Source organism: Humulus lupulus, chromosome 4 (genome assembly GCF_963169125.1).
Source record: "Humulus lupulus chromosome 4, drHumLupu1.1, whole genome shotgun sequence".
In the NCBI taxonomy this organism is placed as follows: domain Eukaryota; kingdom Viridiplantae; phylum Streptophyta; class Magnoliopsida; order Rosales; family Cannabaceae; genus Humulus; species Humulus lupulus.
In genome coordinates this window covers 54,603,366-54,675,454 of record NC_084796.1, presented here as the reverse complement: position 1 = coordinate 54,675,454, position 72,089 = coordinate 54,603,366, and the positions used below count along the sequence as shown (strand labels likewise).

At 37.7% G+C, this 72,089-nt stretch overlaps 1 protein-coding gene, 1 long non-coding RNA gene and 1 other non-coding gene across 3 annotated transcripts; 2 read left to right on the top strand and 1 right to left on the bottom strand.

Annotated features, from left to right (window-relative positions):
• Nucleotides 1–18,536: 18,536 nt before the first annotated feature.
• On the bottom strand, nucleotides 18,537–19,118 carry LOC133832186 (uncharacterized). The gene has a single exon (XM_062262561.1). It carries the CDS (start codon nucleotides 19,116–19,118, stop codon nucleotides 18,537–18,539), a length of 582 nt encoding a protein of 193 aa, XP_062118545.1.
• Nucleotides 19,119–29,531: 10,413 nt separating this feature from the next.
• Nucleotides 29,532–29,638, top strand: LOC133833295 (small nucleolar RNA R71). Its single transcript, XR_009892686.1, has one exon. It is a non-coding gene; the product is annotated as a small nucleolar RNA R71 (small nucleolar RNA).
• A 36,904-nt stretch (nucleotides 29,639–66,542) lies between these two features.
• LOC133830443 (uncharacterized) lies at nucleotides 66,543–69,855 on the top strand. The gene is made up of 2 exons (XR_009892041.1): nucleotides 66,543–66,797; nucleotides 67,693–69,855. It is a non-coding gene; the product is annotated as an uncharacterized LOC133830443 (long non-coding RNA).
• Nucleotides 69,856–72,089: the final 2,234 nt, after the last annotated feature.

Genomic DNA, 72,089 nt, shown 5'->3' with positions numbered 1-72,089 from the left:
TTCACATACTCAACGCTTAATTTTTTAAAATAACTGTTAAGCTTTCAGATTGCCATTTCATCAGCAATCAACCAATAATTCTAGGTTCCCATCTTGTTCTCTTCGTTCTCCAGTTCCTTCCCAAGACTTGGAAAACTATAAGGTCTCATTCGAGTATCATCAACGTTCTATCCCATTACCAGTTCACCTGAACCAATTACATTAACTGATTCAGCTGAGTTTAAGCCCCTTTTTTTTACTGTTCAGACACCTTACTTATAGTCTAATGCAGTACATTCCTATGATACACCACCATATCACTTTACCTTCCAATATCCAAGTGTACTAGATTCTGTTACCCACTCAATCCCCCTCGGTACAACACACCCTAGGAAGAGGAATGATATCCGTTCAGAATTCTCATATTTACGTCAAACTCCCATCAGATCCTGATATCTCAACTTGTAATACCTTATCAGGGTTCTTCCCTGTTTCCACCAAAGCCAGTGCTTTGGATTCCATAGTCCAAAGAATACACACCCGTTCATCACCACATACTAACGTTATACCAATTTCAGTCGTTACCTTGTCCACTTCGTTACAGTTTGTGGCGTTCTTTTGACTGACACACACCTCCCAGATAAGAGATCTGTCTCCATTTAGATCTTTTCCTCGCACAGTCAAGGATTCTTAACACCAATCATCCACCCATTCATTACATTTCACTAAATCTGGGTCTCAACGTTATCTTTCTTACAAATGACCAAATGCTCATTACCTTTCACTATGCATACACTGTCCACCTATTACACCAAGTAAATTGACCATCTCCCTGTTTTACCTTCCACGAGACTCGATTCATCCTCCCATCGGTCTGAGCTTGGGCGTGCCCCCAACCTATGATGCACCCCTCACAATTTCATATCTTCATTAAGAGTTAGGTCCCTTATACTGCAATTATATATCCCACTATAACACGCATAATCCCGCATCACCAAGCGCTAATCAATTCCTACTCTCTCTTCTGAACTTCTGATCTAACACTATCCATTCAGTCTAACTTCAAGTTTTGTTGTTCGTCTAATCTCTGGTGTAGTTTTCTGCAAAGGCACTTATGTAGTAGATGATGCGTTTATCGGTCTTGTTGTGCTCCCTATTCTTCTAACGTTCTTAAGTCGCTTCTCTGTGGCTTCAGGTCAAATCTCTTCATACATGTTCCCTCTTCTTCTTGTAGCATTATTTTTAATACCCCTAGCGAGACCAAACTGACACTTCATGGAGCTTCACCTGTGACCCTGCTTCCTTAATACTAACATCTTCAGCGTAGTAGTCGTTCGCTTTCTAGTTCTGACTGGGAGTAGTCCATCATACCGTCCATAAACCTTGAAGGAGATTTGTCCGTGCTGCTCCTATATCTTCTGCTTGTAGAACTTACCCGAGTTACTGATGCTTGAATCAACTAAGAACCTTTGTTACCAATTCAGCACACCCTACCCAGTGTAAGTTGTGATTCCTGAAATGTCTCTTCCCTTGATCCCCAGCTAGTAATAACCAGATCATAGATCAATTCCTGGAGACATTGTCCTATTTTGTAACCGAGCATCTAAACTCTTTATCCTGAACAGACGATGCTAACAATACCCGCAATACGATGCTCTACCTGATCCACCCCGAAGTCAAGCTTCTTCGACAGCTTCAGTAATTCTTCCTGTCAAACTATTATCATTTTCCATAATGTCCCTGATACCGAACCTATCTATAGCTGAGTTCTGAAACGTACCCAATCCTTCCTTGCTTTTCCATCTGGATTTTTACTGATCAACTTAGTTTCCATTCAGTCCAACTAAAGTACTCCAAATGATATCCCCTACAACCCACGATTGTCTCTTAACAAATTATCTCTCACCCTGGCTCAAGGCTTCCACATGACAAGGCTTATTGCTCTCCCACGAACCACTCTATTACTTGTATTCCATTTCCCCTTCTAAAAGTGTCTAACTTCTTCTTAACAAATACTAGTACCGTCAGTCCCTCGCATGGTACCCTTGAGGCATATTCTCTATATCTGTATCTTTCTTGGGACATTCTCAACACCGAACTCTTCCAGCTCATTATATAACCAGAAACGTGAACTTTCCAATTAACCGATCAACTCCGAGGAACTAGCCTTGGCTTCAAATTTAACAAGACATTCCAATCTTCCATCCCCTAACCATGGGAAATCCATCCTAACACATCGAATCATTCCATGTAGAAATTATGCCCTCACCTGACATCCTCCTAGGTGGCATCTCCTGCCTTTGGTGCATAATATATAACTTCACTGGACCCCATCACTATCCTGCCTTTGCAATTGGGCTTAGATGCATATAGTGGCACATATGTTTGCTTAATATATGTATTTTGCCAAATAAAATATTCATAAAATGATAGGTTTTATTTGGGCCTATTAGAAAATATAAAGTTTAAATTTCTCTCTTGTAGGTGGTTCCACTTGTGAAGGCCCATTTACTTTGCATGACTATAGTGCACCTAATCAATTAATAACAATTAATAAAACAAAGGTTTAAATTCATGTCTTTTGGACCTTGTTTGGAAGTTAAGGGGCCTTAGTAGTGGGAACGATATACTGGACCCAACCCTCTTCAATGCAAGCCCAATTGTTAATGCCCATTTTCCTAAGTTGGACTTAATTGTATACGTTCATTATATTAGTTAAACCTAAATATTGATTACAAACAAATTAATTGAATTTGTTTCAATGTGACACTTTATAATTAATAGGAAATTATAGGACTTTGGTTTTAAAATTTTAATCTTATAATTTCCTTGGATAACTGTAACGCCCTACTACCTTAGAGTCGTTACTAAGTGAGTTTAAAATGTGCAATTAACTCGCTAAACGATGTTTTTAGAATGAAAGTGTGATTAAACAAAAAGTCAAGGCTATAATCTTTGAAAGTACCCTATTTCATTGAAAATTCCAAGTGTCTAACATTTGGGATCCCAAAATAAGGTTTATAAAATATTTACAATCCAAAATAGGTTTACAGATAATTAACTATCAAAATCACAGTTTAATACAACCATTTCTCAAAATGGCCCCAACCAAACTAGTCGGGCAGGTCAAACATGTACGCGCCGCTTCATGCTCTTCGTACTCATGGCTGGTTCACTTTTCCTTTGCCCTTACCTGCAACACACAGCACCCGTGAGCCGAAGCCCAGCAATAAAACTCACACAGCACATAACATAAGCATATCAGATAATCAACATATCAGATAATTCCTCAAATAAACATATAGTCCATCAGACTAAACAAATACGGCCATGCCGTCCCAGAAGCGTTACCAAAGTCTGGGATCTCGGTTCTCACCGTAAGGATAACCCATGCATCCATTGGGGTCCCACCCTAACAATAAGCACTCCATGTGCTAAGTGTTATTCCCGGCCCCACGGCCGTTCTCGGTCCTTCGCCGTTCCCAGCTCCTTTGTCGTTCATTCTACTATAATCACACATATAGCATAACTCAAACAACATTCAAGCATATAATAATTCAATCAAGGGCTACGCCCTAACAGGTAATACAATCTAGGGCCGTGCCCTGCAGAAACACTATGGGCCCATGCCGTGCTCTACGGGTACTACAGTTTTCTTACATGTATCCCGAGCTTCTCAATGCACCAAAGTAACGAGCACGGTCCTCTATCCCGAGCCTCTCCGAAAACCTAGTCACAACACATGAAAAACACTCTTTAATACTAACCAATCCAAAACCACTTCCTGGGACCAATCCCGTACTCTCGGAACCTCCAATTTCCCAAAACAAGGTAACGAAAACATCCCCCGAGCCCCCAGGGCAAAAGCTCTAAAATGCAAAATTTCCTTGCCCAGAAAATAGCCTAACGCCGCGGCACTACCCTTTAAGGGCCGCGGCACCCAGAAAGTCCCCCAGCTCCTGATGCAGCCTTGCATCGCGGCGCCAAAGAACAGGGCCGCGACGCCCCTTCGCGAAACCAGGATTTTGGGTTTTCCCCTACATTTTCCCCGAGCCAAAACACCTCTAATCCAACCCAAACACAAACCTAAACCCCAAAATCAATTTAAAATCTCAAATGAACCATTTAACAACCTATAAACACTAACAACAAGGTCAAACACACAATCACACCCATAATCCACACTTTGGTTTCAGATTTCATAAATTTAAACCATAGCTTTTAAAACTTAAACCAAGGCTTCAAAATTGTAAACCATGCCTCAATATTCTTAAACCACACCAGAAACGAAAGTTCAAAGATGCTTAGAACCCTTACCTCAATCAATAATTCAACTTTGAACTCCCTCCAATTCCAGCTTTAAGTCAATTCCTCTTGATTACCAAGCTGAATTCCCATACAAAACAAGCCACAACTCTCTTTCAATTTCATGCTTACTCTCTAAAAATCAAACTTGAAACTTAGCAAAACAGGGGATAAACTCTTATCTCTGAAAAATTCTTAGCCTATACTTGATTTTAGTTGCTTCAAGCCTCTTGATTGTCCTCCTAAGTTTCCCAATTTCAGCTCCCTTCTTTTCTTCTTCTTGCCCTTAGTTTTCCTATTCCTTCTAGTTTCTCTTCCAATTTAAGAAAAAACAGAAATATGCCTACGTGTTAAAACGTGAATCATCTTTTCCCTCAGCTGAAGGATTTTATGTTCTGCCAAAAGACCACTTTACCCCTCCATGTAATTCCTTTCCTAACTAAACCTCAAGGGCATTTTTGCCATTTCACCTTTCCTACAATTCTACCATTTTTCTCATCTAAAATTGTTACTCTCAATAGTTACCAATGGTCACTCAAGTTACTCAATTACCATTTATCATTAACTCTCAAACTAAATTTATAAAATTCCCAAAATACCCGTAGGCTCCTCCCGAGCCGGGTATTTAATTCCGTTGTGACTTTTAGACTAACTAGCTCCCTAGGACCGTCTCGGCACGTGCATCACAATAATATGACCACTCACACGTGGTATTAATCATATAACATAATTGTTACATTTATGCCCTAAGTGGGATAAGATTACCCATTTACCCCTAACAAAAAAGTGGGGCCCACATGCATATTTATTCCACCTAAACATGCATTCTAATCACATATTCATTTAAGTTCATATATTAACATGTTAATTCACTTATTGCCCTCTAGGCACGCTAATCAAGTTTCTAAAACTTATTAGCAAATTGGGGTGTTACAACCTTTGCAGCTCATTAAAGATTCTCTTAAATTCTTCCCAAGTCATAGTTGTAATATTCCTCCGCTGACTCACTACATCCCACCAGATGCAGGCATCCTCTCTAAACATGTAGCTAGCACAAGCTACCCTTTCATTTCCTTCAACCCTCATGAAATCTACGATTAAGGAAATCATATTCATCCACTGCTCGGCCTGCAGTGGGTCTGATCCACCCTCAAAGGTAGGAGGTTGTTGCTTTCTAAATCTTTCGTACAGACGTTCCCACCTGTTCTCAACCACAGGCTGAACCGGCACTGGCAAAGTTATTCTTCTATTTTCTGCAATCTAGCCTCCATTTTAGCTAATATATGTTGCCAGTTCTGTGGGGTAGGTGGAGGGTCCTGACCTTGGTTGTTATCCTCGGCTCTACTGCCATGGAGTCTAGATGATTTCCGAGGCATCACAACTATATGCCTGCAATTAGTGACGCCGCTCATTAAGCATGATAAGAGAATCCATTTCCACCTCCCATTCTCAACAACCAACCAAGATCAACAATCCATATAACATACATATAGCATATAACATACAACGGGCCTTGCCCTGGCATCACGCATATGAAACTCATTCGTCATGCTCTTTTAAACTAAACAGGCAATTAGGGCATTCAACTACATATTCAAGCATAATAATCAACCATACCAATCAACCCTGAGTCGAGCTTTTCAATGACAGCGAGAGTACATGTTCGATCAATCTCCAGACCAATAAACCATGGCTCGCTCTGATACCAAGTTGTAACGCCCTTGAAAGTGTGACATAGAATGAAAGTGTGATTAAACAAAATTTCAAGGCTGTAATCTTTGAAAGTACCCTATTTCATTGAAAATTCCAAGTGCCTAACATTTGGGATAGAAAAATAAGGATTATAAAATATTTACAACCCAAAATAGGTTTACAGATAATTAACTATCAAAATCACAGTTTAATACAGCCATTTCTCAAAATGTCCCCAACCAAAGCAGTCGGGCAGGCCAAACATGTACGCGCCACTTCATGCTCTCCGTACTCATGGCTGGTGGACTTTTCCTTTACCCCTACCTTCAACACAGAGCACCCGTGAGCCGAAGCCTAGCAAGAAAACTCACACATCACATAACATAACCATATCAGATAATCAACATATTAGATCATTCCTCAAATAAACAGATAGTCCATCAGACTAAACAAATACGGCCATGCCGTCGCAGAAGCGTTACCAAAGTCTGGGATCTCGGTTCTCATCGTAAGGATATCCCATGTATCCATTGGGGTCCCACCTTAACAATATGCACTCCATGTGCTAAGTGTTATTCCCGGCCCCACTGCCGTTCTCTGCCTTCACCGTTCTCGGCCTTCGCCGTTCTCGGCCCTTCGCCGTTATCAGCTCCTTGCCGTTCCCAGCCCTTCGCTGTTATCGGCTCCTTGCCATTCCCGGCTCCTTTGCTGTTCATTCTAATATAATCACACATATAGCATAACCCAAACAACATTCAAGCATATAATAATTCAATCAAGGGCTACGCCCTAACAGGTAATACAATCTAGGGTCGTGCCCTGCAAAAACACTATGGACCCATGCCCTGCTCTACGGGTACTACAGTTTTCTTACCTGTATCTCGAGCTTCTCAATGCACCAAAGTCACGAGCACAGTCCTCTATCCCGAGCCTCTCCGAAAACCTCGTCACAACACATGAAAAGCACTCTTTAATACTAACCAATCCAAAACCACTTCCCGGGACCAATACCGTACTCTCGGAACCTACAATTTCCCTAAACAAGGTAACGAAAACATCCCCCGAGCCCCCGGGGAAAAAGCCCTAAAATGAAAATTTTCCCTGCCCAAAAAATAGCCTAGCGCCGCGGAACTACTATTTAAGGGCCGCGGCGCCCAGAAAGTCCCCCTGCTCATGATGCAGCCTTGCGCCGCGGTGCCCCTTCGCGAACCCAGAATTTTGGGTTTTCCCCTACATTTTCCCCGAGCCAAAACACCTCCAATCCAACCCAAACACAAACCTAAACCCCAAAATCAATTTAAAACCCCAAATGAACCATTTAACAACTTATAAACACTAACAACAAGGTCAAACACACAATCACACCCATAATCCACACTTTGGTTTCAGATTTCATAAATTTAAACCATAGCTTTTAAAACTTAAACCAAGGCTTCAAAATTGTAAACCATGCCTCAATATTCTTAAACCACACCAGAAACGAAAGTTCAAAGATGCTTAGAACCCTTACCTCAATCAATAATTCAACTTTGAACTCCCTCCAATTCCAGCTTTAAGTCAATTCCTCTTGATTACCAAGCTGAATTCCCATACAAAACCAGCCACAACTCTCTTTCAATTTCATGCTTACTCTCTAAAAATCAAACTTGAAACTTAGCAAAACAGGGGATAAACTCTTACCTTTGAACAAGTCTTAGCCTATACTTGATTTTAGTTGCTTCAAGCCTCTTGATTCTCCTCCTAAGTTTCCCAATTTCATCTCCCTTCTTTTCTTCTTCTTTCCCTTAGTTTTCCTTTTCCTTCTAGTTTCTCTTCCAATTTCAGCAAAAACAGAAATATGCCTAAGTGTTAAAACGTGAATCATCTTTTCCCTCAGCTGAAGGTTGCTATATTCTGCCAAAAGACCACTTTACCCCTCCATGTAATTCCTTTCCTAACTAAACCTCAAGGGCATTTTTGCCATTTCACCTTTCCTACAATTCTACCATTTTTCTCATCTAAAATTGTTACTCTCAATAGTTACCAATGGGCACTCAAGTTACTCAATTACCATTAACCATTAACTCTCAAACTAAATTTATTAAATTCCCAAAATACCCCTAGGCTCCTCCCGAGCCGGGTATTTAATCGCGTTGTGACTTTTAAACTAACTAGCTCCCTAGGACGGTCTCGGTACGTGCATCACAATAATATGGCCACTCACACGTGGTATTAATCATATAACATAATTATTACATTTATGCCCTCAGTGGGCTAAGATTACCAATTTACCCCTAACAAACAAACGGGGCCCACATGCATATTTATTCCACCTAAACATGCATTCTAATCACATATTCATTTAAGTTCATATATTAACATGTTAATTCACTTATTTCCCTCCAGGCACGCTAATCAAGGCCCTAAACCTTATTAGCAAATTGGGGTGTTACAGTAACCATAAACATTAATTTTTAATAAATTAATAATAATAAAAAATATTATTTTTATATTGAGATTATTTTAAGAATTATATTCGATCTCCACTGTTGGTTTAACAAGGTCAACAACTTAATGGGGCCTCAAGAAGCTTTGATTCGTCCCCCAACGAAAGGTGTTCAATAGTTATTTTGACAAGGTTAAATTTCGAAAGATAGATAATTATAGGTAAAATTCTACTAGACTCACCCCTACGGTGACTAATAGGATTAAATCTATTGATTATCGAAACCGTGGGTCTAGCTCATAAATAAGAGATTTTGTTTTCTTATTTGGATCGAATAGTAGGTCATTAATGATGGTGTCTATTATTATGAGTTTACAACTCCATTTAACTAATGATATTTTTTTACTCTCGCCAATCGGGACAACGATATCATAGAATAGTTAAAATCCTAGAGAAATAGAGATATAATTATATTGGTATTTTTTTTCATATCCTACATATTTATGGTATTTTTTTTTCATATCTTACATATTTATGGTAGAGTGAATAGAAGTTTTATTGAGCAAAAGTGATTGATTTCTATTTTATTGATAATTAGTAGTTTTAAGTATGGTTGTGTCTACTCCCATCGTTTCTCAACTTTCGATGGAGAAACTCACTAGAGAGAACTTCCTTAAGTGGAAGAAAAACATCAACATTGTGTTGATTGGTGACAACGCCGAGTTCGTCATGACTAAGGAATCCCCAGAAGTTCCAATTGAAGGAGCTCCTAAGTCTGTAAGAGATAAATCTGAGCGTTGGCAGGCGGCTAATAACAAGACACGGCACTACATGTTGACTAGTATGGTCGACACTCTCAAGACCAAGATGGAGATTGTCGAGACGGCCTACAAAATCATGGATCGGCTCCAAGACATGTTTGGTGCAAAGTCTGTGCAGACTCGTTTTGAGGTAACCAAGAAATATTCCAATGCTCGGATGGCATCATCTCCACACATTTCTCATCAACTCAACTATTGTCTGACGTAGCTCATGAACAATCTTTAGATTTTTGAGTCTATCATGGGTTAACCAAGTAAAGGAGGAGAGAAGAAGACTACTGTTGCTGCTGCTGATCCACCTAAGGCTGAAGCTAACCAAGCTTCGTCTTCGAAAGCTAGAAACAAGAAGATAGATGGACAAAACAACAACCCGAAGCTTGCAAAGACTGCAAAGATGATAGCACAACCATCTGCACAAACACCTAAGGGGAAGACCAAGAAAAACAAGAAAGGTAAAGGTAAGTGTTTTCACTACAAAGAGAAAGGGCATTGGAAACAAGATTGCCCCAACGTTCTAGCAGCAAAAAAACAAAGGAAATGATTATAGTTCATATATCTTAGAAACATGTGTTTTAGAGAATGATAAATCCGTTTGGATTATTGATTCTGGATCTACTAACCATGTTTGTAATTCTTAATAGCTTCTTGAATCGTGTGAGGAAGTGGACGAAGGCGGCTTAAAGCTTAGAGTTGGGAATGGAGCGTTCGTTGCGGTCCAAGCTAGAGGAAGAGTTCATTTGAAGTTCGGAAATAAATTTTTAATTTTGAATGATGTATTTTTTATTCTGGATTTTAGTAGAAATTTAATTTCAGTTTTCATGTTGCAATTACAACAATTTGTTATGACTTTCACAAGATCTAATATATCTATTTCTTTCAATGGATCACAATTGTGTATTGAATGTTTGGAAAATAGGCTTTATATTGTGCGACCTACCGAACCCCTCGCTCTTAACAATGATTTATTCAAAGTAGCTAAACCTATGACCAATAAACATCAAAAGATTGATAATGATAGCATGAAGTATTTATGGCATTTGAGACTAGATCACATTAGCTATGATAGAATTAAAAGACTTACAAAGGGCAGACCAATGAGTGAACTTACCTTACGTGAATTACCTGTATATGAATCTTGTCTAGAAGGCAAACTGACCAAGTGTCCATTCTCTGCAAAGGGTGATAGGGCCAAAGAACCACTTGGACTTGTTCATTAAGATATTTCTGGACATTTGAGTGTACAAGCAAGGGGTGGTTTTGAGTATTTCATCACTTTCATTGATGATTACTCTGGATACTCATGTCTTTACCTAATGCATAGGAAATCATAAAAAATTTCAAAGTTTTAGAAATTCCTAGCTATGGCTCAGAACCAATTAAGTAAAATGTTAAAGATCTTGCGATCTAATATGGGTGGAGAATATTTGGATATGCAGTTACAAGATAATTTAACTGAACTTGGGATTTTATGATAACTTACTGCCCCAAGTACTCTACAAGAAAATGGTGTAGCAAAACGCCATAACATAACTTTATTGGAAATGGTTAGATGCATGCTTAGTTACTCAACTCTACCAACTTCGTTCTGGGGACATGCAATTGAAACTGCGAACGAAATTCTCAATATAGTGTCATCCAAATCAATCCCCAAAACACCTTTAGAACGCTGGAATGGTCGTGAACCTAGTGTACGCCATTATAGAATCTGGGGGTGTCCCGCCCACGTCCTGAGGAAAAAGGAAGGAAAGCTAGAACTGCGAACTAAAGTTTGCATGTTTGTTGGCTATCCTAAAGGTACTTGGGGTGGACTTTTCTATAGTCATTCAGAAAAGAAAGTCTTTACTTCTACGAATGCTAATTTTCTGGAAAATGACTATGTCCAAAACTTCAAACCGCGCAACAAAGTAGTTTTAGAGGAGATGGTTGAAGAATCGACTCCAACCAATGTTCTATCGTCATCAACGCAAGTTGATGATGTAATTCCCACTCTTCATGTACAATTGGCGCAAGTCTATTTAAATCAAGAAAGTACCACTGTTCCTGAGCAAACAGTTATAGAGCCTCGTCATAGTGGAAGGGTTTCTAGGAACCCAGTTCGCTATGGTTTAGATGGTGAAACCAATATGGTTGTTGGTGACACTGGTGATGAAGATTCGTTGTCTTTCAAACAGGAAATGACTAGCCCTGAAAATGAGCTATGGCTCGAAGCCATGCAACAGGAAATGGATTCCATGTACTCCAATTCCGTCTGGGATATTGTGGAAGCACCTAGTGACTTTAGGGCCATTGGGTGCAAGTGGATCTACAAGAAGAAACGAGTTGTTGATGGAAATATCAAAACTTATAAAGCTCAGTTAATGGAAAAGGGTTATACCCAAGGAGAAGGTGTGGATTATGAGGAAACTTTAAGTCCAGTAGCCATACTCAAGTCCATTCACATCCTCCTATCCATAGCAGTCGCTCTCAACAATGAGATCTAGCGAATGGACGTCAAGAAAACTTTTCTTAATGGGAAGCTTGACGAATCCATTTATATGGATCAACCAGAAGGATTTAAAGTAGCTGGACAAAAAAGAAAAGTTTGCAATAGCTCCATTTATGGACTTAAGCAAGCTCATTCCTAGAATCTTAAGTTTGATGAAATAATCAAAACCTATGGCTTTGAACAAAATATTGATAAGCCTTGTGATTACCAACTGAAGGCAAATCAAATAGTGGTATTCCTGGTTCTTTATGTAGATGATATCTTACTCATTGGAAATAATGTTAAGAAATTGTCTAATGTAAAGAATTGGTTGAACACTCAATTCCAAATGAAGGATTTGGGTGAAGCAAGAAATTTTCTAGGTATCTAGATCATTAGGGATACAAAGAACAAACTCTTAGCTCTATCTCAAGCAGCTTACGTAGATAAAGTGCTTGAATGTTTCTCAATGAAAAATTCCAAGAAAGGACGTCTACGGTCTAGCCATGGAATTCATCCTTCAAAGAAGCAGTCTCCCCAGACTCCTGAAGAGGAAGATGTAATGAGAAAAGTTCCTTAGGCATCTACAGTTGGAAGTCTGATGTATGCTATGTTGTGTACTAGACCAACTATCTGCTATGAAATGGGAGTAGTGAGAGGATATCAGTTAAACCCAGGACCGGAACATTGGATAGCAGTTAAGAAAATTCTGAACTATTTAAGGTGGACGAGGGATTATATGTTAGTCTACAAGGGTAGTGTTCTAAACCCTGTAGGCTACACCGATTCAGATTTTTAGACTGATGTCGATGACAGGAAGTTTACTTCTAGAATGGTGTTTACTCTTGGGGATGGAGCTGTGATATGGAGAAGCGTAAAGTAGTCTACGATCTCAGATTCCACCATGGAGGCTGAATACTTAGATGTGTCAGAAGTAGCTAAGGAAACAATCTGGTTAAAGAAGTTCTATTCAGATCTTGGTGTTATTCCAAAAATGGATAAACCGCTTGTGTTGTTTTGTGACAACATACGAGCGATTACCAACTCGAAAGAACCTTGAAATCACAAGAGGAGTAAGCATATAGAAAGGAAGTAGCACATAATTCGAGAATATGTGGCTAGGGGAGATGAAGGAAATGAAGATTGCATTTGAAGACAATCTTGCAGATCCGTTTATCAAGACACTGCCAGAAGCTACATTTGATAAGCATATCAAGGAAATGGGATTAGTAGAATTAAGGCATTAGTTTAAATTAGTGCAAGTGGAAATTTGTTGGGGATTTATGCCTAAATCAAAACTCAATTTCTTTGTAATCTCATTTTATTATCAATAAAAGAATAGAAATCAATTTTTGACTTGGTCAATCACTTTGCTCACATATTTTATTTTCATGATTATTTGTTTAATATAAACTTCTAATAAATCTCGAGCATATATCTAATTATATTTATAGTGATGTAATCACAATGGAATATAAATATGATTATATGTTCAAAATAAGTTAGTCCTAAGATTAGTCAGTGCACAGGATTTACACTGACTTGCCAATCTACGATATGATCTACTTACACATCACAGTTTTATGTTCTTTCTAGAACATTAGCAAAGTAGATAAGATCAGATATATTTGGACTGGACCGATATTGACAATAGGTAGGATAAGAAAACATACTGTTATTAACTATAATAGTCAAGTAATATCCTTCATCATAGGTCAATTCAATCTCATTTTGAGTGGTTAGTATTCTAACTAATTGTATTATTTGAGTTCTTTGACTAGTTCATTACCAGCTTACCCTACGGACTTGCTCATACATAAATCTTGGGAACTCGGTAGTATAATTGAATGGGATTGTTAATCAGAGATATGAACTTCTATAGATTTTGAATAAGTGAAACGATGGTTTCCTTTTAGTTTGGTTCAAGGTGCTAAATGATAGAGATCTCATTTTAGTAATTAATATTAGTTTACTGAAATATAGTTTACAAGGAACTAAGTATTCTAAGGATAAAATACAATGATGGGTAAAACAGTATTTTAGTCCCATCTCATTGTAGATTGTCTATAGAGGATTGAGTGACAATTATGGTTGTAACAATGGATAATTAATAATGTATTTATATTTCTTATAGAGTGTTCTATGAGTTCAAGAGTCCAATTCTGAGTCATTAGTGGAGTCACGAGGAATTAATAAATTAGTAAATTTATTTGTTAAATTTATGATAACTTATTGGAGTTTGATTTCATAGGCCCTTGGTCCCCACTATACCTTGGAGAAAATCATGTAGATAGTCTCAATTAATTAATTTAATTATCAATTATAATTATCAAAGTTGACCAGGTCAATTTTGGATAATTTCACAAAGTTATACAATTTAGAGAAGAAAAGAGAAATTAGGGCACATTTATTAATTAAGATAAATTGGTGTCTAAATTAATAAATAAATTTAAATCAAGTTTCAAATTATAAATAATTATTTTGATAAGTATTTAATTAATTAAATCAATAGAAAATAAAACATGCATTTATTTTAAGTCCAATGGGCTTATAATTAAATGAGAAATTTCACGGGCCTAAAGCCTATGAGAAGTTTGACCATTAGGCTGTAATTATCTTTTATTTTATTGATTTTTTAATTAAAATAAATGACATAATTGAACCTATAAAAGGAATGTTAAGTGAGAATTGAAATCAGATTTTTGAATAAGTGGGTTTTGAGAAGATCAGAAGATTTATTCTTGATGCCCTAGGTTTTAGATTCTCTCTACAACATAAGTCTTTTTCTAAGCCTCGATTTTTCTCTTCTATTCTTCTTCTCTTTGTATCTATCTCATGTGTTGAGAAATGCCCACTCTAGTCTAGGTGAAGAAAATTGAAGAAATGTTCAGTTTCTTGGTGATACCCTGCGACAGAAATAATACAATGGTTAGAGAAACTGAATGAGCGACTCAATTATTCCACTGCACAATAATGTAAGTGTTCTTATCATTATCTCTGTTTGAATTCAATTTTAAAAACATGTTCTAGGTTGTCTCATATTAATTTGTTTAATATAAGATTTTCATGAAAATAAGCAAGATTCTGTATAAGTTTTCCTAACAAATCCAAGTTCTCATGTGTTGAGAAATACTTGTGATTCCTAAATTGCAAACCCATGTTCTCTATATTCCCACACACATCTTGAGGTATAGAGAATACTCCAGAAGATTGTGGTTTGAATACTCAAAGCATTGGATAGGAAGATTGATAAATATATGAAAAGACTCAAGGACACTTGATAGACTTCAAGAGGTAATTGCTCATGTTCTTGAATATTGATATATTATATGTTATATATAAATATATTGTATACTTATATATATATGTTGCATGATTAATAATATTGTATATTAAATATTCCAAATTGTATATTGTGCTAATTCAATCTTATTGTAGAAATGTATAGGTTAAATTGGTTATCTTAACATAATTTTCATTTTCAAAGTTTGTATTTTCTTACTTTATTAGTTTAATGAGATATGATTTAAGATTTTAATTTTTGTTTATTGTCTAGTTAATATCTTCACACAATATTATTAACATTGTAGGAGGATTTGGAGAGACTTAACACTTTGAAATGTATGTTATCATAAACATTATGACATATTGATATATTATGAGAAAGATAAAAGATTACTAGAGAAGAATTAGGTTCTCAGACTTATGTGCTTCAGATAAATAATGATGAAATTTATTGTGTCGTATTATTTGATTGTTTTATTGTGATATATGTAAAATTGTGGATATTATGTAGATATAAGGGAAACTTTGCTCAATTTTTTTAACCCCGTAAATGATTTTCAATTCCTTGTTACTAAAACTGATATGTTTAAAAATCTATAACATATTGATATATTATGAGAAAGATTAATGATTATTAGAGAAGAATTAGGATCAGGAACTTGTGTGCTGCGGAAAAATAAGGATGAAATTTGTTGTGTGATATTGTTTGATTGTTTTATTGTGATATGTAAAATTGTTGATAGTATGTAGAAATATGGAAAACTCTGCTCAATTTTTTTAACCTCGTAGATGATTTTCAATTACTAGTTACTAAAACTGAATAACATGTTTAAAAATGGTGTTGGTGTGGCCATATGCTTACCTATAATACTCCTCAATTGTTTTAGGTGATTTTGGTTAGAAATGGATAAAGATTGGAACAAAAAAATAGATTGTCTAAAGAATACAAAGAAGGAGTTGAATATTTCATAAAGTTGGCTATAGAGAATGGAGAGGGCCCTCATATGATATCTTGCCCTTGTGTGAAGTGTGGAAATTTTAGTTGGGGAAACGAAGGCAGAGGGACGATGCAATGTTTTTTAATTTCTGGGCAGACTGTTAGCGTCAGTGCAAAACTGATGATACTGGCATGTTTGCATAAGTTCCCAACTGTCGCAAACATGTCATTATCACTAGTTTTTCACTGACGCTAACACTCACATTAACGGCGTCAGTATGCCACTAACACAAACTTTGTCCAATAACAGCGTCAGTGTTACAGCTGATGCAAATACCCTTTCATTTATGGGAGTGTTCAACTGCCACTGACGCGTTTGACTGACACAAAAGGGGTATTTTGATGTAGTTCTTAAGAGGACATTTATATATAAATGGGATATATCAATCTTACAAAAATTGGATATGGCTTGGTGAGTCTGTGTCTCGACCCACATTTCCCAAAAGAGCTCGCAATGAGCATGTATTGAATAACAGTTTTATAAATCATTGATTAATTATAATAAATTGTGTAATATATATGTATATATAGAGGATCATCAACAACCTAATGAAACCGTATGCAATTTTTACGTCATTCGGCTAACGAGAGATTTAACTTTGGAGAAAGACCCAAAACAATATCTTTTGAAGCATGTAAGTACTTAACATATCTTTATATTTTCAATTATCAAAAAACTACTAATGTATAGTTTGATATTGACTTTTATTTTGTAGTGTCATGGAAAGACCATGTATACAATGGATTATATCGACACTTTGCATGAGAATGGGTGGACTACCTCACTGTATATATGCTGGTATGATTACGGTAGTTAGACATTTTCAGTTAGTTTAGTTTATTGCTAAAAACAGTTTCATGGGCGTAATATTTAATATGTCTAGAACATTCAGTAAAAAATTTAGCAAAAAATAATACTTTTTACCCACTCAACTAACTGTTCAAAGTTTTAAGGTCGGAACCGCCAAACCTTAGTCCAGCTTGCACTAGTTTCCCAAAGAGCTCATAACTTGACTTATATAAAACGTTTTTCAGTAGTTAAAGATGTTAAAATCATGTACTCTTTCAAAGTAACGCATTGTAAAAACATTCATTAATATATTTAGGTCATTTAGGTATGATTTGGCCCTTTGGAAGCCACTGAAATTTTTTGGCAGCAAACATGCATCACCAAATCCTATGGAACTTTGGATTCCAAGCTACCAAACACCACATAAACCACATGCATGGATCATCATCCCACTAAATAACCTTATTACAATCCAAATAAATAATTTAACTCATAAAACAACAATCAAATTCAGATTTGCCAAAGCCATTCAAATGTTATGGTAAGAATCAAGATTTTTACCTTTTTATGTTCAAGCCTTTGGGGTGGTTGGGCTCTTAGGGTTTCTGATCACTTCTCAACACTTCACACACTTAAATCCCTTCCCATAAACACTAAGAATCAGATTATAGATCTAGAAAAAGAAAAGGAGAGGGATGCTTAAAAACAGTTTGCATTAGGGTTTACCTCTTTAAAAAATTCCTTCTAAGCTTGCATGCATGTAGATGATCGTTCTCATACTTGCATCAAGCACACTTAGGTTTAATATGATGGCTGTGGTGAGTGTTAAACCAACATGCATAGTGTTTTAGAACCCTTAAAGGTTCGGTCAACATGGGAATAAGAAGGAAAATAAAGATGGTAAGAAGAACAAGAGAACTCACCTCTTTTTCTTAACTTATGTTCAAGCTTTTTGTATAACCTTTAATGGATCTTCTTCAATGGTGCTCTAATTTCTAGAGAGAGAAGAGAGCTTTCAGAGAGATGAATATGTGTAGAAACAAAATCAAATAGAGTAAGAGAGAGGGAGGAGTTTGGTTGGGGTCTTTGGGTGGGGAGATTGAGTGTTGAAATTAGTTTATTTTTCATTTCTATAAAAAAAAGATGATAACATGGGGAAAATAATGATGGCTATTTTCTTGAAATTCTATTGAGCAAGTTTTTCCCACTCAAGCACTCTACATAACCAGCCATACATGCCTCAAAGTGCCTTAATTTAAATTTTATTATTCCTCAAATAAGCTTGAACATAAGGTCAAAAAGGCATTTAGCATAGTGAGAAAAATTAATTTAAATAAAATGTGACATCACCAAACTTATCATATTTTAATATTAAACTAACCTATAGTTATTATTATTATTATTAAGTTTATGCTCAAACTTAGTTTTTCCTTAATTATTCCATCAAGAATATTTTTATCCGAGATTTTTACTCGATTAGGGTTTTTGACCCGGTCCACGACCAAAGGTCTCGGTTTCTAAAAACCGCACTTATCACAATATGGCTAGCATTCAAACATCACGAACTTCTTGTAACATAAAATGTTCCCCTAAAATAATACATAATCTAGGGACTTAAAATACCTGAACCAGGATTTACCCAGTGCCCTAAGCGCGGGGTGTTACAATATCTGCAATTTATACAAGTTTCATCCTCGAAACTTAGACAAATGTGGGTATAACTCTCTCATCGGGTATTTGGGTTCCCATGTTTCTTCTTCTACCCCGTGGTTACACCACTACACTTTAACGAAGGGTATAGTCTTATTACGCAACACCTTATCCTTACAATCTAGAATCCTCACTGGTTTCTCCTCGTAACACAGTTTCAAATCCACCTCCAACTGTTCGTAACTAAGTACATGGCTCAGGTCTTCCACATATTTTCTTAGCATAGATTTATGGAATACATCATGTACTTGAGCCAACGGAGGCGGGAGGGCTAATCGATGGGCTACAATGCCGATTTTCTCCACTATCTCAAAAGGTCGGATATACCTTGGACATAATTTTCCTTTCTTACCAAAATGTAGATCTCCCTTCCATGGAGTCACCTTCAGGAGCACCTTATCTATAGCTTCAAATGCCAAGGATCTTCGGTGTTGGTCCACATATTTGCGCTGTCGATCTATGGAAGTCTGCAGCATCTCCCAAATCTTCTTGATATCTTCAGTAACTTTGTCCACTTCCTCTGTACCCAAGAATTTTCTTTCACTGGCTTCGTGCCAATGAATAGGGGACCAACACTTTCGCCCATACAAGGCTTCATATGGTGCCATATCAATAGAGTCGTGGTAGCTATTGTTATAAGCATACTCCATCGGTGGAAGTTTCCACTCCACGACCCCTGGAAGACGAGTACACAAGATTTAGCATGTCTTCCATGGTTTGGATCGTTCGCTCACTCTGGCCATCTGTTTTGGGATGGAAAGTAGTGCCAAACTTAAGTTGAGTCCCCAAACCTTCTGGCATCCTTTTCCAAAATTCTGATATGAAACGTCCTTCTCGGTCTGAAATGATGGACTTAGGTACTCCATGTAGTCGTACAATCTCTATTATGTATAAGTCTACTAAATTATCTGCAGAATAAGTTACTTAATGGGTAAGAAATGTGCTGACTTGGTCAATCTATCAACAATAACCCATATCGTATCTTGACACTTAGGAGTATTTGGCAGTTCAATAACAAAATTCATTGTGATCATCTCCCACTTCCATTCTGGAATCTCTAGCGGTTGCAACAACTCGGCTGATTATTGGTGTCTGCCTTGGTTTGTTAGCAAGTGAGGCAATGAGCCATGTATTCTGCTACTTCCTTTTTAATCTTTGGCCACCAAAAATATTTCCTTAAATCCTGGTACATTTTTGTGGCGTTGGGGTGTATTGCATAAAGGTCATTGTGTGCCTCATAGAAGATTTGCTTCTTAATCTTTGCATCGTTGGGAACAAAAATTCTACCTTTAAATCATAACACTCGATCTTTCGATATGTGGAATCCCGATTGTATATCCTTCCTCACCTCGTATTTGATCTGCTCATACCAAGGTTCCAAAAGTTGTCCTCCTTGTATGGCTTCCATAATGGTGGGTTGCACCGAAAGATTTGCTAATTTGCCAACAACTACCTCGAGATCCAACGTACAGATGTCGCCTTGTAGTTCCAAGGACATTTCTTGCATTGTCATCACATACGCCATCAACTACTGACTCAGAGCATCTGCCACCTTATTGGCATTTCCTGGATAGTATAGAATGTTACAATCATAATCGTTAAACAATTCTAACCATCGGCACTGTCTCATGTTCAATTCCTTCTAAATGAAGAAGTACATGAGGCTCTTGTGGTCGGTGTAAATGTCGCAATGTATCCCATAGAGATAATGCCTCCAGATTTTTAATGCGAACACTATTGTAGCCAACTCTAAGTTATGTGTCAGGTAGTTCTTTTCGTAATTCTTTAGATGTCTCGATGCATAAGAAATAACCTTGCCATGTTGCATCAGTACCGACCCCAGTCCTTGTATTGAGGCATCGCTGTAGATTGCATATCCCTCTGTCCCACTGGGGATAGTCAACACTGGGGTGGTGGTCAACCTCGTCTTTAGTTCTTGGAAACTCTTCTCACACTATTCGGTCCATACAAACTTAGCATTTTTATGGGTAAGAGAGATCATTTGCGTAGCTATTTTCAAGAACCCTTCTACGAACCGCCTATAATACCCTACTAATTCGAGAAAACTTCTCACTTCCTAAGCATTTTTTGGAGGTTTCCACTGACTTATTTTCTCTATCTTGATAGGATCCACAAATATCCCTTCTCCTGACACCACATGGCCAAGGAAACTCACTTTTTCCAGCCAAAATTCACACTTGGAGAATTTGGCATAAAGTTTGTGTTCCATCAAATGCTGAAGAACCATCTCCAAATGCACCGCATGTTCCTCTGGGTTCCTTGAGTATATCAAAATATAGTCAATAAACACGATGACGAATTTTTCCTGAAACTCGCTATACAATCGGTACATGAGGTCCATGAATGCAGTGGGTGCATTGGTGAGTCTGAAGGATAGCACTACGAACTCATAGTGCCCATACTACGTCTGAAACACTATCTTAGGTATGTCTGATTCCTTAACTCTGAGCTGATGGTAACCTAATCGGAGATCTATCTGGGAGAATACCAATGATCCCTGGAGTTGATCAAATAAATCAACGACCCTTGGAACCGGGTACCAGTTCTTAATCATTACCTTGTTCAGCTCCCGATAGTCTATACACATTCTCATGGAGTCGTCTTTCTTCTTTACAAACAATACTGGGGCTCCCCACGGAGAAGGACTTGGTCTTGAGAACTTTTTATTCAATAGCTCCTATAGTTGAGCCTGCAGCTCCTTCATTTCTGATGGCGCCATCTGGTACAGAGCTTTCAAAATGGGCGTCATCCCTGGAATAATTTCTATTTCAAACACTACTTCCTGCTTCGGCGGTAGCCCGGGAAAGTCACCTGGAAATACTTCAATATATTTGCATATGATGGGTACTTCTGCTGGTTGTAACGTGCCCTCTTTATCCTTATCCACGACGTGTGACAGATATCCAATGCAACTGTCCCCTAACATCTTCCTCGCCTTCATAGTGGAGATGACCGTGAATTTCTTTTCCCTGGCTGTGCCTTGGAACGTAAATGACTCTTCTCCAGTCGGTTTGAAAACCACTCTCCTCTTCTTACAGTTCACTATGGCACCATACTTAGATAATCAGTCCATCCCGAATATTACTGCATATTCGTGTAGGTCTAAAACCAACAGGTCTACTATCAATTCTCGTCCTTCTACCAAAACTAACACGGTTCTTACCCATGACCGCACCAACATATCTTCGCCTGAAGGCAACAACACCCCACAGACACTAGGCATAGGTTCAGTCATTCTATTCAATTTTTCAACAAAAGAAGCAGCTACAAAAGAATTTGATGCACCAATGTCCATTAATGCATATGCTGAGGTTTAACCAATAGAGATCTAACATGACACCATCTCAGATGGTCCAGCTTCTTTGTTGCCTTAAGTAAGAGCGTAGACCCATGGCAAGGCTCCTATTTTCTTTTGTGGGTTGTTGCCCCCCTTCCAATTCAGACTTGGGAAATTCGTAGTGAAGTGCCCTGGTTTTCCGCAGGCATAGCATGCCCCTGCCTTACACTCACCGAGATGTTAATGGCCACACTTATCATAAATAGGCCAGTACTCGAAATCGCGCCTAGGCTGTTTGTTGGAACCCCTGGCCCGACTGTCAAATGGTCCATCTTTTCTCTTGTTATTCCCATTGCTACTCTGCCTTAAGCCTCCTGGGGCTCCAAAATTCCCTTTATTATGGTTTGTCCTATGGAGAAACCTTCCCTTGGAGCCATTATGGTTAGCTCGAGTCTAACTAGAATTGCCAAAGGTAAACTTTCTTTCTTCAAACTTCTAGGACTCCTTCCTTCCCAGCCCAGACCATGACTCTTGGCGAAGAGCTCACTCCAATGCTTTTGCATATGTTTCTGGGCTTGTCTTCCTGGTGTCCACAAGTTTTCCGATCTCTCCTCGAAGTCCTCTCATAAATCTCCATACTTTAGTTGATTCAGTACTGCGAATCTGCATAAGAGATCAAACTTCTTGGTATATTCCTAGACGCTCAAATTTCCTTCCTTAAGAGTTGTAAACTCTACCACATTGTGGTCAATCACAGTACGACTGTAATACTCAGAGTTTAACAAGACTAGTAATTCTGGCCATTCCATTTCGAACACATTATGACCCTTCTTTGCAGCATCCCACCAGATGCGGGCATCTTTTGTCAACGTCTAAATTGCACAAACCACATTTTCATGCTTAGTAATTTTGATGAAATCAAAGATTTTTTCTAGTATGCTATCCACTCTTCGGCCACCACTGGGTCAGTAGTACCTTCAAAGGTGGGTGGATTCCGGAGACCAAACCGTTCAGAGATGGTTTCTGTTGGGCCACCCTCGGTGTATAAACCTCTGGTTTAACGCATGCCTCACCAGCTGGTGCATCCTGGTTCACTACTTTAGCCGCACCAACTTTTGGTTCATTCTGGTTGTCAGCAGGGACTGCGGGGAGGTGTTGAAATAATGTTTGAAACATCTCTGTTTGGTGGGTGTTGCGATCAATTTAATATTTGATTTTAAATACGCAAGTGCACATAATCACACAAGTAATATAATGATAAGTAAATCGTCTCCACAGAGATTGCAAATTAGAAAAGTAAGCAAAACAATTACTAAACAATTTTAGAAATTTAAAAATCAAGTGGGTTGTTTATAGGCTAAGAAAAATACAAAAATAAAATGGAAATAATGAAATTAAAAACTGAACTAAACAAGAAAATTGAGAGAAATATATGGATTGCAAAATGGAATTGAATTATTGAATTCCCCTATATTATTCATCATGAACAAATTGCGGACAAATTACTGCAGCAATATTCTAGCAAAACTCCCAGGTTAACAAGAATTCATTTAAACACTCATAAAACATTCCCAAATTTTATGACATTAATTCTTCCACCTAATTAAACATATTCCTATGCAAAATCAGATTTAAGAATGCAAATCAAAGTTTAATTCTCCAAAGTTTCACAAGGCAAATAACATATCCCTATGTTATTTACTAACATAACCTAACCTAGATTATGACTTGTGTCATCCAAGCTTTTCCCATTACATTTAATCTTTCCAGCATTAAACATAATTAAATAACTTGCCATTGCTGGCCAAACAACAACAAGAAATTAATGTAAGCACACTTGAATGAACAAAGGAGATTTTACTAGAATAAAGTGCAAGAAATTTATAGACTATAACATAGGGTTCATCAACAATTCAAGCCACCTAAAAATTAGTTCATGGCTGAGTTCATAGACATTAATTCACAATTAAAACAACCCATAATATTCAGATTTAGAATCCAACTCAGAAATTAATAAAATAAAGTTTAGGAAAAGAAGAAAGAACAAATCCAAAATGATGCTTGAGCTTTCTATGCTTGTTCTCCTTCTTCCTTGTTGGTCTTCTCAGCTTTTATCCTCTATTTTTTTCTAGTTTTCTTTGCCAAAAATGGCTGCTGGTTCTATGTTACAGCTGGAACCTCTTTTTGTATGTGTTAGGTTTTTCTCTTCTCTTTCCAAAAGTACCATAATGCCCCTTTTACTCCCAAAAGCATGAAGTCCTCATTTCCTCTGATTTTTGTCCTTTTCTCCAACATGCTCAATAGTCTTTCTGCCCTTTCCACCTCAGCCAAAATGTCAGCTCACCCATTGACTGCCACACTTACCATGTACCCCAAAATATGCCTGATCAAAATGCTTCAGGAATATTCAGCCATCAACAATATAATTTCATCACAATAGATTAATATGTTAGCCCATTCCTTGGTGCAAATATATATCAATAAAATCATTATCTTTAACCCAATAGCTATTAAAAACTAAAAAATAATTACACTTAATTAAGATAATGAAAACATCAAGGTTAACTACAAAAACTAAAAATAAACTAACATCACTCATGATTTTTTTTCACAATTATAAGTTCAAAAGCACATGAAATAACTCTTTATTCAAGAGTTATCACACCCCCTAACTTACAACATTACTCGTCCTCGAGTGATGACTCTAAAAACAAAAAAACAACTAACAAAAGATACAAAAGGCACAAACTAAACAACAAAAGACAAGAAAACACAAAGACAAAACACCACAACAATGGACAAACTTTGCTATGCCAATGGTAAAATGGGGAAGGCTCTCGGGAAATTTTATTTTGAAAAAGAGAAGCTGAATTTCAATCTTTCATAAGCTTTAAACCAAATTCTTCAAGCATGAATGTTGCTGCCAAAAATATGCATCAAGTGTTTCACCCTTTAGTGCATGCATAGCTTTTCCTAAACAATTTCAATCACTAAAAATCAAGCTAGACCTTGGTCCTCAAGCTTAAATAGTGTCTCCATAAGTTACTTAGTGATTCCCTCTCCACTAATGTAGACAAACACAACACCAAAGATCAATAGGACTTTATCAAGCTTGTAATGATAGGCTAGGGTGAAGGTAGGATAAGAGAGATAAATTTTGGCTCAAATCACCTTAAACACCTCAATCTTTCTAGGACCTAAATACATAAATGCATACATTAATTTCTCCCAAAGACAACCCCACAACACAATATAAATCTTGCCATTAGCCTTTATTACTAACATACAAAGATAAAACTACAACAACTTTCCTTTATTTGAAAAGTACACCCCCAAACTTATTTACAAACATACATACTTTTTTTTCTTTTTCTTTTCTGATTTTTTCTTTTTCTCTATTTTTTTTTTTTACTTTTATTATATGCTTTGATGCAAGGGAGTGTACTCTTAAATATATATATATTTTATGCTCTATTTTTTTTTTACTATGAAAATAAACAACTAGATGGCAAGAGTACAAGAAAATTGAGAACACACTCTCCCCCCAAACTTAAAATCAACATTGTCCCCAATGGTGAAAACAAGAAAAATAAGAAAAGGAAAACGCTCACCCAATTTTCTTGCTCACACTCAGCTCATCACAACCCCCCAAAATACACAACAAATAAATCCTATGAAGAACAAGGTGCTAAAAGGGTGTGGTGAAAAGAGATGATTATATATATGTAAAGGTAGGCTAATGAGTGGCTAAGAAAGAAAGGTGACATTTAAGCTCAATGGGGTGACTAGGGATAAAAAATGCATACAAGGTAGGCTTCAAAGGCTCAAATGGTCCAAAGAGGGCCTAAATCATGTCATTGGTGTGGTAGTGTCTAGGATTTCGCCTCAAGGAAAATCACTAAGTAATTCTAGAGACTTAAGCTCGCACAAGAAACTAGCTCTTTCTCGGGTGTCAAAAATGTTTAATCAAGCTATGCACATACTAAAAAGATAAACACTTTCATCAATCAATGGCTAGCAACATTCACATCCAAAGAATTTAGCTTAAAACTCAAGAAAGAAAGACATTAAGCTTCACTAAGATTTATTATATATATTTTTTTAAGTTTGCAAAGTCGTCATCGAGCCCCCTAGTTAAACACTAACAAAAGCAAAGAATATCCTCAAAAGAACGACAACACAACAAGACAAAGACAGACTAAAAATAGAACAAAGATAACTATTCCAACAAAGTACCTTCCTAGCAACAAAATACAAGGCAAATGACTCAAATTTCGGTTCTCACTACACAAAAATCACCAAAGAAACATAACTAAGTACAACACAGAGCACCCAGTAGACAAAACACAAAAATCATTATCAACACTTGGGACCAAAGTATAACACAACACAAAAATTTGCCAATGAGTAAGAACTACACCTAAAACAGAGAAAACAAAGAAACAGACATAAACAAAATCAAATTGGGGAGTAGAGTTCAGAAATGCTCATTCAACAAATATGCAGGCTCTGCTCAAGGGATGCATAGCTGGGTCACTTGGTGCTTGGGTGAGACGCAGCTAGTTGCAGATGGAGATTGCTTGATGATGCGCATGGAGCTCCTGGGATTCTTGCTGGCCTGGGCTAGATTCTCTCAAATTTGGGTCGGGTTGGGGTTGATTTGGTGGCTGGTGGGGTAGCTTTGGTGGGGGTAGGAGCATTTATAGTGGCTGGGGAAGGTAGGAGTAATGGGGCAGTGGGAAGTTGTGGGGCTTTTGGTAGGGCAGTGGTGGTTTTTGATTTCTTTGTGGTAGTTTATGGGATAGAGGTTGGTGGAGATTTTGGTTTGTTTATTGGTGGGATCAGGGTTGGTTTGAATTTCTTTCATTGGGCTCTTGTTTTAGTGGTCATTTTAGGCAAAAAGGAAACAACTAAAGCACAAGGCCACCACACAACAAAAGGAGCACCCCAATTTTGAGTGGCTCGACTGACTATGGTGATGCTTGGGCTCGTGGCTGTGCGACTGGGTGGTGCCAAGGATTGGGGTTCACATAGCTGGGTTTCTGGGCAGAGATGGATTAGGGTAATGGTGAAGATGGGTAAATATCCTATATACATATATGTATTTTATAAATAATATAAAATTTACTGAATATATGTATATATATATTTTTGTATAGGTAATAGTATAAATATATATTTTATAAATACATATATATGTAGTAAAATATATATAAATAATAATAATTATAGTAAATTTTTTGTATATATATTGTATTATATATATGCCTCTGAATGAAACCACGACCCAGGATTTTTTCTCCTCCCAGATTGCTAACATTTTGCCCTTGTTTTGCTTCAGCAACTCAAATTTGACGTAACTCCCTTTTATTTTCGGAAATTTTTGCGTGCATTTTGCTGAAGCAACACTCTCGCAAAACCTTCAGACTCCAAAATTACTTTCAAAATACCCTGTTTCTTGCTGTCTTAATACCTGAAACACCAAAATACACATAAAACCACTCCAAAACATCACAATAAAATGAAATTAAAATTAAAAAAAATTAAAACTAACAATAAAAATAATTAAAAACACTCATATATATTTGTCTTTTCTTTTCTTTTATTGGTTGAATTTTTTTTTTCATTTTTTTTTCAGTGCATTTTTATTCTTTCTTTCTTTGAGTTGCTTTACAAATGAATCATCCAAAAACCATAACAACCCAAACTTAATTTTTTTTCTAAGGATCATTCAAGGAAACCGAGGTTTGGTATTGCTTAACCTCGCTTCCCCCAAACTTTGCTCCTTTCCTTGTTACCTTAAATGCTCTTCCCAAATGCTCATCATATAATTCCACTACACCATTGGGAAATACCTTGCTCACTAAGAACCCACCATCACACCTTGATTTCACTAGAGAGTTTGAGAGAAACACTCTATTCCCATCTTCCAACATTTGTGATTTAGGCTTGCTACTATGTTTCTTTTTCTTCGGTAGCTTTGGAGAATGCGATGGTTCTTCTTCCTTACTTATCCATGGCTCCCCACCTTTCTCAATTTCTTCAAAAGGGACCTCTTTCTTGACTCCATTGCTATACTTTCCATGCATCTTTTCAATTATCTTGAAGTTAGAAGCACTTATGGCCAAACAAGCTTCAACTTCATTAGGAGAGCGTATAGGATTAAAAACCTTGAATGTGACTTGTTCGTCTTGAGCTCGAATGGTGAGCTCTCCTTTTTCAACATCTATCAACGTCCTCCCGGTGGCAAGAAATGGTCTCCCCAAAATCATCGGTACATCCCTATGTTCCTCATAGTTAAGAACAATGAAATCTGCCAGAAAAATGAACTTGTCAACTTGTACTAGGACGTCTTCAATCTTTCCTTCCGGATGCACCGTAGAACGGTTAGCCAATTGCAAGGTGAGTGTAGTTGGCCTTGCTTCTCCAATTCCCAACTTCTTAAAAATGGACATGGGCATCAAATTAATACTAGCTCCCAAATCACAAAGAGCTTTACCAACTTCTCGTCCCCCAATAGAAATTGGAATTGTGAAGCTGCCCGGATCTTTCAATTTAGGAGGAATTTTATTTTTCAAAATGGCACTACAACCTTCAGTCAAAGCCACCGTTTCAAATTCTCCAAGCCTCCTCTTCTTAGTTAAAATATCCTTCAAAAACTTCACATAGTTGGGCATTAGCTCCAAAGCTTCAACCAACGGTATATTGACGTGAAGTTGTTTCAAAACATCCAAAAATCTTCGGAATTGACCATCTTGTTGCTGCTTTTGAAAATGCTGAGGAAATGGTGGAGGTGGCTTGCTCATAGGCTTCTCTGTAGCATTTTGCGTGGGAATTGCTGCAGCAATTTCTTCAGGATCAGCAATTAAAAATTTTGATTTCACAGCTTTGTCTCCCTTGTCCACACTACTTTGGATTGAAGTGGGCTCGCTGTTTCTAGTACAATTTTCCTCCGTCAATTCCAGGTTTTTACCACTCCTCAAGGTAACCGCCTTACAATGCTCCTTACCATCTTTCCTTGGATTTTCCGTATCACTAGGCAAGGTGCCTTGTGGTCTATTCCTTAGCTCATTAGCAAGCTGCCCCAATTGAATTTCTAGATTCCTCAAGGATGTCGCTTGACTCTGAATCACAGCATCGTTCTTGGCCATATATTCCTTCATTAAACTCTCCAAAGAGCTTGATTGAGACACTTGAGGAGGAGGTGGTTGAGCTCTTGGTTGTTGAGAAAACCCCAGTGGATATGTAGGCTTGTTTTGGATTGATGCGCCACTTGAACTAGCTCCTTGAGCCCCCCATGAGAAGTTTGGATGCTGCCTCCACCCCGGATTGTAAGAGTTCGAATATGGGTTATTTTGGTTGGCATTTTGGATTCCCCACATAACAAACTGAAGCGGGATTCGAAGGACGACTCTCAAATGCATGCCCATCTCCACAATAAACACAAGATACATCGGCAACTTGTCCCATAGCAGTTGGTTGTACCATTCCCCCCAAACTCATGTTCTTGAGAAGGTTAGTCATTAAAGATACTTGAGCGGTCAAAGCTGTCAATGCATCAACTTCAAGTATACCAGCCACTTTTCGACTTGTTGAGGCTCTAACATTGGACCATTGATAATTGTTGCTAGCTATCCTTTCCAAAATCTCATAGGCTTCATTATAGGACTTAGAGAGAATAGCCCCATTGGCTGAAGCATCTAACACCATACGAGTGGAAGAATTGAGCCCATTGCAGAAAGTTTCCATTTGTATACAATGCGGAATCCCATGGTGTGGGCATTTCCTCAATAACTCCTTGAATATCTCCTAAGCTTCACAAAATGATTCATCTTCTAGCTACTGAAATGACATGATTTCATTGCGAAATTTGGCATTTTTGGTAGAGGGAAAGTACTTCATCAAGAATTTTTCAGCCAAATCATTCCATGTAGTCACCGAGTCGGGAGGAAGGGTGTTGAGCCAAGCTCTAGCACGATCCCTCAAAGAGAAAGGGAACAATTTCAACCTTAGGGCCTCATCAGTCACTCCTTGTAGCTTGAAGGAATCACTCACCTCCAAAAATGAACGAAGATGAAGATGAGGATCCTTAGTAGGCAGCCCACTAAATTGACCCACTATTTGCAACATTTGGAACATAACGGGCTTCAACTCAAATTGGGGTGCTTGAATTTCAGGCCTAACAATGCCCGGATTGAGCTCATTAAACATGGGGGCAGCATACTCCCTTATGGCTCTCTCTCTATCATCAGCCATAGCAATTGTATTAGTGACATTATTAGCACCCTCAACTCCTTCAACCTCTTTAGCCATATTAAGGCGATTTTGAGCCCGTTGTTCCCTTAGTCTTCTTCTAATTGTTCTTTCAATTTCAGGGTCAATAGAAGCTAGTTCAATGTCTTCTTGCTCGTTCATATAGTAAACCACCTGAGAAAACACAAGAGCAAGCAAACAAAGTCAACTCAACAAAGAAAAAAATTAAATTGCAAGTAATTGATTTTACAAGAATTTCTAATTTCAATCCTCGGCAACGGTGCCAAAAACTTGTTGCGATCAATTTAATATTTGATTTTCAATACACAAGTGCACGTAATCACACAAGCAATATAATGATAAGTAAATCATCTCCACAGGGATTGCAAATTAAAAAAGTAAGCAAAACAATTACTAAATAATTTTATAAATTTAAAAATCAAGTGGGTTGTTTATAGGATAAGCAAAATACTAAAAGAAAATGGAAATACTGAAATTAAAAACTGAACTAAACAAGAAAAATGAGAGAAATATATGGATTGCAAAATGGAATTGAATTATTGAATTCCCCTATATTATTCATCCTGAACAAATTGCGGACAAATTACTGCAGCAATATTCTATCAAAACTCCCAGGTGAACAAGAATTCATTTAAACACTCACAAAACTTTCCCAAATTTTATGACATTAATTCTTCCACCTAATTAAACATATTCCTATGCAAAATCAGATTTAAGAATGCAAATCAAAGTTTAATTCTCCAAAGTTTCACAAGGCAAATAACATATCCCTATGTTATTTACTAACATAACCTAACCTAGATTATGACTTGTGTCATCCAAGCTTTTCCCATTACATTTAATCTTTCCAGCATTAAACATAATTAAATAACTTGCCATTGCTGGCCAAACAACAACAAGAAATTAATGTAAGCACACTTGAATGAACAAAGGAGATTTTACTAGAATAAAGTGCAAGAAATTTATAGACTATAACATAGGGTTCATCAACAATTCAAGCCACCTAAAAACTAGTTCATGGCTGAGTTCATAGACATTAATTCACAATCAAAACAACCCATAATATTCAGATTTAGAATCCAACTCAGAAATTAATAAAATAAAGTTTAGGAAAAGAAGAAAGAACAAATCCAAAATGATGCTTGAGCTTTCTATGCTTGTTCTCCTTCTTCCTTGTTGGTCTTCTCAGCTTTTATCCTCTATTTTTTTCTAGTTTTCTTTGCCAAAAATGGCTGCTGGTTCTGTGTTACTGCTGGAACCTCTTTTTGTATGTGTTAGGTTTTTCTCTTCTCTTTCCAAAAGTACCATAATGCCCCTTTTACTCCCAAAAGCATGAAGTCCTCATTTCCTCTGATTTTTGTTCTTTTCTCCAACATGCTGAATAGTCTTTCTGCCCTTTCCACCTCAGCCAAAATGTCAGCTCACCCTTTGACTGCCACACGTACCATGTACCCTAAAATATACCTGATCAAAATGCTTCAAGTTTGCTGCAGCAAACCTGAATATTCAGCCATCAACAACATAATTTCATCACAATAGATTAATATGTTAGCCCATTCATTGGTGCAAATATATATCAATAAAATCATTATCTTTAACCCAATAGCTATTAAAAAATAAAAAATAATTACACTTAATTAAGATAATGAAAACATCAAGGTTAGCTACAAAAACTAAAAATAAACTAACATCACTCATGATTTTTTTTCACAATTATAAGTTCAAAAGCACATGAAATAACTCTTTATCCAAGAGTTATCACACCCCCTAACTTACAACATTACTCGTCCTCGAGTGATGACTCTAAAAACAAAAAAACAACTAACAAAAGACACAAAAGGTACAAACTAAACAACAAAAGACAAGAAAACACAAAGACAAAACACCACAACAATGGACAAACTTTGCTATGCCAATGGTAAAAAGGGGAAGGCTCTCGGGAAATTTTATTTTGAAAAAGAGAAGCTAAATTTCAATCTTTCACATGCTTTAAACTAAATTCTTCAAGCATGAATGTTGCTGCCAAAAATATGCATAAAGTGTTTCACCCTTTAGTGCATGCATAGCTTTTCCTAAACAATTTCAATCAATAAAAATCAAGCTCGGCCTCTACCTCAACCTTTGCCTCGGCCTACTTAAACATGCGGGTTCATAGCCTCTACTGGATCCTGTGCATTATCAGCTTGACTACCTGCACTGGCTCTGTTATTAGGAGCCATGAAAAGTTCCTATATATATAGACAACAATGAGCGATAACTAAAGATAACAAGCTAGTAACAGCATAAGCATGCTACTCTTTACACAAGTGATCAACAACCAATCATAGAACTCAGCCATTAGACAAAAGATTGCATTTAAACATATCATACCCTAACATAAATAGTCAACGCAAAGTCTAAAATGGTTTACAAAAGTAAATAGGAAGGGATCTAACCCTAGTCGGGGCTCAGGGTTTCTAGCATAGGACCCTTAATCAAAAGTGATACAATACAGTGAAATTTGAAAGAAATAAGTTTTTTCACTCAAGATAATAAAATGGATGATCACTATCCTAATCAACACACATGTCCCCATCCAAATCCTCATCTGAACTCTTAGGTACTTTCCAAACCATGCCATTCCCAGCCACCTCATGTTCCTGGCCCTTAGTCGGATCCTCATCGGGATCTTCTTCTTCTGGTTCAGCTTCAGCCTCCATGACCTTTCCAGGGTTCTGATCTGTTGCAGCCCTATCCTCAGGCTGGGCTCCTGTAAGTACTGGAAAATCCTGAACCACCAATTGTGCCCATCAATCACACTCTACCACGTTATGAATGTGTTGCACTATCAGACGCTCATGGTACTCCATATTCCATGTCAATACGTCATCAAAGGGTCCAAATGCAAGCTCAATGGAAGCCTAAAACTCTAGCAAAGAGGTAGTGGCCATTCTCAGATGCCTTATCTGAAACCATCAAAAAGCCTCATCTCACAAGAAAATGCTGGCCAATCTCATTATGAAGCTCAGAGGAATCTCCATATCCTCAAAGATGATTGCCAGCGAATGAGTCCAAGACCAGACGTCATACGAGTTGTCGACTTCCCCAGTGAATATGCGGGGATAGGCTATAGAATTCCTGATAGAATCAAAGTTTTCTCCCTAAGGTATATACTATAGGTGGGTCCTTTAGGAAGGGGTTATCTACATCGAGTTTCTCAGCCATGTAACCTACAATTTATAGAATTCAAGCAAATATGCACATAGAAATCACATGAACGAAACTTACGACATTACTGACAGTGAGTGTCGGTCTATCTTTGTGAATGTACATGTGAGTTTGTCTACATAACCGGTTTAGCCCAGTGCTCTGATACCAAGTGTAACGTCCCGTAAAATCTCTTAACATAATTTTCGGAAAAAACATAACCATTTTCTACAATAAGGTAAGCAAAAATCCATATAAAAAAACTTTTCAAAATATGCAAGAGTTTGGAAGTATCCGTATACTTAAAAGTAAATTGCAGTGTCATAATTTTAAAACATTCAAGAAGCCCAAATAATTTCTTAGTTATCATATGGGTTCCAGTCGCAAAAACATTAATTCCCAAAATGTCGTTCCACATGTACATCCTCGTAGATAAACTCCAGCGCTCACTGATCCACTTTTCCTTTTAGCTTACCTACAACACAAAACAACTAAGTAAGCAAAATGATTAGTAATAAAAACTTAACAAACATAACCACATAAACGAAGCAAGAACTTAAACAAACTGTAACTAGGAAGATAGCCAACCAAGAATAGGATTTTGATGAAACCGAACCCTAACATACAATTTAAGAACGTGTGAACATCCTGGCAAACTTATGTTCATGCCTCAAAACCAAAATTTATATCCTGAAGGTACACCTGTACGCAGAAAATCCCAGAGCATACATACAATCTTAACTGGTAAGTACTTACTTACTTACATAGTCATATCTTAACATACATACATAATTATTATTCATATCTTAACATATATACTTATTCATTCATATCTTAACGTACATACATACTTACTAAGGGTTCCGGAGGAACCTTCAACATAACTTAACATATCTTAGCATAGCTTACCATATCTTAGTACATCTTAACATATCTCACCATAGCATCAACGGGTGTTATCTAGTTACACCGATTACTCAGACTCCTAGAAGAATTCGATATACTTTGTTAGTCATAGAGATTTAATTATGGAATTAACTTACTTATGTGTCACAGGGTTTAACCGAACTCTTATGTCATAGGTGTTAAATCAGACATCTTACATGTTGCGGTTGCCAACTGACCTTAGTTACATAGTCACTTGTGGCGAACCGGTTTCTTACTTGGTTCCCCAGTGGCTAGCCATAGTTCATAGTTGTCATAGTTGTCCATAGTTCATAGCTAGCCGAAATCGGAATCAATTTACTTATGTGTCCCGAAATTTTAACCGGACTCTTATGTCACAGGCGTTAGACCGGACTTCTTACATATTGTGGTGGCCAACCGACCTTAGTTACATGGTCACCGGTGGCGAACCGATTTCTTACTTGGTTCTCGGTAGCTAGCCGGAGTTTGTAGTCATCGCAGTAGCTAGCCAAACTGCTTACCTTAGTCATGAGTATGAGAACCCTCTAAGACCACGGTCTTGTGCAAACCTTCTAAGACTAATTCAAATTATTAGCTTATAACTTAGTTATCTAAACTAGTCATTAATGTGTTGTAGCCAAACATATCATAAGTTATCTTACCCGGATTCCTTAACACTTACTTGTGGAAATCTTTTATCCAGAAGTGAGTCTTCCCACTTAGATAACACTGTAGTGAAACTACAGAGTGACTCGGATTAATTATGGTGATTGATTAATTAATTTTATGTCTTTAAGTTGAGCGATTAGGAATGAACTTAACAAATTTTCAATACTTTAAAAGCATTTGCTTTTAAATCTTAAAACTTAGACTAAACCTTTGAGTATATAGCCTTATCACATTATTCATAAAAAAATTCCTACAAATAATGGCACCAGAAATTTTGAAATAAATTCCCCATTGCATAAAGAGACCACTTTCTTAAGCCTAAAGAAAACTTTCATTGCCGCTTTCTTATTTTCCTTATAAAATAAAGGTGTTAAACGCTATCTCTTGCTTTATTAAAATTGTAAATAAAAAAATTAAATTTTCAGTAAATGAAGAAACTCATAGTTTTATTATCCAAAAATATTTTATTTTCTCAATTAACCAAGTAAACAATTTTAGTACTATCTCACACAAGAGTACTATCTCACACAAGAGTACTATCTTAACATTTCTCGATAAAATGCCAAATTTCATTATATTTTAAGCCCCTTAAATCTTAACCCTTAATCCATAGAAAATTATCTTATATTTACTTTAAGAAAAAGAAACATGATTTGACTAGTGAATTATGACTTAAAGTTTTTTTTAAAAAAAACAAATCTGTCCAAAACATAATTTGATTTGACAACCTTTTTAGAAATAACAAAACTCACAATAAATTATTTATTAGTCAACTCTTGCAGGGATTTTAATTAATATAAAAAGAGTCTAAATAATTAAAACTATCTAAAAATGTTGATTTTAAACTTGTCAAGACGTTGCTCAAACATGCACTCTCAAGGCAGACAGTTTTTCACTACAGCTTGCACATCAATCACAAAAAGCTTATAATTTGACCTAGACATAACCCTTTTTGGTGTTTCAAAATGCTAAAATCAAGTACTCTTCCTAAATAATATAATTATAAAAGTACCATCTGAACATTTTACCAATAACCTAGTGTTTTTCCAATTTTAAGCTACTGTAACAAAACAATCTTGGCAGCAAACAACTTTGAACATCCAAATTGGAAAACTTATAACTCCCAAAATATAGTGATTTCTTAAAAAATGTTTCATGGGCTTAATATTCAATATGTTCAGAAAATTCAGTAAAGATTTCAGCCAAAAATAATAATTTATAGCCACTCAACTAATTGTATAAACGTTTAAGGTCGGAACTGCCAAACCCTAATCCAGCTTATTCCCAAAAAGCTTATAACTTGAGTTATATAAAATGTTTTTCAGTGGTTCAAGATGTTAAAATCATGTACTCTTTCCAAATAATGTATTACAAAAATTCGCATTGAATAATTAGGTCTTTTAGGTATGATTTGGCCCTTTGGAATCCACTGAAAGTTTTTGGCAGCAAAGATGCATCAACCAATCCTATGGAACTTTGGATTCCAAGCTACCAAGCACCACATAAACCACATGCATGCATCATAAGCCCACTAAAAAACCTTATTAAAACACAAAAAACTAATCTAACTCACAAAACAACAATAATATTCATATTTGATAAAGCCATTAAAAAGTTATGGCAAGAATCAATATTTTTACCTCTTTATGTTCAAGCCTTTGGGGTGGTTGAGCTCTTAGGGTTTTAGATCACTTCTCAACACATCACACACTTAAATCCCTTCCCATAAACACTAAAAATCACATTATAGAGCTATAAAAAAAGGAGAGGGATGCTTAAAAGGAGTTTGCTCTAGGGTTTACCTCTTTAAAAAATTTCCTTCTAACCTTGCATGCATGTAGATGATGCTGCCCGCACTTACCTCAACAACACCTAGGTTTGAAATGATAGATGTGGTGAATGTTAAACCAAAATGCATAGAGTTTTAGAGGCCTTAAAGATTCGGTGACATAGGTAGAAGAAGGAAAATAAAGATGGTAAGAAGAACAAGAGAACTCACCCATTTTTCTTAACTTTGGTTCAAACATTTTGTAGAACCATCAATGGCGCTCTAATTTCTAGAGAGAGAAGTGAGCTTTGAGAGAGGTGAGTGTGTGCTAAAACAAAATCAAATAGAGTAAGAGAGAGGGAGGGGTTTTTTGTTGGGGTCTTTGGGTGGTGAGATTGGGTGTTGAAATTAGTTTAGTTTTTTTTCCATAAAAAAAGATGATAACATGGGAAAATAATGATGGCTATTTTCTTGAAATTATATTGGGCAGGATTTTCCCATTCAAGCTCTCTACATAACCAACCACACATGCCTCAAAGTTTTCAGGGTTTTATGCCCTAATTCAAACTCAATTTCTTTGTAATCTCTCATTTATTATCTATAAAAGAATATAAATCATTTTTTGACTTGGTCAATCACTTTGCTCACATTTTTATTTTCATGATTATTTGTTTAATATAAACTTCTATTAAATCCCAAGCATATAGTTAATCGTATTTATAGTGACGTAATCACAGTGGAATATAAAAATGATTATATGTTCAAAATAAGTTAGTCCTAAGATTTGTAGTGCACAGGATTTACATTGACTTCCCAATCTACGATATGATCTACTTACACATTGTAGTGTTATGTTCTTTACAGAACATTAGCAAAGTAGATAAGATCGAATGTGTTTGTTACATTGGACCGGAAGGACAAAGTTTTACGGAATAAGACAATTCCGTTAGTTAAGGTGTTGTGGAGAAATAGCAAGGTCGAGGAAGCAACCTGGGAGTTGGAGATAGCGATGTGGGATCAATATCTTGAGCCATTCAGGTAAATTTCGAGGACAAAATTCTCAGTAGGAGGGGATAGTTGTAACGACCCTAAATCACTAATATGGCTTAAGGGCCCTGATTTGTGTGCCGGGAGGGCATAATTGACTTATGAGTGAATTTTTTGATTCAATGCATGCTTGTATGATTATTTGAATATAAATTTGGTTAAATACTATATCTGTGAGAACCACATTATTATTAGGGTAGATTTGCAGTGAGCGACTTGAGGCGATCATAGGGAGCTAGATAGTGGGAAAAGTCACAACGGGGTTTAGTATTTGACTTTGGATAAGTCAGGGGCATTTTAGGTATCGGGTAGTTATTTAGACTATTGGGTTATGGAAATAAATATATGGAGATATATTCGAGGATAGAAAGCTTAGGCGGGAATATTGGGGAAATTTACCATTTTGCCCTCGGGGATGTTTTCGGTACCCCGAGCTTTGGGATTAGCTATATTGCTTAAGAATAGACTTAAGAAAATTTTATAAAATAGTGGAACATAAAATATACTGACCCTCTTCTTCCTTCTCTCTTTCTCTCTAAAAGGAAAAAATAGCAAACAAAAATAGAGCATTGAATTGAGGCTGAAATTCTGAAGACTAGAGTTGGGATTTAGAGGATTAGCTCAAGGGTTGTCAAAGGAACTTAATCAAGGTTGAGGTAAGCATTAAATCCCATTTTCTGTGGTTGAAACTTTGTGTTTTTGAGTGTGTTCTAAGAGGTTTTGGGTTTTTGGATTTGAAGATTAGATTGAAGCAAAAACTTTGGAAGTGAGTCCAGAAATCTCTTGGAGGAGTGGTTTTGCAGCTGAGGTAAGCTCGAATTTAAGGTTTAATGGCTGAATTATAGTGTTTCCATGACTGGTTTTGGTGTTTAGAGTTGCTGGGTTTCAGAGAATTAAAATGGGGTTTTAGTAGGTTTTTGGGCTGAATTTATGTTGGATTATGTTGTTAGAGTCACGATAAAAGTTTTGTGATTCATGGATCTCGAGTTAGGATGCTTTGGAATGGTTTTGGATGGGGTTAGGATGCTAGAAATGGTGAATTTTCTTGGCACGAAGGGAAGGGTCGCGACTCTGTTCTAGAGCGTTGTGGCCCTAGCATGCAAATGAGCCAAGGAGGCTCGGCCAAAGAGAAGTGCCGCGGCGCCCAAGGTCAGGGTCGCGGCACGTGTCTGCTCTCGGGGAGGGGGCTTGGTTCTATTTTAGGGGCGGTCCGCGGCTAGGCTTTAAGGGCCGCAACCCTTAGGGGCATTCTTGAACATTTGGGGATTTTAGGAACAGGAGTCTAGCCTAGGGTGCTCGGGATCGATTTCCCCATCGTGCTTGGTGGAATTCGATGTCCCGGAAGTTAGTATTGTACTTGGAAACCTTTACTTGAATATTAATGGAACCGAATACCTTGGTTGTGACTTGGTGTTAAAGCGAGGGCTTGGGAACGGATCATGCTTGAGGAGCGTCGCGTAATCAATGAAGGTAAAAAAAACTAAATGTAAGAAAACTGCACCCGGTTGTGTATTTGTAATGGGACTAAGAGCTCCCTAATATGTGTACTTGAAAGGATGGTATTATGCCATGTAAACAGTGAACCAACAGCCTAAGAGAGCCAAGGGTTACACAAGCACACAGGGCGCGGCTTGGCCACTGGTAGCCGAGGACAACTTATTATGCACTGAGCTCAGTTTAAGCGGGCCGAAGTCAGTGGGGTAAACAGAGGGTGTGGCCTAAGTTGTCGACCCTGACTATTATGTGACCTGATTATTATGAGACTTGAATGTTATCCGTGATTAGTTGCATCCTTAATTCTTAGTATATGTTGAATGGTTAATGTGGATTATTTAATGGTTGATCATGCTTAAAGAATTGACCTTCTGTTATTGTTGTTTGTGTTGCACGTTATGTTTTCTTGTTGGGCCTTGGCTCACGGGTGATACGTGGTGCAGGTAAAGGCAAGGGCAAGCTTGATCAACCCTGACTTAGAGAGCTCTGCGAGCTGAATGTACATGACCAGCTGCTCAGCCACCATGGTGGGGGTTTAGGCAGGGACGCGAGAACCATAAATGTCTATTTTGACATAATATGGCTGATGGTTGTCTGTATTTTGGGAATTCTATAAACCAACTTTTAAACTCTATTTCTTTTTGGGATCCCATGTATAAAACTATTTAATTATATAAAGTGAAACTTTTGAGACCAAAACCTTTTTAACCCTAGCTCATACATGTTTAGTGACATGTTTTTAAATTAATGACTTGATTAGCAAGTCTTGCACCTTTAAAAGTACACAGTGTAGCGGTCCTGGCTATCCAGGGCGTTACAACTTTGTATCAGAGCGTACTAGGTTTAAGGGTTCCTGAGACTGGCTGGACATGTACATTCGCTGCTAGAGATAATTTCAATTCAGGGTTTGGTAATGTGTATATTTGTTTATATATTTATATGTCTGAAATGAATTATAAATATTGTCGTCTATTGGATTAATAGGAAGCATGAGATACTGATAGGGCCTGGCCCTTGAATGTTGTGTGAGAATATTGAGGCATGTTTATTAGCATCGCCGTGCATGTCAATGAGTATTTGGATGATTGATTGTATATTATGTATGGATGAATGTTTGTTTCATAACTATTGTGTGATGGGATTGGGGCATGCTCATTAGCAGCCGGTGCATGTGGATAAATGCCTATATGTTGATTGTTTGTGATTGTTTATGTTCCATTGGTGGATTTTGGAGAAGTTTTATTTTACCCTGTCATCATGGTCTGACTGCCAAGAAAATCTACGCGACTAGTTGGCACTAGGTCTGGGACCGGGGGTGATGACCAGGGCCAGATTCCTCCGCCAGTCCCTGAGAACTGGCAGCAACTCATGGTAGAAATGCAGGCTCAATTACAGAGCCAGGATGAATAGATTCACCTATTGTGACAGCAGGCTCCTTCAGGGAGCGCTGCCCCTATTGTACCACCTACAGTGGTACCAGTTGTATAGTCTGGGAGGTTGGGAATAGGTGGGAGCCGTTATATGAGCGGTTCGGGAAGCAGCAACCTCTAAACTTTGAAGGTGGACCAGACCCATTGAAGGCTAAGCAGTGGCTGACTATGATTACTACTATCTTGGATTTCATGAGGATAGAGGGGCATAATAGAGTGGCCTGTGCCACGTATATGTTGAGAGAGGATGCCTGCATCTGGTGGGAAGTGGCATCGCAGACTAGGGATGTTACCGCTTTGAGTTGGGAAGGCTTCAAAGACTTGTTCAGTCAGAAATATTACAATGTTGCCATCAGGGCAGCAAAAGTTAATGAGTTCGTGGGTTTGGTGCAGGGCAATATGACTGTTACTGAATATGCCCTAAAATTTGATAGGCTTGCAAAGTTTGCACCAGATCTTGTGCCTACAGATGCTGCTAGGCAAGATAGATTCATCAGGGGGCTTCATGCTATGATAGCCCGAGATGTCAGAATCACAACGGTACCTGGAGGAACAACTATGCCCAGGCCGTTGAGAAGGCTCTTACCGCTGAGGAAGCAGAGAACAAGATTTGGAGGGAAAGTGTGGTGAGGCGTGAGGGCCGCTGAGTGGTACCTCCTTATTCAGGGATAGGTAGGGGCGGAGGCCCCAGTGAGTTCAAGAGAAAGGCTCCTGACACTTCGACTGCTGCTGGTCCTGATAGGAGGGGTCGGGGTGGTCAGGGTGGCCGTCAGGGTGGCGGCGAGGCATGGCGGACCTATCCAGAGTGCTCGAGGTGTAGAAGGCGTCATTTGGGTGAATGTCGGGCCAAGGCTTGCTTTGTGTGTGGAACAGTGGGGCATCTCAGGAAAGACTGCCCAACAGTGAAGAAAGGTGATGCAGGGAAGGTGGATAGCTTGACTCCAGCTCGAGTATTCACCTTGACTCAGGCAAAGGCCGAGGCTAGTCCCTGTGTAGTGACAGGTCAGCTTTCTAGTGCTAGCTCTCCTTTTACTGTATTGATTGATTCTGGTGCTACACATTCCTTTGTTTCTAGTAGGGTGATTAATAGATTATGTAGACCTAGTGAATAACGGACTGCAGGGTTTGGGACTTTATTGCCTACAGGGGAACTGGTAGTTTCTAGGAGATGGATTAGGGCACTGCCAGTGATGGTTGATAGTAGGGAACTTTCGGTGGATTTGATTGAGTTAGACATGGAGGATTTTGACATGATTCTGGGGATGGACTGGTTGGTTAGATATGGAGATACTATTGACTGTAGGAAGAAGATGGTGACTTTTGAGCCTGAGGGCGAGGATCCTTTTGTTTTTGTGGGTGCGGTGTCTTGACCCCGCGTACCCATGATTTCAGCGTTGAGAGCCAGAGACTTGTTGCAGGGAGGATGCATAGGTTTTCTGGCCAGTGTGGTGGATATTACTAGGGTTATGCTGGTAGGGCCGGGAGAGACCAGAGTGGTGTGTGAGTGTTTGGATATATTTCCTGAGGATCTACTAGGGATGCTGCCGCACAGGGAGATTCAGTTTGAGATTGAGTTAGCACTGGGGACATAACCAGTATCAAGGACACCATATAGGATGGCTCCAGCTGAGTTGAAGGAATTAAAGATACAGCTGCAGGAGCTTCTGGATCTTAGATTCATCATACCTAGTTACTCGCCATGGGGCGCGCCAGTGTTCTTTGTTAAGAAGAAGAATGGGATATTGAGGAAGTGTATAGACTACCGAGAATTAAACAAGTTGACCATAAAGAATAAGTACCCACTACCAAGGATTGATGACTTGTTCGATCAGCTACAGGGAAAGACGGTGTTCTCAAAGATTGATCTACGATCTGGTTATCACCAGCTGAGGATCAAAGATGAGGATATACCGAAGACAACCTTCCGGGCACGAAATGGGCACTATGAGTTCTTGGTCATGTCTTTCGGTTTGACCAATGCCCCCGCAGCTTTTATGGATTTGATGAACAGGGTGTTCAAGGGCTTCTTGGATCAATTCGTCATTGTCTTCATCGAAGACATCTTGGTATACTCCAGTTCAGAGGCAGAGCATGAGAAACATCTTCGACAGGTTTTACAGAGTTTAAGGGAGCATTAGTTGTACGCCAATTTTAAGAAGTGTGAGTTTTGGTTGCCAGAGGTGACTTTTCTTGGGCATATAGTTGAAGCAGAAAGGATTAAGGTAGATCAGTCCAAGGTAGAAGCAGTAAGAGATTGGCTGAGGCTAAGGAACGCCTCGGAGGTGCGGAGTTTCCTTGGATTGGCAGGTTATTACAGACGGTTCGTAGAAGGGTTTTCGAAGATTTCTTCACCAATGACAGAGTTGACGAGGAAGAATCAGAAGTTTGTTTGGTCAGAGAAATGTGAGAACAGTTTCCAAGAGTTGAAGCGATGGCTTATTTCTGCACCTGTGCTGAGTCTTCCTTCGGAGGAAGGAAAGTTTGTGGTTTACTGTGATGCATTGAGGATGGGTTTAGGCTGGGTGCTAATGCAGAATGAGAAAGTTATAGCCTATGCATCGCGACAGCTGAAGGAGTATGAGAAGCGGTATCCTACTCATGATTTGGAACTGGCGGCAGTGGTATTCGCTTTGAAGGTTTGGTGACATTATTTGTATGGGGAGAAGTGCGAGATATACACTGACCACAAGAGTTTGAAATATTTCTTCACTCAGAAAGATCTAAACATGAGACAGAGGCGTTGGTTGGAGCTGGTTAAGGATAATGACCGCGATATCCTCTACCACCCAGGGAAAGCCAATGTGGTGGCGGATGCATTGAGGTGGAGGGGCCAAGGGCATTTATACAGATCCACCCAGATCTCGAGGGAGTTAGCAGATGAAATGGCCAGGGCAAGAATAGAATTGGTGGTGGGCCAGTTAGCTAATATTACCTTGCATTCGACCCTGCTGGAGAGGATTAAGGAGGGACAAATGGTGGATGCACAGTGGCAGGAGGTGAGGCAGCATGTCCTAGCGAGGACTGTAACGACCCAAATTTGTTAATAGGGCTTAGAGCCTTGATTAGCGTGCCTGGAGGGCAATAAATGATTTAATATGTTAATATGTGAATTTATGTGAATATGTGATAGAGATGCATGTTTAGTTGAATTAATTATGCATGTGGGCCCCGCTTGGATAATAGGGGTATGTTTGTGATTTTAGCCCGTTGAGGGTATAAATGTGATAAATGCGATATGTATGTGATTTATCTGTGCAGCACGATTCGAGACAGTCCTTGGGAGCGGTTAGCCAGAAAGCCACAATGGGATTGAGAATCTGACTCAGGGTGAGTCGAGGGGTATTTTGGGTATTAGATGTGTTATGGGGTTATCGGGTTATGGAAAAAAATATTTGGAGATATATTTAAGGTTAGAATGTCTAGGAGGGAATATTGGGGAAATTTACCATTTTTCCCTCAAGGACGTTTTGGTACCCCGAGCCTTGAGGTAACCTTATAGACTTAACTTAAATAAAACAAAACTTGGAATTGTTTAGAACATTCAGAAACCGACTCATTCCTTCTCTCCCTCTTGAAGTTGTCTTCTTTCCTTTCTCTCTAATTGAGCTTGGGCGAATTCTTGGTGAAATCAAGCTAAGGACTAAGTAGTGAATCTAGGAATCTTTGGAGCTAGAAGCCTGAGGCCTAAGGACCAAATTCAGAGACTAAGTTCAGCAAGGGTAAGCTTTAAATTACAAGGTTTTAGCTTGAATTTTCTGCTGGCTTTTAGAATATGCATGTAGTTGGGTGAAGGATTGATTTTGGGTTTTATGAGGTTTTTGGTTTAAGTTCTTGTTAGGTTTTGCAGCTGTGATTGTCTTAAGACTTCTGTGATTAATGTTTGGATTGTTAGGTTTATTTTTAAGGATGATTGGCTGGGTTTTAGAAGAGAAAATGGAGGATTTTTCTGGGTTCGAAGGGTCGGGCCGCGGCATTGTTCTTGCTGAGCCGCAACCCTCCGAAGCATTTGGGTGGCTTGGAAGAAGGGCGGGCCGTGGCATGCCTTAACTAGGGCCGCAGCGCGCATGCCCTGTTTTGGATGTGCTCTCGGGTTTGGGGGCGGGCCGCGATTCTTAGTGCCATTTTGCGCTTTTAAGTGTGTTTAGGCTTGAGAACTCAAAGGTTAAGGCTCGGGATGGATTTTATCACTCGGATTGATAGAATTAAAGTTCTTGGAGATTAGAGTTATGGCTCAAAGTTATTTAATGGATTAAAAATTGATGGATGAATATTGTTAATGCGTTGTGACTAGGGTTTCGGCGAGGTTCAAGTTAGGGAACTATGCTCAGGATATCGGTGCTCGGAAAGCTCGGGATGCAGGTTAGAAAACCACTGTTTCCCATAGAGCTTGTATGCAGGGCTGAGCCCCAATATGTTTGAATTGCAGGGCGTAGCCCTTTGATTGAATTTGTTAGTGTTCAATATATGTTTATTATGTTATGAATGCAATTTTGTAAATGATCGACAAGAGCCGGGAACGGCGTAGGCTGAGGTCGGCAGGGGCCAAGAACGGCAAAGGGCCGGGAACGGCGTTGGGCACGTTGAGTGCAAGGCCGAGTACGGAAAGGGGCCGGGAGCAGCGTTGAGCACGTGGAGTGCGAGTTGCCAGGGTGAGACCCTAAAGGATACCTACGATATCCTCACAATGTGGACTGCGATCCCAAGCGCCTGGGACGGCTTGGCCGCATGTGTTTAGCCTATGGATGGCCTGTTATATATGCTACGTGTTTGTTATGCTTATGTTTTCCGCTTGTGAGGGTTTTCTTGCTGGGCTTCGGCTCACGGGTGCTCTGTGGTGTAGGTAAGGGCAAGGGAAAGGTAGACCAACCATGAGTACGGAGAGCGTGAAGCAGCGCTTACATGTTTGGCCTACCTGGCTGCCACAACTAGTGGTTTTGAGAGATGATTGTATTAAAACCTAGATTTTGTCGTCTAGTCGACTTGGTTTGTACTTATATGTTGTAAATATCTTTAAACAGTATTTTGGGATCCCAAGTGTCAAACACTTTATGATTTTCAGTAAATGGAATTATTTTAAAGATTTATAACTCTGTTTATGGCTTAATTACACTTTTTGACCTAAAATCTCGATTAGCGAGTTGGATGCACATTTTAAACTCACTTAGTAATGGCTCTAAGGCAGCAGGGCATTATAACTTGGTATCAAAGCGAGCCAAGGTTTATGGTTATTTCATATAGAGCATGATGAATGAGTTAACATATGCATGATGCCAGGGCATGGCCCGTTGTGTGTTATATGCTATCTATATGTTATGTGAACTTCGTTTGTGGATGGCTAATGTGTTTGGGAGGTGGTTTTGGATGTTGTTATCATGCCTGATGAGCGGCGTCGTTGGTTGCAGGCATATTTGTTGAGATGCCTCGATAATCATCTAGACTCCGCAGCAGTAGGGCCGAGGATGACAACCAGGGTCAGGACCCTCCACCTGCCCCATAGAATTGGCAAGAGATGTTTGCCGAGATGGAAGAAATATTGCAGCGAATAGAGGAGGAGCTTCGACAGTTAAGGCAGCAGGCCTCACCTCAGGTCACTAGGCTGCCAGTTCAGCAGGTCGTGGCACCAGTGCCAGTTCAATCTGCTATGGAGAATAAGTGGGAACCTTTGTATGAGAGGTTCAGGAAACAGCATCCTCCCACCTTCGAGGGTGGACCAGACCCACTACAGGCAGAGCAGTGGATGAATATGATTTCCTCAATTCTGGATTTTATGAGGGTTCAGGGAAATGAGAGAGTAGATTGTGCTAGCTACATGTTCAGAAAGGATGCCCGCATCTGGTGGGACGTGGAAGTTCAGAGAAGGGACGTAACAGTTATGACTTGGAAAAGTTCAGAAACTTATTTAATGCGAAGTATTACAGTGTGGCAATTCAAGCTGCAAAGTTTGATGAGTTCATCAACCTTACTCAGAATCGGTTGACCATGATTGAGTATGCTTTGAGATTTGACAGACTGGAAAAGTTTGCGCCAGATTTAGTGCCGACTGATGCCGCAAGGAGAGACAGGTTTGTACTAGGGTTGAACATTATGATCGCTCACGATGTGAATATTACTTTGGATCCGGAGACTACTACTTATGCTCAGGTAGTGGACAAGGCCTTTAGAGCTGAGAAGGTCGAGGATCAGATCTGGAAGGAAAGCGCTGTTAGGCGCGATGCCAGGAGGACAGTGCCTCCTTTTGTTGGATCCAGTCGGGGTGGTGGCTCTAGTGAGTAGAAGAGGAAGGCCCCAGATTCTTTTGTTCCCCCAAGTTTAGATAGGAAGGCACGGGGTGTTTCTACTGGTCTTCAAGGTGGAAGTGACAACTGGAGAAGTTTCCCAGTGTGTCCGCGGTGAAGACGTCGACATTAGGGTGAGTGCAGGATCAGGGCCTGCATTGTCTGTGGGAGTGCCAGTCATCTGAAGAGGGACTGCCCTCAAGTCAAGAAAGAGGAGCTGAAGCAGAGTGAGAGTCTTGCTCCTGCCAGGGTATTTAGTTTGACACGGACTAAGGCGGAGGCTAGCCCCTCAGTTGTGACAGGTCAAATCTCTAGTGTTGGTTCTTTTCATACTGCATTGTTCCCATTCATTTGTATCTGCTAGAGTGATAGACCAGCTTTGTAGACCTAGTGGTGTGTATGCTAGGGGATTTTAGACTTTGTTGCCAAAAGGAGAACTGGTAGTCTCTAAGGGATGGATTAGAGCTTCGCCAGTAGAGGTAGATGGTAGGGAGTTGTCTGTTGATTTGTTTGAGTTAGAGATGGATGAATTTGATATGATTCTAGGGATGGATTGGTTATCGAAGTATGGGGCAACGATTGACTGCAAGCGCAGAATGGTGACTTTTGAATCGGAAGGGGAGGTACCCTTTGTGTTTGTGGGGACAGTTAGTGGATCGTGAGTACCAATGATTTCAGCATTAAGGGCTAGAGACCTGATGCAGGAAGGTTGCATGGGATTCCTAGCGAGCATTGTGGATACCTTTAGGGTGGTGTCGGTTGGACCGGGTGAGACTAGATTGGTGTGTGAGTTTCCAAATTTGTTTCCGGCAGATTTTCCAGGGTTGCCGCCACAGCGGGAGATTGACTTTGTTATAGAGTTGGTATCAGGAGCGGAGCCAGTATCTAGGACACCTTACAGAATGGCTCCAGTGGAGTTAAAGGAGTTGAAGATTCAGTTGGAAGAGTTACTTGACTTGGGGTTCATCAAACCGAGTTTCTCGCCATGGGGTGCTCCAGTGTTGTTCGTTAAGAAGAGGGATGGATCCCTTAGGATGTGTATTGATTACAGGGAATTGAATAAGTTAACCATTAAGAACAAGTATCCACTGCCTAGGATCTATGATTTATTTGATTAGTTACAGGGAAGAACAGTGTTTTCCAAGATAGATCTCCGATCAGGTTACCATCAATTAAGGATTAAAGAGGAGGACATACCAAAGACCGCTTTTCGAACGAGGTATGGACACTATGTATCCCTGGTTATGTCCTTTGGATTAACCAATGCCCCAGCAGCTTTTATGGACTTGATGAATAGGGTTTTCAAGGATTATTTGGATAAGTTTGTGATTGTGTTCATCGACGACATCTTGGTGTACTCTCAGTCAGAGACAGAGCACGAGCAACATCTGCGGTTGGTTCTGCAATTGTTGAGGGAGCATAAGTAATATGCTAAGTTCAGTAAGTGTGAGTTCTGGTTACCACAAGTTACATTTCTGGGCCATATTGTCAGTAAGGAGGGGATTCTTGTTGACCCAAGTAAGATTGAGGCGGTCAGAGATTGGCCTAGACCGAGCAATGTTCCTGAAGTGAGAAGCTTTTTGGGTTTAGCGGGGTATTATCGGCGGTTTGTTGAGGGGTTCTCCAGAATAGCTACGCCATTGACGGAACTGACAAAGAAGAAGACAAGGTATGGCTGGACGGATAGATGTGAGAATAGCTTCAAGGAGTTGAAGCGGCGATTGATCATCGCACCAGTGCTAAGTTTGCCAACAGATAATGAAAAGTTTGTAGTTTATTGTGATGCATCCAAACAGGGTTTGGGGTGTGTGCTGATGCAAGCTGGTAAGGTGGTAGCCTATGCATCAAGACAGTTAAAGGAGTATGAGCAGAGATATCCCACGGATGATTTGGAGTTGGCTGCGGTGGTGTTTGCACTTAAGATTTGGAGACATTATCTCTGTGGTGAGAAGTGCGAAATATACACCGACCATAAGAGCTTGAAGTATTTATTTACTCAGAAGGATCTGAATATACGCCAGAGGCGGTGGTTGGAGTTGGTTAAGGATTATGATTGTGATATCCTATACCATCCTGGGAAGGCTAATGTAGTGGTTGATGCATTGAGTTAGAAAGGCCCAAGACAGTTGTTTAGTTTGAGACAGATATCTGATAAGCTTGCTGAGGAGATGACTAGAGCAGGTATAGAGTTGGTGGTTGGCCAGTTGGCCAACATCACTCTTCAGTCTACACTCCTTGAGAGGATCAAGGAGGCACAGGGGAAAGATATCCAGTTGAGAGGTCATAGAGAGAATGTCTTAGTCGGAGCGACTAAGGACTTCTCTATTTCAGAGATGGGATTACTGAAGTACAAGGGTCAGATCTGTGTTCCGATGGATTCTGATATCCGGTGGAAGATCTTAGATGAATCGCATACCACTCCTTATTCTTTGCATCCGGGTACAATGAACATGTACCCGGACTTGAGAGTTTTGTATTGGTGGTCGGGCCTGAAGAGAGATGTGGAGGATTATGTGGCCAAGTGCTTAACTTGTCAGCAGGTCAAGGCTGAGCATCAGAGGCTAGCGGGGTTGCTGCAACCTCTGGGGATTCCAGAATGGAAGTGGGAAGACATCACCATGGACTTCGTGGTTGGTTTGCCGAGGAGCGTGGGGCAGCATGACTCGGTGTGGGTGATCATGGATAGGTATACCAAGTCTGGCCACTTTTTGCCTGTTAGAAGCAGTATGCTGAGTTATATGTGAAGGAGATTGTTTGACTTCATGGGGCTCTGAGGTCGATAGTATCCGACAGAGACCCCACCTTCACTTCCAAGTTTTGGGAGAGTCTGCAGAAGGCTATGGGCACGCAGTTACGATTTAGTACTGCTTATCATCCTCAGACAGATGGACAGTCTGAGAGGACGATTCAGATATTTGAGGACATGTTGCGAGCCTGTGTGCTAGATTTTGGGGGATCATGGAGTAAGTATCTCCCTTTAATCGAGTTCTCATATAACAACAGTTATCAGGCGACCATCGAAGTGGCTCCATATGAGATGCTTTATGGAAGGAAGTGTAGATCACCTATTCATTGGGATGAGACAGGTGAAAGGAGATATCTAGGTCCAGGGATGGTTCAGAGGACCAATGAGGCGATTGAGAAGATTAGAGCGCGAATGTTCGCCTCCCAGAGTCGTCAGAAAAGTTATTTAGACCTAAAACGCAGGAGCGTGGAATTTCAGGTTGGTGATCATGTGTTTCTTAGGGTTTCACCTTTGAGGAGAGTGAAATGGTTTGGTGTTCGGGGCAAGCTGAGCCCTAGGTTTGTTGGCCCCTTTGAGGTTCTGGAGCGGGTTGGGCAGGTAGCTTACAGACTAGCTATGCCTCCAGCTTTATCAGGGGTTCATGATGTTTTCCATGTGTCCATGCTTCGAAAGTAAGTGTCAGATACGACGCACGTTTTGAGTTATGAGAAGTTGGAACTGGATCAGAATTTTTCCTATGAGGAGAAGCCAGTTCAGGTTCTTGACTGGAAGGATAAAGTCTTGTGGAGCAAGACCATCGCCTTAGTGAAGGTGCTGTGGAGGAACAACAAAGTTGAGGAGGCGACGTCGGAACTTGAATCAGAAATGAGGGAGTGGTATTCCGAATTGTTCAGGTCATTTCGAGGACGAAATTTCTGTAAGGAGGGGATAGTTGTAACGACCCAAATTTGCTAATAGGGCTTAGGGCCTTGATTAGTGTGTCTGGAGGGCAATAAATGATTTAATATGTTAATATGTGAATTTATGTGAATATGTGATAGAGATGCATGTTTAGTTCAATTAAATATGCATGTGGGCCCTGCTTGGATATTAGGGGTATGTTTGTGATTTTAGCTTGTTGAGGGAATAAATGTGATAAATGCGATATGTATGTGATTTATCTATGCAGCATGATCCGAGACAGTCCTCGGGAGCAGTTAGCTACAAAGTCACAACGGGATTGAGAATCCAACTCAGGGTGAGTCGAGGGATATTTTGGGTATTAGATTTGTTATGGGGTTATCGGGTTATGGAAATAAATATTCAGAGATATATTTGAGGTTGGAATGTCTTGGAGGGAATATTGGGGAAATTTACCATTTTGCCCTCGGGGACGTTTTGGTACCCCGAGCCTTGAGGTAACCTTATAGACTTAACTTAAATAAAACAAAACATGGAATTGTTTAGAACATTCAGAAACCGACTCATTCCTTCTCTCTCTCTTGAAGTTGTCTTCTTTCCTTTCTCTCCAATTGAGCTTGGGCAAATTCTTGGTGAAATCAAGCTAAGGACTAAGTAGTGAATCTGGGAATCTTTGGAGCTAGAAGTCTGAGGCTTAAGGACCAAATTCAGAGACTAAGTTCAGCAAGGGTAAGCTTTAAATTACAAGGTTTTAGCTTGAATTTTCTGCTGGTTTTTAGAATATGCAGGTAGTTGGGTGAAGGATTGATTTTGGGTTTTATGAGGTTTTTGGTTTAAGTTCTTGTTAGGTTTTGCAGCTTTGATTGTCTTAAGACTTCTGTGATTAATGTTTGGATTGTTAGGTTGATTTTTAAGGATGACTGGCTGGGTTTTAGAAGAGAAAATGAAGGATTTTTCTGGGTTCGAAGGGTCGGGCCGCGGCATTGTTCTTGCTGAACCGCGGCCCTCCGAAGAATTTGGGTGGCCTGGAAGAAGGGCGGGCCGCGACATGCCTTAGCTAGGGCCGCGGTGCACATGTCCTGTTTTGGGTGTGCTCTCGGGTTTGGGGGCGGGCCGCGGCATGGCCCCATAGGGCCACGGATCTTAGTGCCATTTTGCTCTTTTAAGTGTGTTTAGGCTTGGGAACTCAAAGGTTAAGGCTCGGGATGGATTTTATCACCCGGATTTATAGAATTCAAGGTCCTGGAGATTAGAGTAATGGCTCAAAGTTATTTAATGGATTAGAACTTGATGGATGAATATTGCTAATGCGTTGTGACTAGGGTTTCGGCATGGCTCAAGTTAGGGGACTGTGCTCGGGATATCGGTGCTCGGAAAGCTCGGGACGGAGGTAAGAAAACCACTGTTTCCCATAGAGCTTGTATGCACGGCTGAGGCCCAATATGTTTGAATTTCAGGGCGTAGCCCTTTGATTGAATTTGTTAGTGTTCAATATATGTTTATTATGCTATGAATGCAATTGTGTAAATGATCGGCAAGAGCTGGGAACGGCGCAGGCCGAGGTCGGCAGGGGCCGAGAACGGTGTTGGGCACGTTGAGTGGAAGGCCGAGTACGGCAAGGGGCCAGGAGCAACATTGAGAACATGGAGTGCGAGTTGCCTGGGTGACACCATAAAGGATTCCTGGGATATCCTCATTGTGTGGACCGCGAACGCAGGGCCTGGTAAAGCGCCTGGGACGGCTTGGCCGCAAGTATTTAGCCTATTGATGGCCTGTTATATATGCTATGTTGTTGTTATGCTTATGTTTTCTGCTTGTGAGGGTTTTCTTGCTGGGCTTTGGCTAACAGGTGCTCTGTGGTGCAAGTAAGGGCAAGGGAAAGGTCGACCAACCATGAGTACAGAGAGCATGAAGCGGCGCGTACATGTTTGGCCTGCCTGGCTGCCACAGCCAATGGTTTTGAGAGATGATTGTATTAAAACCTAGATTTTGTCGTCTAGTCGACTTGGTTTGTTCTTATATGTTGTAATTGTCTCTAAACAGTATTTTGGGATCCCAAGTGTCAAACACTTTATGATTTTCAGTAAATGGAATTATTTTCAAGATTTATAACTCTGTTTATGGCTTAATTACACTTTTTGACCTAAAATCTCGATTAGCGAGTTGAATGCACATTTTAAACTCACTTAGTAACGGCTCTAAGGCAGTATGGCGTTACAGGGACAGCTAAGGATTATTTCGTCTCTGAGACTGCTATGCTTTGATATCAGGGGCGAATTTGTGTTCCAGCAGATGAGGGGATCAGACGAGAGATACTGGATGAGTCACACACTATGCCATACTCACTTCATCCGGGTACCACAAAGATGTACCAGGATCTACGGGCATTATACTGGTGGCCTGGGATGAAGAAGGATGTGGTGGAGTATGTGTCAAGATGTTTGACATGTCAACAGGTAAAGGCTGAGCATCAGCGACCAGCGGGATTGCTTCAACCTTTGGGTATTCTAGAATGGAAGTGGGAGGACATCACGATGGATTTTGTGGGAGGATTACCCAAGACAGTGGGACTTTGTGATTCGGTGTGTGTGATAGTAGACAGATACACCAAGTCACCACATTTTCTGCCAGTGAAGTCAACCTATACAGTGGAAGAGTATGCAGACTTGTATGCGAGGGAGATAGTTCGTATGCAGACTTGTATGCCATGGGGTTCCAAAGTCTATTGTGTCTGATCGAGATCCTATCTTTACCTCTAAGTTTTGGGGAGCTCTGCAAAGAGCTATGGGGACCCAGCTGAAGTTTAGCACAGCTTTTCATCCTCAGACTGATGGACAGTCTGAGAGGACGATTCGGGTGTTAGAGGACATGCTTAGGGCATGTGTGATTGATTTCGAGGGATCTTGGAGTAAGTGTCTACCATTGATTGAGTTCTCGTATAACAAAAGTTATCAATCCATGATTGGAGTGGCTCCTTATGAGATGTTATATGGGAGAAAATGTAGGTCACCCATACATTGGGATGAGATGGGTGAGAGGAGGTACTTAGGACCAGATATGATTCAGAAGACTAATGAGGCTATTGAGAAGATTCGAGCTAGAATGCTTGCGTAGGAATGTGGAGTTCCAGGTTGGGGGCCATGTGTTTCTGCGAGTCTCACCATTGAGAGGGGTGAGGAGATTTGGGGTAAAGGGCAAGCTGAGCCCTCAGTTTGTTGGACCTTTCGAGATCCTGGAGAGGATTGGAAAGGTGGCTTATAGGTTGGCCTTGCCACCGTCACTGTTAGGAGTTCATGATGTATTTCATGTCTCCATGTTACGAAAGTATGTTTCAGATAGAACACATGTGCTGAAGTATGAGGATTTGGAGTTAAAAACAGATTTGTCCTATGAAGAGCGACCAGTTCAGATTTTGAACCGAAAGGACAAAGTTTTACGGAATAAGACAATTCTGTTAGTTAAGGTGTTGTGGAGAAATAGCAAGGTCGAGGAAGCAACCTGGGAGTTGGAGACAGTGATGCGGGATCAATATCCCGAGCTATTCAGGTAAAGTTCGAGGACGAAATTCTCAGTAGGAGGGGATAGTTGTAACGACCCTAAATCACTAATATGGCTTAAGGGCCCTGATTTGTGTGTCGGGAGGGCATAATTGACTTATGAGTGAATTTATTGATTCAATGCATGCTTGTATGATTATTTGAATATAAATGTGGTTAAATACTATATCTGTGAGAACCACATTATTATGTGGGTAGATTTGCAATGAGCGACTTGAGGCGATCCTAGGGAGCTAGATAGCGGGAAAAGTCACAACGAGGTTTAGTATTTGACTTTGGATAAGTCAGTGGTATTTTAGGTATCGGGTAGTTATTTAGACTATTAGGTTATGGAAATAAATATATGGAGATATATTTGAGGATAGAAAGCTTAGGCAGGAATATTGGGGAAATTAACAATTTTGCCCTCGGGGACGTTTTCGGTACCCCGAGCTTTGGGATTAGCTTTATTGCTTAAGAATATACTTAAGAAAATTTTAGAAAATAGTGGAACATAAAATAGACCGACCCTCTCCTTCCTTCTCTCTTTCTCTCTAAAAGGAAAAAAATAGCAAACAACAATAGAGCATTGAATTGAGGCTAAAATTCTAAAGACTAGAGTTGGGATTTAGAGGATTAGCTCAAGGGTTGTCAAAGGAACTTAATCAAGGTTGAGGTAAGCATTAAATCCCATTTTCTGTGGTTGAAACTTTGTGTTTTTGAGTGTGTTCTAAGAGGTTTTGGGTTTTTGGATTTGAAGATTAGATTGAAGCAAAAACATTGGAAGTGAGTCGAGAAATCTCTTGGAGGAGTGGTTTTGCAGCTGAGGTAAGCTCGAATTTAAGGTTTAATGGCTGAATTATAGTGTTTCCATGACTGGTTTTGGTGTTTAGAGTAGCTGGATTTCAGAGAATCAAAATGGGGTTTTAGTAGGATTTTGGGCTGAATTTCTGTTGGATTATGTTGTTAGAGTCATGATAAAAGTTTTGAGATTGATGGATCTTGAGTTACGATGCTTTGGAATGGTTTTCGATGGGGTTACGATGCTAGAAATGGTGAATTTTCTTGGCACGAAGGGAAGGGTCGCGGCTCTGTTCTAGAGTGTTGCGGCCCTAGCAGTCAAAGGAGCCAAGGAGGCTCGGCCAAAGGGAAGCGTCGCGGCGCGTGTGTGCTCTCTTGGAGGGGGCTTGGTTCTGTTTTAGGGGCGGGCCGCGGCTAGGCTTCAAGGGCCACAACCCTTAGGGGCATTCTTGAACATTTGGGGATATTAGGCGCGGGAGTCTAGCTCGGGATCGATTTCCCCACTGTGCTTGGGGGAATTCGATGTCCCGGAAGCTAGTATTGTACCCAGAAACCTTTACTTGAATATTAATGGAACCCAATACCTTGGTTGTGACTAGGTGTTAAAGCTAGGGCTCGGGAACGGATCGTGCTTGAGGAGCGTCGCTCGTAACCAATTAACGTAAAAAAACTAAAGGTAAGAAAATTGCACCCGGTTGTGTATTTGTAATGGGACTAAGAGCTCCCTAATATGCGTACTTGAAAGGATGGTATTATGCCATGTAAACAGTGAACCAACGGCCTAAGAGAGCCAAGGGTTACACAAGCGCACAGGGCGCGGCTCGGCCACTGGTAGCTGAGGACAGCTTATTATGCACTAAGCTCAGTTTAAGCGGGCCGGAGTCAGTGGGGTAAATAGAGGGTTCGGCCTAAGTTGTCGGCCCTGACTATTATCTGACCTGATTATTATGAGACTTGAATGTCATCTGTGATTAGTTGCATCCTTAATTCTGAGTATATGTTGAATGGTTAATGTGGATTATTTAATGGTTGATCATGCTTAAAGAATTGACCTTCTGTTATTGTTGTTTGTGCTGCACGTTATGTTTTCTTGCTGGGCCTTGGCTCACGGGTGCTACGTGGTGCAGGTAAAGGCAAGGGCACGCTTGATCAGCCCTGACTTGGAGAGCTCTGCAGCTGAATGTACATGACCAGCTGCTCAGCCACCATGGTTGGGGTTTAGGCAGGGACGCGAGAACCAGAAATTTCTATTTTGCCTTAATATGGCTGATGGTTGTCTGTATTTTGGGAATTCTGTAAACCAAATTTTAAACTTTATTTCTTTTTGGGATCCCATGTATAAAACTATTTAATTATATAAAGTGAAACTTTTGAGACCAAAACCTTTTTAACCCTAGCTTATACATGTTTAGTGACACGTTTTTAAATTAATGACTTGATTAGCAAATCCTGCACCTTTAAAAGTACACAGTGTAGCAATCCTGGCTATCCAGGGCATTACACCCATGGTCCCCACTGTACCTTGGATAAAATGATCTGGATAGTCTCAATTAATTGATTTAATTATCAATTAGAATTGTCAAAGTTGACCAGGTCTATTTTGGATAGCTTCACAGAGTTATGTAATTTAGAGAAGAAAAGAGAAATTAGGGCAGATTTATTAATTAAGATAAATTGGTATCTAGATTAATAAATAAGTTTAAATCAAGGTTCAAATTATATAAAATTAATTTGATAAAGGATTTGAATAATTATTTAATTAATTAAATCAATAGAAAATAGTACAAGCCATGATTGTAAGTCGAATGGGCTTATAATCAAATGGTAAATTTCACGGGCCTAAAGTCCATGATAATTTCGATCTGGGGCTGTTAATTGGATATTATTTTATTTATTTTTTGATTAAATAAATGGCCTAATTTAGTCTATAAAAGGAATGTTAAGTAAGAGTTGAAATCAGATGACAAACACTAGTGTTATGATAGGTTTTAGATTCTCTCTAAACATAAGTCATTTTGTAAGCCTTATTGTTCTTCTCTCTTCTGCTCTCTGTATCTATGTCATGTGTTGAGAATTCACTATAAGAAAAAAAGCCTACAGCGACGACTTTTGTCGTGGCTGTAGTCAAAGAAATCATCGCTATAGGTATATAGCGACGACATATCGTCGCCAAAACGGCGTCGTTGTAGGTCCGTCTGTGTAGCAATCTATGGCAACGACAAAACACAATTGTCGCAGTAGTGTTTTACTACAGTGACTACATGTCGGTCGTAGTAGGAAATCCTTTTTTTTGGTTGGACTGGGATATTGCGACGACATGTCGTCACTGTTGGTGGTTGCAAAATTTGAAATTTTTTAATTTCAAAAACTTCTACAGCGACAACATGTGGTCACTGCAGGTCCGTCGACCTCGACATCAATAGCGACGACATGTTGTCCCTGTAGAGTGAGTTGGGTTATATGCCTTTAGCGACGACATGGCGTCGCTGTAGTGTCATGGAAACTCATATTTTTTTGTTCAGCGTTCACCCTACGGTGACGACATGCTGTAGGTATAAAATTTTAAAAAATATATATTTAATTAATTATATTGATTATAATTTATTTAACAAAATATTAAATATTAATTAAATGAATAAATAAAACCAACTTATTTAATTAAATAATAAAACCAATTTAACAATATCCATAGTCTCCAAAATGTAAGATAACAAAACATAAGTAGTATTGTCTCCAAAATAATAAAAAAACCCAAAATATTAATAATTTAAAAATAGTAATATAACAAAACTAAATATCATCAAAATCAATTCCAAAGTAATTATCGTCAGGCTGTTGTGGTGGATATGGCGGTTGTTGTTGTGGTGGCTGTGGTGGTTGTGGCTGCTATGGTTGTTGTAGTTGAAAGCATGCCATCATGGACTGTATCATGTTCATGTCCAAGTTGACAGGCTGAAATTGTGGAGGTTGGATGCTTGGATTTGTTGTGTTGCAAATATTGTTCATTTGCTGGAATTTGTTGTTCTGGGTCATAAAGGTTTGACTGAAGTGTTGAATCGTGGACTGGAAACCCTCAGGTGGTATCGTTGGAGGGCCAACTGTGGTGGACGGAAACGTTGATGCCTTTGATTGTGAAGAGGATCCGGTGGTGCTTGAGGCAAAGGTACTAGTGCCCTTCAACTTCCGTCCAATACCTTGGTTGTGGCCACGACGTTGACCAAGTACCTTTGAGACGACTTGTGTGTCATTGACAATGGCACTTCCTGCTTCAGATTAAGATTGAGATTGAAATTGGGATTGTGTTTGGACTTCTTGCTGCAAGGCATCATGCAGTTTAGAAACAAGATAATTAATACATAATATAATTGAATAATATAAATAGATACAAAACTTAGAAAGTTACTTACATATTCATCCTTAGCATTCATGTTCACTCATCCTCGTGTCAGATGATTGTGCATGTCATGGAATTTATCGATAATGTAGGGCAGTTCCTTGGTATAAAGATTCATCTTTAGAAAACAAAATTTAACAAAATCTCAGTTAAATATTGAAATTATTATTAAGATAACTTAAAAATATTTCAAATTATATATATATTTGTATTTACCTTCTTAAATCGAGCAGAAGCATAAGAAGTTGATCCATGGAGACTTGGATACTTCTGTTTTGCTCTATTGGCAGCATTTGCCTTTGAGCGTGCCATGAATTGTGGAGTGGTGAAAAAGTCAACCAACTTCTGCCAACTCTCATTGCCAATGTCCTCCGGTGGATTCTTTCTGGCTGTCTCGATGCCATCATACCATCCATGTTCATCGAGGTGTCTTTTCTTGCAAACTTTTCTATCCTTGTAGCGATCTTGAAACTCTCGCTCAATCCCAGTCTCTATCAGTCGCCACTCAGGGAGAGCTCGGGGAAGAATGAAAAATTCCTTAAAAAAATGGTGAGATTTTCTAAATTATAAAAAAAAAACATTACATGTGAATAAGTAGATAAATTTACTTCAAGTTTTTGCATCAATCCAATCTTGTGCTCATCCGGAACACTCTGCCACGAGTCATAATATAACGGGTCATGGTGACCAATAAGCTTGCCCATAAGTCTCGTGAACAACGTCCCAAAATCACCAATTCCTTTGTAGGTTCCCTCATTCAGATCAAATTGTAGAGTCAACGGACCTTTATTGTCGTTGATGAGCTGCTGCAAATTTTTGGATCGAGACTACCTTTTCTTTTTGCGGCAGCCGCTGCATATGCTAATTAAACAATACAATTAAATTGAATAAAATAATAACAATTGTTCATTTATTGATCAAAGATAGACTAATTATAGTATATTACCTATCTCATAGGAAGTAGGAACTCGCGTGGGATTTGGAGGAGGATCCGCTCCATCATTTCCATGAGAACGGGCAACAGTAGCAGACATATCTTTGCAGTTTAAATAGTTATTAACTTAAACTCAGTTATAGTTGGAGGTTAATTACATAACTTAAATAATTTCGGTAATGCAGTTGAAACTATTGAAAAACAAACATTGTTGAGAAAAGTAATATATTGATTGAAAAGTCTTCAAATTAAAACATACAAATGTGAATATGCATAAGAAAATATTATTCCTCATCAATGTCGATTCCTACATCATCTTTTGTACTTTCTAAATCATCTTCACCAATTTTGTCATCATCATCGTCATTGATGAAATCATCATCCACATTTGGAACAGATCAAGACGTTTCCCCAATTATGCTAGTGTGACCAGGTCGATCCAAATGCATAATCTCCAACTCTCCTAATTCCACAGTGAGTACAAAATTTGATGAAGTGTTATCATGTAGGATATCAACCTTGTTATCATCATCGATACTTGGATGATCCCAGATTTTTCGATGATTGACTTCTTCTACTACCTTCTAATTTTTGTTTCTTGAAGGATCTTCCAAGTAGAAAATTTGTTTTGCTTGAGTGGCGAGAATAAACTAATTGTTCTTGTACCATTCAGAATTAATCATGATACTAGTTATGTTATTCTCAGTAACATTTCGACCCTTGCTTGCATTGGTGTTGAACCATTTACATCGAAACAATACTACTGAGTAACCATGGGAATAGCATAACTCTATAATCTCCTCAAGTTGACCATAGAAAGTGAAACCATCTGTTCCTTGCATCGAAACTCCACTATTTTGAGTGGTATATCTTTCGTCACAACTATGGACCAAAAACTTCACACTGTTAACAATGCAAGGCGTGTAGGAGTATGCATTCTGATTGGACCCATTTGCTAAAGCAAATAATTCATCAATACACTCAGTTGACTGTACTTGTCACAAACGACCCACTATAGAGTATGCCATGAAAAAAAAGAAAAAACAATGAGATAATATTAATCGATACGAATTTTGTAAGAATTCTACAATTTCAATAATTTACCTTCAATTTAAACCAGATAGGGAAATCTTTTTGAAGATTTATGTTTGAATATTCTCGAAGGCATTCACTGTATAGCTCAAGGATTAAGGTAAGATAACAGTTTGCAATGAATTAAATTTAATGAATTCATATATGTGTTGAGCTACTACTCCATATATGGTTGGATTTCAGGGCAATTGTTGAGTACAAACCACTCTACTTCTTTTTGATGAAGATAGTCAAGGAATATGATTTTGTTTTTGCTACTTGGATGGCATTGTGATTCAAAAACTGAAAACTGTATTTTAGGAATAACAATATCTGCATTTCTTTCCAGACGATTAAATTTAGTCTGTACGCCCTGAAGATATTGTGAACAAAAAGTCAAAACTTTATCGGCAACATAACCTTCAAGGCGTGCCTTATTCCGGACATAATTTTTCAACTTCTTCATATATCATTCAAACGGATCCATCCACCTCATGTAAACTGATCCTCCGAGGATAGCTTCTTGCGGTAAATGAAGAATTAAATGAATCATTATGACAAAAAAGGCTGGAGGAAAAATTAACTCTAACTTGGACAAAATTTGTATCACTTGATCTTCTGCACTCTCCATGTCCTTAACAACCAATGTACAAGCACAAATTTGCTTAAAGAAATTGCAAAGCTCAATGAATGTCTTCGAAATAAACTTATCCAAGTAGCCTCGAACTCCTACCAGCAACAACAGACGTTGCATAAGAATGTGACAATCATGAGATTTCAACCTAACAATGTTTCCATCATTGTCAGTTACTCTCTTAGAGAAATTTGAACCGAAGCCATCAGAAAGTGTAACTCCTTTTACGAACTGACAAAAAAACCGTCTATCATCAGGTGTAAAAGAGTACATAGGATGTGGTTTGATCAACTTCGTACCGTCTTCCTTAAGGCGCAACTCTTCTCGGATACCCCAATTCTTCAAGTCTACTCGTGCATTGGTGGTATCTTTAGATTTCTCATTCATAAGAAAAGTATCAAGTAAATTGTCACAAACATTTTTCTCTACATGCATCACATCTAAATTGTGCTTTAGTTCAAGTTCGGACCAGTACTCAAGTTCAAAGAAAATACTATTTTTACTCCAATTAAGCTCTTTTGGATCTCGCTTTCTTTCCACACCCCCGAAACTTACATGTTTACCCAGCAAACGATCTGGAACATCCTTTAATTGTTTGAGTATGTCTTGACCACTGAATTTTCTTGAAGGACATCCTTTTTCATAATTCCGATCAAACAAGCGACTCTTCCTCCACTTATGCGTAGAAGATAAGAATCTTCTATGACCAACATAAGTCGTCTTCCCAATTACCCAACCTGAAGGAGTGTCTTCGTTGCATGAAGGACATGTCATATATCCTTGGCCACTCCAACCAGACAAACTACTATGGGCTGGAAAATCATTGATAGTCCATAATAGCGTTGCACGCATTCTGAATACATTGTTCATTGCAGCGTCTCTGGCTTGAACTCCTTCATCCCACAACTCCTTCAATTCGTCTACCACAGGCCTCAAAAAGACATCCATGTCCTTCCCAGGTGATTTATTACCGAGAATCAATAAGATCAGCATGAATGATGACTCTTTCATGCACAACCAAGGAGGTATATTGTACGTACAGAATATTACCTGTCACATGCTGTAAGATAGACTCATGTTACCAAATGGATTAAAACAATCAGTAGCCAAACTCAATCGAACGTTTCTGGGTTCTTTGGAAAAATCAGGATATTTGGAATCAAATTGTTTCCAAGCACCCCCATCAACAGGATGGTGCATCACACCATCTTCTTTCGACCGTCCCGTACTATGCTAGGTCATATAATTTGTTGTATGCCTTGAACCATAAAGACACTTCAGCCTAGGAGTCAAAGGGAAGTACAACAACACTTTGTGGGCGACTTCTTTCCCCTTTTTGTCTTTGTCAACCCATCGGCTCTCACCACATATAGGACAACTCTATTTTTCAGAATTCCCCTTCTAGAACAAACAACAGTCATACTTGCAAGCATGGATTTATTGATAACCTAACTCTAACTTCCTCATTTTTTTTCTTAGACTCATAGAATGAAGTCCGAATCTTATTCTCCTTCGGGAATGCAAATTTCATAAACTTCAAAAGTTCATCAAAGGAACTATTTGTCCATTTATTCATTACCTTCATGTGCTTCATCTTCGCCGAGAAGTTCAAGGAAGACAACCATGTACAACCAGGGTATAACTCAGCTTCAACCTCTCGATTAGGGTCATCAAAATGATTCTCCGCACTATTGCCACCACCATATAAAATTCCTTCATTTATGCCTTCTTCATTAGTGTCTTGTTCACCAATAACATCATTGATGATGTCATTCATCTCATCAGTCACTGGAGCCCCGTCGTCCACTACTGAAGGCATATCAACTTCACCATGGTAGGTCCACTTCGCATATCTTTGCGAAACCCCATATCTGTGTATGTGAGCCTCCACCACATCCAGTTTCTGATTCAGCATATTGACACACTGAACGCATGGGCACCTGACTTCTCCTGAAGCATTCACATGATTCTTGCCCATTTGTATAAATACTTGAAGACCATTCCAAAACTCATCAGAGTTACGACGCCTATTGGTTATCCAACTCTTGGCAATCGTCATAACTGATTCAAGTGGGAAAAAATTATCACAATGTGATAATCATAAAAACTACCTTTATTTGGTTATAAATTTTGTAACACCAAAGCACTAATTTTTTTTAAGTAATTTATGATATCTTATGATGAATAAATTATTAATTTTTATGAATATCTTATCAAATTTTATGAACATATAGTATTGTTAGTTATCAATGCATTATAAAAATTCATTATATAAACAAATAATATTTAATTATACTTATTATTAAATTAATTAATAATTATCAAATTCTTTTTATAATTTTTATTTTTTTAAATTACTAATAAAGTTTTATTATTTTAATTTTAAATTAGAGTAAAGTTAACTTAATTACTTATTATATCAATATATATTATTGTATTTTATAAATATATTATACTTATTAATTTACCATTAAATATTACTATTTTAATTTCTACTTGTTTTATAAAAAAAATATTAATAAAGTTTTATATTTGTAAATTTTTTATTATAATTTACACTTTATTATTTTTATAATTATTTGTTTTAAAATTAATTAAAAATTAAATTGTAATGTTTAATATTTCTAAAACTACTAAAATTTCGGCAGCATAACAACTATAATCTAACCTATCCCAAAATTTAAAGCGTGCATAAAAACTACAAAACTAGTCCTAGAACATACATATAATTGATTTCAAAGATTTATAGCTCATATCAACAACATGAATCACATTATAAACATTTAACTATATTTATCTAACATAATAATATAATTATTATTTAAATTATAATATTCACATCCACATTAAATCATATAAACATATTCACATTTTGTATAGATACATTCATACACACATAAAAAAATAAACATATATATAAATAATTAAAATTATATCATCTAACATCTAAACCTATAATATGAATTTTTTTATGACAAAATATTTAATTAAATCAAATTAATAAATATATTTACAATCTATCCCTAGAAAATACAAATATAATTAAATTAACAAATAAACCCTAAAAAATACAAAATTCAACACTCTATAAAATAACCAATTACACAATTAAAAACCTAATTTAACAATTAATCAATAATAAAAAACTTAAAAACAATACCCAAAAGTGGCTAAAGTGTTATCCAACACCAATAATCCAATCTTAAGGCTCGGGCTAGGCACAAGTAATCTGCAAAAAAAAAAAACAACCCACAAAAAATTTCACAAACTCATTTACAACAAATAGAAAATACACATATATATTAACAAAAAAAATACAAAGAAAATAGGTTTAGATTACCAAAACAAGAAAGAAATGGCCACAAATTAGCCTGGAAGACCTCAGATGGCGGTGGGGGATGGTTTTCCGTCGCTGTCCTTTGAGAATTTTTTTGCAGAAATGTGGAAGAAGGCTCGGATTGGAGGATATATCGACAGACTCTATAGCGACGACATCTCATTGCTATAGAGTATATGATTGTTGTCGCTGATATCAAATGCACCATTTTACTCAAACGATGAGACCCTGTCGTCGCTATAGGATAGTGAATAGTACAAGAATCCCCTTGTGTGTTATTTTGCACTCTACCACGAAGACATGTCGTCGCTATAGGCAGTGAAATTTGACTTAAATTTTTTGGCGATTCACGTTCCCACGTTTTATTTTTGGCAGCGACATGTCGTCGCTGTAGAGCACAAACTAATTGATCAATGGATTATATTGGACTCTACAGTGACGACATGTCGTCGCTATAGGGTATGCAAATAGGCAACCAACTCTGGGTGGTTGAGTTCCTTGAGCATCCTGCAGCGACGACAGATCATCGCTATAGACAATCATATTTCCCTCTTTTTTTCTTACGAATACCCTACAGCGGCGATATATCATCGCTGTATAGTAAGTTCCCGCCTCATGTTCTCTCCAAATTCCTGGAAGTCATCGCTGTAGGGTATCAAGAATTTGGAGGGCCAGATCGTGTGTTGTTGACGACCCAATAGCAACGACATGTCGTCGTTGTACCTTATTTTTTAATAAATTAAGAAAAAAATAATCTTTCATGGATTTTTCCTACATATAGCGACGACTTTAGAGTCGTCGTAATAGATGTCATCGTTGTAGATTCTTTTTCCTGTAGTGATTTCCCACCCTAGTCTAGGTGATTCTAAGGATACTTTGGAAGACTATGAAGAAAATTGAAGATTGGTTCTATTTCTTTGTAATACTCTGCGACAGAAAGGATACAAGGGTCAGAGAAACTGAAGGAATTACTCATTCATTCTGTTGCGTATAATGTAAGTATTCTTATCATTATTTCTCTTTGAATTCAATTTTAGAAACATGTTCTAGCTTTTCTCATATTAATTTGCTTAATATTAGATCTACATGAAAATAAATAAAGATCTTGTATAAGTTTCCCAACAACTGGTATCAGAGCCTTTGGTAATCTTTATTTTCATGCATGAACATGTTTAAAATTGAATTATTTGATGTGTTGAATAATTGGATGGATTTTCATGTTTTTATGAAGCATATTGATTTTATATGAATATTAGCAAATTTTAGGTTATTTTGTTGTGTTTTCTATGGCATTAGTTTTTATATATGCGTCATTATGTATAAAACATGTTAAAAATTAATTAAAAAATGGTTTTTGTTTGAAAAATTGCACAAAAAAAAAACTTTCGAAATTTTTTCCTCTAGCTGCCAGTCGCACGCGCGTCACTCGACCTTCTGCTGCACACCGCGCACGTACGCCTACACGCATCATCTCAGTCGCACGCGCGCACGGTGGTCACAACAACTGTTCATCCATATATTTTTTAATTAAATTGTGAAAATTAATTATTAATAATCATAGCCAAAAATACCAGATTTGTTTTTGTATTTAAAAATATTTTTTAATATAAGATATTTTTGTTGGTTGAAATTTAAATAATTAGATTTTTTTACAAAGATTCAAATTCAAATTTAAAAATAGACTAACATCTTATTTAAAATATTTTAATATATTAAAATATTATAATTAAGATATTAGATATTTAAGATATTTTCTTTTAAATACTTGATATTTTTATTAAATCTTTATTTGAAAATATAAATATCTGTTTATTCTATAGTTTTTAATATTTAAATTATTTGAAATTTGAAATTTGTTAGTTAGATATTTTCATAGATATTTGAATTTGTTTAACTCACTACAAGAAATTTGGGCTTTACCTACGTATTTCTCACCTACCAATATTTATTAGTAGGTAAATGAATGCTTTACCTACAAATATTTTTGGATTGGTAATATTTGTAGGTGAAAACGTTGACCAATCAATACATGTGTAGGTAAATAGTTTTACTTACAAAAATATTGGAGGGAACACAATTAATTTTTGGAGCGAAATTTTCCCTCCCAATTATATACTTTATAATTAAATAATAGTGACATGTCTGCCTACGTAGCAAAGAAATATTATCATATTTGGACTATATATGCCATGTCTTATACTTTTGAAGTGACATGTGTACAATTTCGATGATGTGTTATGAGATTAAACAAAAACAAAATCTATTACTTCAAATATAAATTAAAAACTATTTTCTACCCTAAATTTTTTTTTTTTTACAGATACCCTAAATTAACTTAATCTAACATTTTTTTCTTTCTTCTTCACACTTTATTAGCCGCCTACACTCTTACTTTCTCTCATTTTCTCATCTTTCCCATCTGAGCACCTAGTTTCCTCCGATGACTTCCTCCGATGACAATAGCCACCGTAGATAAGGACATTGCTGCTACTTCCCTTCAAAGTCCTCTTTCATCAAAATCGTTGTTGCTGAGTCGAAGCTTTGGGAGGACGGAGATCCGTCTCTCTCACGTTGAACTCGACCCCTCTCTCACGGTGAACTGGACTCACTATCTCAGCATCTCTCTTAGGTTTGATTCATAGTGAACCTTCTGTAACCAAGTTCTGAAGCTGTAATATCTTATAATATATATTTATATCATTGTTAATGGGTTCTGTTTTTCCCTCTTTAAACAAATACTAAGGATTCACTTATGTATGTTTTTTTTCTTGAGTGTTACATTGATTTCTTGGTGTATTATGAATATGAATCTCAGCTGAAAATTGTTTATTGATCCTATGAGACGCTTCAAAAAATGGATATTGAAACCATATATGGGGGGTTTTGATTTGAACTTTAGTTTCAATTTTTTTTTATGGCTATTTATATTCATATGCCTTGCATTTTATTTTTATAAATGATGGAACACCATATAGATATTTCCCTGTTTGATGGTTAAACACTTAGAAAGGGAGAGCAAGAGAAAAGCGTATATACAGTTTATTTTAAATGGTTTTATATATAGATTTACTTGTCAAGAGTGAAGTATTCTCAAAGTGAACTATTCTTTTTGTGAATTGTAATATATATATAAATTATATTCCACATGCATTGTTTCTCATTTTTTTATGAATGATGGAATGCTTTCAATATATATATATATATATTTGTATTTGCGTGGGTCGGGTCACTCACTGGTTTATTATTTCTGACTAATTTATTATTTCATCAATGTTCTTAATATGTTTATTATTTTTCAGGTGTAATAATATCATTGGGGTGTCTCTCTATTGTGTGTAATTTGTGATATTGCTCTGTCCCTCTCACTATTATTTTTTTTTTCATTTTTTCATTAGTTATGTTTGAAAAATATCTATAATATGTTCTAATTTTTGTTTTTGGAATAAATAATGTGTTCAACTATAAATATTTGTTGAATTTGTGAGAACAATATGTTTGAATTTTTCATATTGCATATGTTTTAGGTATTCTTCGATTGGAGTGTTAAGTGGTGGATTTGAGCAGTTGTTGGCAAATTGAAATGGCTGGTGACAGATTGTAGGCTGCAACAGTTGGTGATGAATTGAGCGGCTTTACAAATTTGCTTGTTGAGGTATTCCAACGATTTTCCCTAATGAAAATCTCCAAATCTGAAGGATTAGTGATGAGATGTCTTGTTTGAGGTAGTTATTCTGATATGAGTATAGCTATTTGTTTGTTAGTTTGTATTTTGAGTTTAATTTTGGGAGATTTAAGTGTGGTTTAGTATGGTTTTCCTTGCAATTTCTTGTGTAGTTTCAAGAGCCTTAGAAATATAGAATTGTTCTAACTCTATTGTGTATGAATTTTAATAGTTTTATTGGGAATATATTTGTTTGTTAGTTTGTATTTTGAATTTAATTTTGGGAGATTTAAGTGTGGTTTAGTCTAGTTTTCCTTGCAATTTCTTGTGTAGTTTCAAGAGCCTTAGAAATATAGAATTGTTCTAACTCTATTGTGTATGAATTTTAATAGTTTTATTGGGAATATATAGTTTTCTAGAGTTAATAATATGCATATTTTTGTTACTCAAGCACTGCATGATGTTTCATACTCCCAACAAGCTCAAGCTTCTGTTAGATAGTTGCACTTTTGTTTTTCACGAGCCAAATGGCTTTTAGATTGTTTGGAGGCTTTGGATATTTCGGACTGGCTGGTGGAATTGAGGTTTCCAGATTGATTATTTTGAGGTATTTTTGTATGATCACAATGACTAAATCCCCAATATTATGAAGGATTAATGATGTTCATTATTTTGAGGCATATTTTCTTTCAATGTTTGTGTATTTCCATGTACTCTGGATTTGTGGTTATCAGATTGAATACTTTGAATATTTTTCTGATATTTATATTAGATTTAGGAGTTTTTTGTTCTGCCATATTTGTTGTATTTGGATTTATATTGCTTTGAGGCTTTAGGTACCCTACTTTTGATATTGGTTTTATAAGGTACATTTGAGCTACTTTTATCTGCCTTAATTTTCTAGTATATTGTTGGCTATGTTGATCCTTGTTCTCTCAGTAAGCCGTCTTTGATCTTGAGGCCCTTTGTTCTCTGTAAGTAATTTTTTCTCTGTTTATTGTTTAGAATATGTGTAGTTAGTAATATCTGTTTTGGATTGCTTTGTTTGGATTGAGGATTTTGGATTGCTTGGACGCATTGAGGGTTTTGGATTGCTTGGAGGCTATGAATTTTTCGGACTGGCTGGTGGATTTGAGATTTTCGGATTGAGGTATTTTGTATGATCACAATGACTAAATCCCCAAAAGTCTGAAGGATTAGTGATGTTTCATTAATCTGAGGCATATTTTTCCATGTTTGTGTATTTCCATGTGTTTTGGATTTTAGGTTTTCGAATTGCATAGTGTATTGTTTATATATTTTTTTATATTGATAGATTGCATAGAATATTGTTTGTATTTATTTTTTATATGGTGTCTTAATTGTTTTTATAATCTAAAATATTGATGATTCAATGCACTCATTTTTGTGCTATTTTTGCTCTGTAAGTGTTCTAGTTATTTTTTATATGGTGTCTTAATTTAGTTTATAATATGAATGATTGATGATTCAATTCTCTATTTTTTGTGCTATTTTTGCTCTGTAATTGCTCAAGTTATTTTTACTCAATTTTGTGTTGCTTTCTTTGTGCATTATTCTTTCATTATGAAGATGTAAAAGTTTTGTTTGATTTTTGAAACCTAGATATTATAATGTATAATCTCATTGAAGTTCTTGATGTCTTGTTGCTTGTTTCTTGTGATATCATCAATAAACTGATACTTTGTTGCTATATTCAGATATGGAGTTTTTTTATGTACTTTGTTCTCGATATTGATATTCAGATTTAGGATGTAGATTAATTTGATAAGTTTACTGCATTAGTGAATCTGATTCTTTGTTCATGTACTCAGTTTTAGATGTTTGGCTGGTTGGGTAATTTGTTTCTAATATTTGTTTTCATATTTAGATATTTGGTTTCTGATAATGTTTATAGATTATATGGTTGCTATAATGTTTAATTTTAAGTTGAGATTAGTGACATTACAACTTTTGCTCTTCAGTTGCAATTTGATTTTTTTTAGCATGCTTTGCTTTCTGGTTTGTATTATCTCTCCAAAAAACAAAGTTCATCCTACAACAAAGTTCAATGAGATTTTTTTTAGCATGCTCTGCTTTCTGGTTTGAAACTGAGATTTTTGAATCTTGCTTGTTTATCTGCAAAAATGTTCAAAGTGGTTGTCACACTCATTTAGTCTATCATTGTTTCTGAATACTTGATTTATAGGTGTGGATTGTTAAGCATGATTTCTAATTTTGGATGCTTGTAAATAGTTCATATATCCTGCATATGAACTCATTTGTTTTATCACATGAATTCTAGTTTTTGATCCCTATTGCCTAATAAATGTAGTTTTGAATGTTGACTTATATATATATATATATTTCTGATTTGGATCATTATGTTACTTTAATTTTTTTTTTGCCTGTGATATTGAAGAATGATTATACTTATTGTATGTTGGTGATTATGGGACTTGATGTGCTCATATATTTTGTTTTTTAATATATTTTGGTATATCAAGTGTCATAAATGCCCATAATAATAAGTCATGTTTTCTGAAATCCTTGTGATGATTAAATTGGGGATAATTATTGTGTTAAAATTAATTATATAATCTTCCCATTGTCGCCAACCTGAACCCCACCTCTAGCCATCGTTGGTGTCAACCTTCCAAAGCCATCATCTAGATTCACAAGTTCAGTTAGAGAAAAGGAGCCTCTCATGCAATAATCCCAAAGTGAAGAATAAGAAGAATATCAACAAAATGACATTATTGAGTTTGTAATGACTTGCTGATATATTTTTATGAAATGTTATTAGTTTAACACTCATCGTTAAGCAATGAATATTTTATAATATATGTTTGTTTATTTTATTATTAATGTTAAATAATTTATTTGAGAAACAATGTTAAATATATTTAAAATTAATTACTTTCATTTATTATTTATATTAATTTAATTTAAATATATAATTAAAACTACCTATTTAAAAATCTTTACTTACGAATAAATAAGTGTAGGTAAAAATAGGTATACCACATCATTCCACGTGGACCAATCATTTAGTGCCACATAATCGATAAAAATGGGATAAGTAACACAATCATTCGAATTTTTTGTAGTACGTGGACAAATTATTGTTTGACACGTGGAGCAACCACAAGATGCCAAGTGGCGGTATTGACGTATGCCACGTGTATGCTACTATGGAAACCATGTTAGCAGCCACGTAAGATGACATGTCATCAAACACATCATCTAATGACTCATCAATTGATTTATAACTTAGTGGGGTCCACTGATTCTTTTACCTACCAACATTAATAAGTGTAGGTAAAGACTCTTTCCCCACTAACCTTTACCTACCAATCTCTACCAATTAAATATTGGTAGGTAAACCATATTACCCACCATTAGGCTAGTTTTACATACACTTATAATTTGTAGGTAAAGACCCTATTTTCTTGTACTGACTATTTTAAGATATTTAAGGGTTGTTATAACTATTAATATATATATTTTTTTAAATGGTTAAAATATGAGTTTATAGTTGTAACAACATAATATATTTTTGAAATACACTTTAGATATTGATTTTAAAATTTTAAATTGTTTAAATTTTCAAAAATATCATTTTTTTAACCAATTAATAAAATATTTTTTTAAAAATAGGATTTAAATTAACTTTGGTTAATTGTTGATAAATCCTATTTAAATTAAATTAATATTTTTTAAGTTATCCTAAACCAAGTTGACTATTGATAAATGAAATTTAAATTAACTTTTGTTAATTGTTGATAAATTTCATTTAAATTGACTTATTTTTGTAAAAAATTAATTAATTCGTATTTTTTGATAAATTCTAGATAATTAATTGTGGTATTTTTGCAAATGAAATAAATTGTGGTATTTTTGCATAAATTCATAGAATTGCTCATATAGTAACATGATTAGGCCCATCCAATTATAACATGTCTGTTTGCACTATATGTGGTATTTTTGCAATTGGGCTTAGATGCATATAATGGCCCATATGTTTGTTAGTTATATGGTTTTCCCCAAATAAAATATTCGTAAAATGATAGGTTTTATTTGGGCCCATTAGAAAATGTAAAGTTTAAATTCCTCTCTTGTGGGTGATTCCACTTGTGAAGGCCCATTTGCTTTGCATGACTATAGTGGGCCTAATCAATTAATAAAACGAATGTTTAAATTCCTATATTTTGGACCTTGTATGGAAGATTGGGGGCCTTTGTAGTGAGAACGACATACTGG

What these genes read in the sequence shown, in the direction of transcription:
- LOC133832186 (XM_062262561.1), bottom strand. Translation starts at nt 19,118, where the DNA reads ATGGAGTATGCTTATAACAATAGCTACCACGACTCTATTGATATGGCA.